This window comes from Cupressus sempervirens, chromosome 1 (genome assembly GCF_028749045.1).
Source record: "Cupressus sempervirens isolate cs-2001-9-10 chromosome 1, ASM2874904v1, whole genome shotgun sequence".
Lineage (NCBI taxonomy): Eukaryota > Viridiplantae > Streptophyta > Pinopsida > Cupressales > Cupressaceae > Cupressus > Cupressus sempervirens.
This window is the reverse complement of record NC_143118.1, coordinates 28,332,107-28,404,195: the sequence shown is the minus strand read 5'-3', so window position 1 is coordinate 28,404,195 and position 72,089 is coordinate 28,332,107. Positions and strand designations below refer to the sequence as shown.

Sequence of the window (72,089 nt, the reverse complement as noted above, 5' to 3'; positions counted from 1 at the left end):
CTTACAGGGTTTTGTGACACTTGTGAAACTGCATGGTCAATATGGTGAGGGTTGTAGCGCACAACCTTCATGTAAGTATCCTTAAACCTTTAACCATTCATTTAACCTTTGGGATGCTTTTAGATAGTATCTCATTTGATCTTTATCAATTGAAAATTTATTTGCTAACAATATATTCTTCAGCTCATGATGAAGTGCAGACACCTCCTTCGATCATCGCTCTAATATTACCGACTGCATTGTTGGCGACAAGGAGCTTGCATACATCTTCTATAACAAGTACAACTGGTAAAAATTTATTTTTCTATATTTTGTTATGTGCTAATCATGCATTATTATTTTTGTTGGGTGGATTTTATATTCATGGACCTATTTTGTGCACTAACATATACACCTACAGTTGATAGAAGAACAAAGACCACTACTAGTGAAGCTCAACCATTTCTTGGATCAGCCCGTGTTACTAGTATTGGTTCATTCGCGGGGTCATTGTTTTTGAACAAGAAAACTATGTTTTCACTAAAATTACCAAAGCTTCCAAGTGCTTTAAAATTGTGGTTATTTACAGTGTAATTGTGGTTTACTTATACATAACTCATTTTGGACTCATAATCCCATGATATTTTTGTAGGAAATGATGTTTTCTATGAAACTCTTTTTGAAATGACATTGAAGCTATTTGGATTCACCATACGTAAAAGGTACATAGTTTCATATCATTGCTACAATATTTTTCTTTTCTTCCATTTATTGTACTATATTAAAGTTATTGATCTAACAATTTTATTTTATTTTTTAAGGTGGAATGAATAGGGTCCTGAATTAAAAAATCAGCTCATTATATCTTTTGAGGACCTCTTTGGAAAAAACATTTTTGACAGTGCCCTACTTCTTAAAAGAGAGTTAAAACATATAAAGACTATGAGGTACCAATATAGAAGGGCTCTAAAGGTTAACCCAAAGTATGAGTGTCCTCCTATGATTCCATTGATGGAGTGGAATGAAATAATAGAAGATGCAAAGAGAAAAGACTACATGATAAAGGAATTAAACCGAAAAAGGGCAAAAGGAGGTATGTCATGATAGTATTAAGTAGAATGTAATCATGCACTAATTAGTGATCTTTGTAAATATATAGTATAACATGTTTAAAACTTTTCACAAATTGTAGGACACATCAAAAGCTACACAAGTGAGAGTACAAAAGGTTGGCCAACACAAACTTGGCTCTGGTGACTATATGAAACTTCACTCTCAACTTGTAAGTAGTAGCAATGGAAATTCATATATATATATATATATATATATATATATATATATATATATATATATATATATATATATATATATATATATATATATATATATATATAATGTTGCAAACAATTTTGTTTAATCAAATCATGCATGCAAGACTGGCATTATTAAGAAAAAAAATATGAGGCACAAAATTCAATGTAGAGCCCACAGATGAAGACAGAAAAATCCTTAAAGCAAGGCTATAAAGTCGTGGTTGCATGCCTATGCCAAGAATTTGAAATCCATCCTGAAGAATCTGGTGCACGAGATCAGACACAAGTAAATTGGTCAAATGAAAATTAAAGCAGAATGAATAGTTGAGAAATTTCATGTTTGGTGTTAATTTCAAACATAAATTGACTATTTTTGTTTTATATATCAAATTATGATAACAATGTGCATAACAATTCACTGCAGCCTTCAAATCCTATCACAAAACTTGCACGTGATGAAGGCTATGATGTGCATCATAGAGGTGGAGGTATTAATTTTCTATTGAAAATTAATTACGTAATTATGAATAGAATTTAACATTTTTAGTTGCAATTTGTCATGCAACCTTTTTTTGAATATTTTAGAGCATGTTGAGCATCATGGTGAACACGTCGAGCATGTTCAAAGTGTTCAGCATGTTGAGGTGGCGGCCAATCAAAATTTTATTATACATGATGTGGCATTATCAGGTAAGAAAAATGCATGTTATGGTCTACTGGTTAATGAAATACTTGTAACAGAAAAATAAAAATAAAAAGAGTATGTCAATTTAACCCATTTACTTGTTATTGCAACAGAGCCCCCTTTAGTGCAGTAGCCTCATGCTCCTCAAAACAGGAGGAGGTATCATAATTTGACATTACATGTGCCACAAGAGGAGGAGAATGAAGAAGATATTGATGCTCCTATCAGCCTTTTCCTTAAGAAAGCTAAGAAAAACAAAAAAAAGAAATGATTTTTTTTTAAATGCTCTTTGATAAACTTTGTTTGATAATGAAAGAACATTTTTTTAAGTAATTATCTATGAATATTGTGTATTAATATTAATTTTTATGTCATGTTAATGAATATTGTTATGTGTTGATGAAGTCTTAATTAGTATTATGTATTAATGAATTTTATATCATATTAATAAATGTTATGTGACTGTATTGATTGAATGTTATAGTTCATAAATGGATGAATAAATGAATGAAGTATGTAATTAGATGTTAATGGGAAATTTAGATTGATGTTAGGGTGAGGGGAATGAGGCTAGATGATCTTCCACCTTCACGTGGTTGGCCTTATTAAGTAGAGAATATTAAAGTATTCTTGAAACCAAGTGAAGCTCAAACTAACATACCTTCATTCATTAATCAATTTCATCCATTGTAGGTCTTTGCTTATAAGTGAAATTTGAGTGTGTCACTACTAGGAAACTATCAAATAACAAACTAGAAGGCCCAATACTCAACTTTTTTGGCATGATTAGGCTTCATTTTGTGTAAGTATTCTCTTCTTGAATGCATCAAATCTGCATGGTTCCTCTTGCAGAGATCAATTTTGTGGTTTGAAAGTGAGATTAAATCCTTTGTATATGAAAATTATGACATTGAGAAATACTAGATATGTTTTCTTTAATTCTACTATGGTTCTTTTTATTGGTGTTATGGTCATTGTTGTAGTTACAGTTAGATTAAATCGAGACTACCTTCGACGATTGATGGGACATATCAGGAACATTGAAAATTTAATAGGTAAGATTTATTGGTATATTTTTACTTAACTTTGATTCATGTGGCTTCACAATGTGCATGAACTTCCAGCTTACAAAATGCAACTTGAACTTGCGAATCTAAACTATTACTTCTACATAAGGATGCAAGGAGCAAATACAAGTGGAAAATACTAGATGTACTTTGTTATCTACTCCACTAATGGGTTTGTGACATAGCTTATTTATGCATGTTTTTAGTGTTGTAATGTCCCCTTTTTTATCATAGTGTTCAGTGGAATCTCTATCAGCTAGTAGTTATTAAATAAAGTCTTGTTGGCAGTTAAGTTAGATTGGAGTCATTTATTTGTGCAACTTGAAACTTTTTTGTCTTAATTTTTTGTAATCGCACTTACATAAAGTCGCTTAGTGTTTATAAACATTTCAAGATAGTATATTAGGTTACAAGAGACTTCTTCTCCTAAATCATACTCTTGCGAACTACTTTTGTAACTCTAAGAAAAAGTTTCAAAAATATTAGGAATGGAACCAACAATTGCAGGATGACGTGTTCCACTAATAACTTGATAAGTGTTACTAGAATGCTTTTTTTTTCATTGATGATCCTTGATTAAATATTCATAGTTCAAGTAGTGGTCCCAAACATACTTTTTTCAATGTTGGAATAAATGTTCTTGCATGCACCAAACACATACATAGATTGACCTAACTTGCTTTAAAAAGGTGTGATTAGTAGTTGGCAAGAATCTAAATTTGGGTTATAAGAGATTAGAGCTCATAAATGAATAATAAAAATAATCTAGAATCTAGAATTATTTTTCTCTAATGGGCTTGAGAGAAATACAACAAATTGATGTACCTGGACCTAGGAACTTGATGTAACACAAGGTAGGTCACTTACTTTAGCCCTATCTCTCCTAGGACTTGCTTAGGCTTTTGCTCAACCTAATAGGGTTCTTTACTTAATCCTAACCTCTACAGGGCCTTTGATCTATCCTCCCACAAACCTCATACCAAGGCACACCAATGAATGGCTCAAATGCTTTCTCCAAAGGTACTCTTCCTAGGCACCTTCATTTACCAATTTGCAAACAAATGGGCTATTTCTCTTTCCTACTTAGGCTGAGTGTCTCCACAAGTAATATTTTACCTCCCATAAGCTCCTGGTACCATTCTAAACAAGTTCTAAATACCCATTTTCCCTCCAAGGTTAAAACTGCCAAAACAGACCTAATCAATTAGGCCTCTTAGTTAGGCTAATCAAGTTATATCTCAAAATTTACTTTAACAAGGTGGTAAACAAATTTGATATTTGAGCACCCTTTTGGAAGACCTCATAAGTTTTCAAGGTTTTATTTTCTCATGGCATCTGTACAATGGAAAGCAGGATTTTCTCATGGCATCTATACAATGGAAAGCAAGATTTTAGCCTAATTTCAAGGGTTTCAAACAAAAAGTTGCAACATCACCTAGGGTCAGTTCAAAAGGGCATAAAATTTGATCTTGGGGAGGCCTCCTTTTGCACAAAGCATCATTTCTCATCCCCTACCTTCTCCAAATTTGGTTTGAACTCTCATCTACATTCAAACCCCCAAACTCTTCATATCAGCATTGTGCTTCCCTAGCCAAGTATCCAAAACTTGCCTAGGGCATCATTGGAAAATGAGTTAACTCCATTTGCAGGGCCCAAGCTTTATGCTACATTATATAAAATGTGTCATCTCCCATTTCCCTCAATTTCATGATGATTCCATGATGTGAACTCATGGGAGAGCTATATTTGTGTGGACTGCCTAGTGAGTGACTTTTGGTCTATGATCAATTAGCACATGAATATGAATTCTAATTGGTAGATTCATAAAGATTTTAGTGTATCTGTATTTCTTTTACTTTCTCTTTTGTCTAGGTAATTGTCTCGTCATATCTTAATATATTTGTTTGCTACATATTTTAATGGTGTAGAATTCAAAAGAGGTTAATGAGTTGAGAGCATAGCTTACAGAGGTAAGTGTATTTTGGGTTTCATTTAACAGACCCTCTATTGATTTCCACATTATAAACATTGATTCTATCTGGAAAGAAATATATATCCCTTTATCATGAATAGTTTAATCACCAACGCTTTCAATATAATTCTCTTGTAGGAAATCTAAAAATGAGTTATGATTTATGACATAGTTTATTGAAGTCAAGTAGAACGCATTTGGCTTTATTTGTCACAATGAGGTATGATTTATACTAATGATTCTCATTGTAACCAAAAGTAAAGATGTTTTTTAGTTTCATAATTTTTTCAAGCTCATCAAATGAATTGATTTAAATTACTTAAAAAGTTCTTTCTTGATCATCATTGGATTTTAGTTACATAAAAACTCCTCAATCTACATTTTTTTATAAGAATGGCTAATGCTAATTCTTGCCTACACATTTGTAATTTAGGTGTTTATCGAAGATGGTGCAAAACTTGTTCGAGATGCATTTCAACTTGCAAAAGAGAAAGCTCCTTGTGCCATCTTTATAGATGAGTTTGATGCAATTGGAACCAAACATTTTGACAGGTACTAGGATTTTTAACTTTCATTATTTTTGGTAAGCTCACAATGGTAAATAGTGTAAATAGTAAAATTGTATTGGGTTTTAAGCTTAAATCTTTCAAGGGATTTGCTTATTGTGTATTAGTTTGCAACATTTACAAATAAATATACTTTATGTTCAGAGCACTTTAAGATCACTTGTGTATGACCTCAAGATGAAGTAAAATATTAAAACGTCTCTTTAATCTGAGTTGCAACTACAAGATTGTCTGATCATAGGTCTATGCATAGTAATTCAAGTTAGCCTTCTTTTTCACTTGTACTTGAATGATTGCTTCATTAAGATATTCATGAGTTACCGACAAACAATAAATATAGCCAAGTTGCATAGTATTATTGTCTGAATATAGCCCATTTGAATCAAATTTATGGTTTTCTATTGAATAAAATACCTACTTCCTCAAGAAAGAGATATGTTCCCCCTCCAAACAGAGGATCCCAACTCTTGGGCAGTAGTGTGATTGTCTTCCAATGGTAATTCTCTGATCATGGTCAAATTAGGGCCATCCTGATGCAAAGTACACAACAGGAGCTTCTTTCCAATCTAAACCTTTGATATGGATCAATGTGTTGATGCACTAACCACACAAAATTCTACCTTTCCTTCTCCTAGGTTCCTACTTCACTATTTGGTTCCTACTTCCTCACAAAGCACTATAAGTCTCAATATGCTAACCCAAGGCTTAGGGCTTCCTATTTTGGTTCAAAAGAAGGATTTTATAATTGTTTCAATCACCAAACTATTCATCAAAAGGATGACTGCCTATATTGCAAATTTGTGGCTTTTTGGCCTTCTTGTAAACTAGGGCTCTCCTAGCAACTTCTCTCCAAACAAGGTTAAGATTGTACCTTCAAGACTTCTTGAAATGGACTTAACAAGTTCAAATACAACTCTTACTTTTCCCCAAACACCAACTATCAGTTTCACTCCAGCAAAACAAAGCAACCACAAACAACACTTTAGCCTAGGTGATTAAATCAGGCTAGGGCTTGCTAGAATTGCCTCAATTGGGTGCATGAAACTAATCTATTGATTTGGTGACCTCCTAAAAACCAAGTTTGAATTGTTCCATCAAGAAAATCTGACCCACAATCTTCTTTTGCTGATCACTTGCTCAAACAATACATTCTAAGGCTAAATACATAGTTATATTTAGCCTAGGGCATCAATTTTGAAGTGGCAAACGGGCTTTTCCTATCCTGATCCTTTGGAGTCTTAAAATACACCCTACCTACTTGCATTTCACTAAAGGGCATCAATTTCCAATGGTGAAATTGCAAGTTAAGGTCATTTCTTGGCTCCAAACCCTTGAATTGAGGGTTTCAGACCCGCAGTCAAAGAAAATGTTGTAACTATCTCCAAACTTAATCAAATTCAACCAAACCAAGTTCAAATGAAATATAACATAGATATCTAACTTCACATGTGCATTGCATGTCCTCACCAATCCGTACAGGGATGTACAAGTCAAGATTGCTCTAGAAAATAGGTTTTTCCTTCATAAATATGTTGTTTTTTTTCGTACAACTTGATGATCTGGTATGAGAGGGGTACAATAAGTCTTAAATACCTTCATCCAACCGGTTCAAACCAACTCTTGATGGTTATGAACGTTGGGAGGTTAAAAAGGACTTTTATGACAACTTTTCAAAAATTGGATTTTTGCACTTTTGCAATTTCTTGCTAAACATGACAACTCTTTGCATTTTTTATCCTAATTGATGCTAGATGATTCCAAACCTTTAGGAATGGTAGGAAATATATATTATAAATTACTGATTTAGAGAACTTTTAGAAGTTTAAAAGTTTTGAATTACTGATTTACCCCTCCCTCCTCTCATTATGTTCTTCAGAGTTAGGTTGTGTTTTAAGAATTTCTCATATATTTAATTAGAGTTTTCATTCCCCATTGAGTACATATTGAAGGAAAATCCTTATTGATGTATCTTGACAAACCTGATTTGTCAATGAAATGCAAGGAAATGCTATTGTGTGAGTACTCTAGCATTAGAGCTAGGCTTGCAGGTGCATTCCTTCATGGGTGAGGTGGTGCTCTTATTCTTTCACATTTGCTTTCTATTATTTGACACATTTTTGAATTTATTTACTTTCTTGCACATTCATTTAGGAATGGAACAAGTGGTATCATACTTCTATTGGTTCTCACTGAAGTGTTTTAAATTTATAATGTAGATTCCAGGAGTCACCTGATTGAGGAACAAGGGAACAGGTTTTTGGGATGGTAGGGGAACAACAGAAAGGTGGTTGCATAACTATATACGATACTTGACAAATTCCTAGTGCAAGCTTTCAAGGTGCATTCAAATGATTTTCAAATCAATAACATTTCCTTAATCTCATCTATGGATGTCACGTACATAGTTGATTGTCCCCAGTTAGTCATGACAAATCTGTTGTATTTCATGTGATATCACTTCTAGTTGAGTATTCTTCTTCATTTTATAATTATCCAATTAGGTCTATTGTTGGAGTTTTTGGACTTCCATTCTAAAACTCTCCAAACAATCCGGAAAACAAACAGTAACACCTAAAGATAAATATCCAAACTAATCACCAACCAGGCTATCGTCAATGATTACTTTGGATATTTATCTTCAAGTTATTATTTTTTAAACAAATCATATTGGATGAAAGTGACGCAGGGAAAGGGGTGAATAACTAGGGCCAAAGGCTCACCCAGCTATCCAAGCCACCCTGCAAGAGTTAACACAACGGAAGCAAACACAAAGAACAGGAACCAAAGGAGGAAGAAGAGTGAAATACTTTTATTGATTCATCAAAATATCTTCATACATGCCCAGCTGTAAGGCCTTCTGGGTTACGGCCAATTACAAATAGATTCAAGTCGAGACAATCAACATTAGATTCGCATCCTCTACTTCCTCCTCTAAGTTCTCACTAACTTCCCCTAAACTCAAACCTAGACCTCTTTAAATACTTGCCAAAACGGCTTACAGAAGATTCTAGAACATAAAAAGCCACAAGTTGGCTCAAAATAGATATTAACTACCTATACCAAAATTAAATGTGAGCAAAGTCGACCCAAATTGGAACCAAACACAGATAACTCGACAAATTAAGACTCCCAAAAAATTGGCACTCGGCACCCACAGAAGTTCGGCATCCAAAGAAATCATTCGACAGCAACTACGAACTTGGCATCCTCCTACGCTTGGCGACCAAAGAAAATCACTCAGTAACCAAAGGCACTCGACAACCAAAGGATTCACTCAGCATCCAAAGGAACTCACTCGGTAGCAACTAAGAATGACTGGGCATCCAAAGAGTTCACTTGGCAGCGACTACCAAAAAGACCAAAAGTGCAGGATTACAAGGAAACCCAAGATGCTCCTACATCAGAAAGATCAACCACGGTTGATCAGCATTAGTCGAAAGATCAACCAATGTTGATCAACATTCGTCGATATTTCGACCAAAGCATCGACCAGGATGTCTTCATGGGTTTGGTATCATGGTCGATCGAGGAAGCCATTTCGACCAAGTTTGGTCAAACTTTCAATCAAAGCATCGAACATGATATTGTCGTGGGTTTGGCATCTTGGTCGATCAAGAGGGCCATTTTGACCAAGTTTGGTCAAAAGTTCGATGAACCTTCTTGCAAACAAGGAAGGCCATTTTTGACCAAATTTTGTGTCGACATTTCGACGTTAACAAGGATTGGTCGAAGTTTCAACAAGAAAAATAGTGACAAGACAATTTGTAGAACATTCAACCAACATGAGTAGAAAATTCGATCAATTTTCATCGAAAAATAAGGCCAATTCTACTAGTGTGGGTATAAAGGTAATACTTGATATGGTTATACTCAGTTGAGAATATTTTCTTATATATAATTTATATTAAAGAATAGTATTATTTAATATTCTTTACTATATATTATGAAGAGTTAAGATATAGTTGATTATAATAGATATCAAATATTCTTATGAACCTCTCATGTTATATCTTTGATAAAAGTAATATTGTAAATATTCTTTCATAATTATTATTCTTATTGAATGGTACAATATACATGTGATCATTATATATATAAAAAGAGGGATAAATTTGTATATATATTAGAAAATTTCTAATAGATCACTTTTATATAGATGATTTTAATAATCTATTTAAATGGAATATATGTATATATGTTCAAAGTATAGATTTGTATCTATATTTTAATGGAAAGATCTTATTTTGAGTATTATATTACTCTCTATTATTTGCATTTCAATATGTACTGTAAGAGCTATGGCCTTGATTGTTTCCTTTGAGAATGTCATTGCAGACAGAGGAAGATTGAGATTTAGAGGGAGCTTGACATTTCATTATGAGCAACCTTGAAAGAGAGGGAGCAGATAGAGGATATGGTTTAGTAAACCTTTGATGATCTCAATCATATTGATTCAGAGGGAGTAGACCATGTTGAAATAGATTCTCCATTGATCAATAATTTGTAGTAGTCAGATGATTGTAATTCATGAATAGACCTATGATTTTAATAGACCTACCCCATGTGTACATCATGAGGAAGTGATGACTTCTAAATGATGTCACTTGTATTTGTAGAAGTTATTGTAAGGTGAAGATCTTACAACAACTTGTACTATGAGATCAAACAAATTGAGTATATGGTGAATGTCTTTCATCTCAACATTCTAGAAGGCCATTACTCAGAGTATTTGGTGAATATCATTGATATTCTAGGAGGCCAATGCTCTTGATATCAGATGTGATATCAAAACCTTTTGAATATTTGGTGAATATGATTGATATTCTGGGAGGCCAATACTCTTGATACCATATGTGATATCAAAACCTTTTGAGTACTTGGTGAATATCGTTGATATTCTGGAAGGCCAATACTCTTGATATCATATGTGATATCAAAACTTTTTGAGTACTTGGTGAATATCATTAATATTTTGGGAGGCCAATTCTCTTGATCTCAGATGTGATATCAAACCCTTCTTTAGCACTTGGTGAATATCATGTGTTGATATTCACTCGTGATATCGAATGCAATATCAAATGGTGGAAAACTTCTAAGATATCAAATGAGCTATCCGTAGAATTTGTCATTCCCAGTATTACCAATGGTGTAATATATGTCTTTTGTTTATCCTCCCTAGCTAAGAAATAGTGTTGATGTTTGATAGCTTTTGTCAGATAAACATATATATAATTATATGAGAGAAATTAATATAATAATATATATGATTAAATATATTATTATATTAATTATCTTATTATCGAATAGACATGTCTACTCACTGTCTATTCTCAATATAAATGTAAGTGGTTGATGCATTTGGAACACATATACCTACTTAATACATTTACAGCAGATCCGAGAAATCTAACAGCTCTAATACCAATTTAGAAAAATAAAAAGAAGAAAATCAATAGATTTACATTTTGAATAAAACTAAAGTAGAATTTTATTATAATAGTATATTGCATCTATTACATCCAATGTATTGGCTTACTTTAGAACATCATTTCGAAAGAATATCTAGACTATTGTGTTTGCATCATAGATGGTGTCTAAAGTTCAAGGGAGACAAATAATAATTTATGTAGCAAGTTACTATAATTTTTAAATGCATATAAATAGTGCAAAATAAGAAATTTGTGAGTGTTGTAAGTAGTGCTAAGATTCCTGAACAGTATAAGACGAATTTTCTTTATTAGTCCCTACCTTATATATAAGGCAGAGAACTAATGTTCCCATTAGATCCCCTAGTTAAATGGATATTAATCTTTTCGTCCAAATATATATTGTTAGAATAAGGTTTTGAATAAGGTTTGGGGCAATCTATTTTTAAATTCATTTTTATCATTCTAATTTCTTAACTCTGATTGGCCCAAGACTAATTTCCTAGTCGAAAATCATAATTTTAAAGTGGATAAAAGGGTAAAAAAAGTTGGTGATAAGATTGAAATAAATGCGTTTATTCAGGAAGCTTTGGAGAAAGCTGACTCAGCGCTACAATGAGTCAACCAAAGCCATCACTGTGATTGACAGGGGATTAATCAGCACATTTATTGGTTTTTTTTTCAGAACTTTCAGTTGATGCTATCATTTTTTCCCGAACTCTCTTTACATATAATTAATTTAACTTCGTCTTTCTATATTTGATTTTTTTACCGAGTTGGAAACTTTCTCTACAACATGGAAACAACAGAAGGCTTTGGCATTTCAAAGAATTTTTAAAGGTAAGTTTGTTAAATTTTCCAATGTTATTTAGCTTTGTAGATTTTTTTTGGTTTGTTTGGTTTTCCTTCTTACGACTTATGTTTTGGGTGCATAGAATGTTCTTGCTAAAAGAATGTTAGAGCTCGTGCCGACGACACAAAAGCCCTTTACCTATTGGAGTGGGAAGAAAGGAGATCTCAGTAAGCCTAACCATGCTCGCCAAAGAACCTCCCTTTCCTATAACAATTTGGTTGAAATAGTCGAGTCATTTTTCATGCAACAGCTAGTTTGGATTGCAGGGTCAATATAGCAGTTTAGGGAATTAAAACTTGTATTTATGGTAGCGGCTATATCCATAGAATCAACTCTTCCCTTGGTTGAAGCATTTTAGGAAAAACATTGAGATTCTAATGAAACTTATTCTGAACCATATTTTGAGCTTTGTCAGTTTCATTATGGAGACGGAATAATTAAGATTTTGTTTAAGAAGAATGATGATTTACATCAAGAGGAGAAACATAAATTCTAGGGGCATTTGGTGATTGAGAGAAGGAAAATGGTGGCTATGTAAACAGTGTGAAATGTCAACATTGCTTTCTAGGTTAGGCGATATTATAATTCTAATGGTGATGTTGTAAAAACATTTAATTTTCACTATAGTAACATTACTTTGAAAATTTAATTTGTTTACTATAAGACTTTATTATTATATTATTTGAATTATTTAATTATTTAAAAATTGTTTGAGTCATTTTTTTAAAAAATTAAAATTAAAATTAAACGACAAAATCCAAAATTCTCTTTATAGTAACAAATTTATGAATAATGAGATCAAAATATTCAATAATTTTTTCATTTCTTTTCTTCATTTCTTTCAAAAATTCTAAATTTTATTATTTTATATTTTTGAAATGTACCATATATTATTTTTAAAAGTTGCATGTAATGCTCATTGTTCTCTTGACTATTAATAACTCATTTTTTTATTCATATAAATTTAATCAAAGTTTAAAAAAGAAATTTGAAATTTAAAATCTACTTATTATTTGATAATCAAATAATTTTAAAATTTAATCATATTACTTTCCCTTGAAGCTGAAATTCTCACCGAAGTAAGTATATTAAGGCCCTTCAAAATTTATCTGAAAACTAACCAAAAAAAATAAAAATTCATTAATCTATTCTTTTTTCAATTCGTTTCTTCTTTTCTTTTAAAATTTCTAAATAGCCTATTCTATATTTTATGGTTTTTAATTTTTAAACACTATTTTCACTTATGTACTATATTTTGTATTTATTGAAAAAAAAAAATCATATATTTTCTAACACTCACAAGGCAGGGACTCCAACTCATCTAGAGCTCTTGTTAATACTTTAAATAATTTATAGAGTCATCCCAAAACATACAATTGCAAAATACATCCTGCCATATCCTGATATCCTTGTCTGTTCCTGTCCCAGAATAGGCATAAAACATATGATGATATGCTTTTGTGATGGACCCTCTCATGAAATAAAATAACATTCCTGCAGCCACGTGTATGCTTGAAAAATGAATAAGAAAGTACTATCATGACAATATGATTGATAATGCTTCCAACTTGTTTGGAATTCGGTTCTTTCAAATGCCTTGCAAGTAAGTTTGCCACAAGCGTTTCCGCTAAAAGAGGCATTCATGGCTCGCCTAGTTGGAGGAAACTTGGGTGCTATGCTTAGTTGGAAAAGATGATACATCATAAGAAATGATGATGAATCCTGCTTCAAACTGTAAACTTATACAGCTCAACTTTATAGCTCTTTCTGGGATTCTTGCAATTATATAGTGTAGACTTCTCAATTAGTATTTTAAAATACCGTCATCCCCAAAATGCATCCTATTGTTTCCTGCTGTCCCTGTCCCAGAATAGGCACAGAACATACCATCGCATGCTTTTGTGCTGGCCGATGCAATGAAACAAAAACATCATTTCTGCAGCCAAAATGTATATTTGAAAGATGAATGAGAAAGCACTTATATGATCAATAATGCTTTCAATTTGCTTCATATAATTTTATGGATCAGAAGAAATGTGTCTTGAGAGTATGTTTGCTGTCACCTTTTTTACTGTAGAAGGCATTCATCTTCAAGGCTCACTGTCTAGTTGGAGGAACACTTGTTGAACAATATGATGCATCATTAGATTTGATTATGAATTCCGTTTAAAACTTTAAACTTGTACAGCTCATCTACGAGCTCTTGCTTTTATATATACCTATCATTCATAATCTATTATCTAATTCATGGATTTAAGTCCTTAAATTTATCTTGAGAAAGAAACATAGCAGGGTCAAATTTGGAGCCTAATACAGCAATTAGGTACGATGTGACACCAACAAAAACTAACAGTCCGTCAAAATGAAAGACAGTCAAAATCTGATCTATAATAATATAATATTTTATTTGCTTGTAATGAACCAAAGAATTAAGAACCAGATTTAGGAAGAGGGCAAAAATACTCTGAATGAGATAGCTGCTTACTAAGATTATTTAATTCTCCCATGGTTCAAGACATGCCAGTTCTAGCCCATATGTTCAATGGAAAAAAGACCAAGAAGATGAATGGAAGATATCTATATTTAAAATTCGTCCTGTTTGTACAAGATTCATACAAACCAACCATAACTGCTGGACAGCTTGCCACATTTCACAAAGGCAGCACCTTGTACAGCCCTGAAACATGAATTGACTGGATATATTAATCAGCTTTAGCTAACTGCAATTAATAGGACATTCATTGACACCAAGCTTGAACTATTTATATGGTAATTATCAGGGCAACTAATTTTAGAAAATAATCATGCAAATCATTGAAATAAAACATGAAAATCAACATATGAGAGCTAAGGATGCTTGCTTTGCTGGAGTTCTTTGCAAATGAATCAAGAACGACTATCAATAAATCATCTCAACTGACCAAATCATGGGACCTGCAAGCAAAAGTTTGACCAAACTAATTTTTAATCCATTCAATAAGGCCCTTCCAATGTACTGCATAGAGATATATTTATTATAACCTGACAAGAGTTCCAGTTTCAGCAAGTTCTTCCCAACCTTGAAAAAAGCAACGGTGTTTATCTTTCCTCCCGGGTTCTTTTATGGACACCTTCAATAAATGTTATCCATTCTAAAACTGGAATCAGTACCATCAGAAAAATTGATCAAAACACAACTATCAGCATCCATTGTTATTATAATTACTCGAAGAAGTAGAACATAATGAATTCAAAGTGTAACATTAAAACATATCTACTGTTCAAACCTGTTGTTTATTAGCAATAGACTTGGTTTTCCATAAAACTGTGGCATGTGCCACATCATGATAGATTAGCAACCATAAGGGTACAGCTGTTTGTACAGCTTGAAGTGCAGCTTCAGTTTCGCTGTTCGCTCCATTAAATTTATTCCAAGATTCAACTTGCAAAGGGAACAAATATGGATCCTTAAAATGAATTCCCAGTTGTTCAAAGCAAAACTTCAGAAGCACATTAATTTGGGGCAAAAGATCTGTGAAAGGTTCTAACAGTTTATTGAAAGTATTACATCTCTCCTGGAGCCTTTCCATGAATATATCTTTCAGCAATGCGCCCTGAATCCATGTAAAAAAAATTAATAGTGAAATGCAATGTCTTGGAATTTTTAGCCTTAACAACAGAATTATTATAACTTCAATATATATATCTATCACTATAAGTTCTTAGACAAGTATCATCATACCGCTGATATATACAATTGTTGTTCCAGAAAAGCTCTTGAATCCAGATTGGACTGTGCTTGTGCAGCCATAGCCTTCCACACCATTCCCTGTTAACACAAGTTGAACATTAACAGTTATTGCATATATCATGCTGCTCTTCTAGAGAAACTTGTAGAATAACTGTTCTTTTCTTATATTAACCTAGGTGCTGAATTTCTTAAAAGAATCCTTGTATACCAGAGAATGAAAAAGAACTTGACGTTTTTGTAAGAATAGTTCAATGTGTGATAGAACATCATCAATGAGTTGTTCATTGATATTCAGCTTGCCATCCATCAACCATTTTTTCCAATTAGATGCCAGAACTGAATGTGCTATACGTAATACATTGATAGAGAAGTGACTGAACTGTTGATGGGAACCACAGATGCTATTATGTTGATTAGCACAGGACTTTTCTCGTGCCACTTTAACTGCACTTATATGCACTGAACCACATATTGGATATGCAGATGTAAAGAAATGCAAGTCAGATGAAAGTGACTCTGCAGAGTGTAAAGCGAGCAATTGAGTTTCCGTACGCATTAAGCTTCTTTCAGATCTAAGTGGAAACTTATCAGTTTCAATGAAAGAGCTTCCACATTTGGAACAACGGGTGTTTTCTGAAACAACTTTAACTCCATCACTTTCTTGTCCTAGATTTTTCCCTTTTATTTTATCTTCCACACCAATCACAAATTTATCTGAACTCTTGTTGATATCAACCCTACTTGAAATGCAGTTAGCTCTGTGCATACTTCTATTTATTGCATCCAACTGATCGGACATCTGCATACAGCTTTCCTCTGACTCAGAATGTCTTATGACATTACATGTAGCAATAGCTTCATTCTCTGAAGAGACTCGCAAGCGTTTTAGTAATGGTTCACTTTCTGAGGTATCCTTAGCTTGAGCCAGGTTTACTTTGTCGCTATCAACGGAGAGAGCTATTATCCCATCATATTCAACGAAGGGCAAATCATTTAGATCTGTATTCGGCATTATTTTCATAACTGTGTCAGTGTTATCCAACTTTCCTTGTGAAAACACGTCCTTATTTTGATCAGAGCATGTTGTTATGTCATGGTCCTGCATTCACACCAAACAGACATTCCACGAATCAGCCAAAGTCAAACAGAGTATCTTGTATAACTTCTACCAAGATTTTAGAGATAGATAAAGCCTTTACTAAAAAAATTATTAATAATTTCTGCACACTAGCATTAATCCAAAGTGGATTTCAAAAAGGTATGCAGAACAACGAATGTGAACAGTAAGGACTAAGGAGACATCAGATGCAGGAACAAAGTCAAAACAGAAAAACACCAAAATACTTGTACAGAACTGTAATTACATTGGAGTCCAGACTTCATGACGTCTATGGTACTATCCATCAATAGTACAGGTGTCAAACTTGGAATTTAAAACAAATAGACATCTTTCTTGTTTTTTTGCTCTGTAGAATTTTTGCTTGAACCAGGAGAGCTCTACTTTGATGAGAAATCTATATATGTGAAGTTTTTTTCAAAGAGATGTCTTGGAGTTGGAGAATACATGGAATATTGGAGCTGTTCATAGTGGGGAGAAGATAGCAGATGCAGAGGACAAGAATTTGGTCCCACTTATTGTAGTTCCTTTGCTGAAAGTAATAAAGCAAGGTAGGTCATTCCCACTACCACAACATTGGCTTTTCCTCCACAAATCTATGGTTTTCATTCTATTTTAGAACACAACATTCTCGTCTCTAAAGTTTAACTTAATTTGCAATAGCAAAAAGTAGTTAAAGTTTTGGTTGTTTTATTTTACTATGCACAATGACATTCACATTAATTGAATTTGCGCAGGCTACCCCAAAAAGCATGGCACTATTTAGTTATCTGAGACATCACAAATTCTAACAAAATGCATGGTTTATGATTCATGAATGCTATAAGAAGACCATTACTGGATAATGATAATAGTCAAGTACTGATTGAAAGAAGCATGCACCTTAGCTTAAAATATTTAGAAACTGAGCTTTTCTTACCATCTGGAACCGATGGAATTGTGAGAGCAAAGCTAGTGTGTACTGGCGCTGGCCAATATGTGCCACCATCACTCTTCTAACCTACATAATGGAAGGAATGCTTGAAATAAGCAAAAGCTAGCAATGTACTTAAACTAATTCAAGTAATCTGTATTAGAAATTAATCAAATAATTGTTAAAAGAAGTAGAACCACCATTGATGGCGTTAGAGCCAATGGAGGGGGAAGACTCAACAAACGGCGTCCGTGCTCATGCATTGGATTCACAGCCCCACAGAAACTACATTCTACCCTGCATGCTTATTGATCAATAACTTAATCTTCAATATAAAGTTTATTCAAAACACTGAAGCAAACAGTCGTAGCCACTCATCAAGTTCCTTAATATTTGCCACTGTAAATTGCCTCTTTTAGTGGGCTATTTAAATGTAAATAAGCTAAACAAATAGCATGATAAGATTTTTTAACCGGATTCCACAATCTTATAATCTTTCAGTCTTGCACATCATGGAGAGGGTCAGCAACTGGATGTGCTCAATGCTTTATATCTTGCTTCAGGTTTGTCTATTCACAGAAATAATCGCGTTCCCTACTTTAATAGCAAGTTCACAGGTTTTTGCTTGTTTGCAATCTATATCCCCCTACTCTACAACAAAACAAATCATGTAATTAACAGTTAATATTTATAAGTAGCTACATTTGCATAACTACCAGATTGCACCATCAACAAATGTGATGGGGAGGGCACAAATAATGCATGGTGTAATCAGACCCTTGCATTCTGCACAAGCTAAAGCCACTGAACTTGGTGCTCCCTGCCATTTTCTATTCCCAACATTTGCATTGTCCATGTTACAGATACAATGTACTGTCAATTTATTTTATAAAATCCTGTATACTATGGCCTGCAACAAAGAAATAAATATAATTAAAAATAATTTATTTTAATTAAAAAACCTACAAAACATTTAGATCCATCCCACATAATCTAGTGGTGGAAAACAAAATGGCATTGAAAAAGATTTCATGTTTCAAAGAGATGCCTTACAATCAAATAAAGCACATTTTGAGAATAATATTAAGTTGAATATTTTAAGTTGTTTAATTATGAAAGACTCAAGAATGATGATAAACTTATAGTCTTATAATAGGCATGTGAAATCAGGTGTAGAAACTCCTGAGATCAATCAAGATAGTATATTCAATTATATTCAACATTTACATTCATGAAAGCAAAATATCTTGTTTACCAAAATCACCAAAAGTTCTAAATCAGTTTGTGCTGCCAGTTGAATAAGTGGTCTGTGATTATAATAGTTTAGAGAACTATGAAAAAATCATAAGCAAAATTATAAGTCTTTGGAGAATCATAGCAAAATTGTATCCCGTTGCATTCAACAGTTACCTTCAATGTATATGATTACAGTACTCTTTGGAGCTTGATAACAATGTTGTAGTTCTTTGCAATATTTCTTAATTGAATACAGCATTTGTCCTGTTATAATGCAATTAAGCTTAACTAATTTATCCAGTATTTATGGTGCACGAATGCAACAGCACTTACCATTGAGGATTGGCATGAAATGAAAAACAAAATGTATTTAACAAACACACCAAGGAGAAGGTTTTTAAATAACTTATTGTCTTCGGTCAACATACTGTCAAATACAATTACCTCAATGGTTCAAGTTCGTGCAATCAAAGAAGCAAAGGCTATAACTATTATAGATTGGATAAATTTATTCGTTTAAATAAGACAAATGTTTCAATGTTGATTAGCAATGTAAGATAAATGATAGATGCATTATTCCATTTTAGCATTCTAGCAGCTGCACACGAGCTAAGCCAGATGGTTTGCTTCAGTGGTTTCAGATTCAGTGTCAACTATATGTGCTTATATTTATATTCTACAAATGCATAATTATTTTCACAGCTCTAGCTGAGTCCCAATTAATTCCCACAATCTGACAATGCTAATACTCAGATACAAATGCCCTCTCCCAGCTTTCAATTTTCTTTATGACCACTGTCACATGGCAAGTTGATCTTCTACTGGTATTGCCTCTTTCTACTTTTTGTTAAAATTGCACCTGCCTCTCTCCCAATAAAGTTAAAGTTTCTAATCTTCTTAGGTTTTGTGATTGGAATATTAGTTGCAATATGGAACTAAACGGTTGTCACTAGAGTAGTGCCCCTATTAGATCTGAAGCAGAATTATAGAAGATATATACCTTTCACAATACTACCAACTTGATTCCATTCCATGTTGACACAGTATTACACCTTAATAGAGCACAAAGGATTTCCAAATGTACTTGAGCCATTTCTTCTCTAGCACATTTATATGTAACCTAATATATCACAGAAAGCCACAAATTTAAACTTGATGCCTAACTGTATCTACAAATAAACATCTAACTGGCTTTGCAGGGCCTTATTGTTGCATTCCATATGATGCTTATTATCAGATATCCTACATAACCTGGGTGCAATCCCATACTATTCCCCATTGCTATCTCCATGCTATTTTCTTACACAAATATTGTCCCTAATATATTGAGGATACTTATAGATGTGCCCTTTTGCGTTCTTGATTTCCCAAAGTAATTGCCACAGCTTTCTATGAGTCAAAAATCATTTTCATACCCAGAAACATAATAATTAAGATACACATGAATCCTTTCAACTCTTCCAGTGAAGGTTTTTTATGGACTTAATAGCATGGATATTTGATTTTGTTCTGATAGTTATTGCTCCCATTATTTGATCCAAATTGCATTTAAAAAAAGTAAAATCAACTAAGCCATCATTCTTGTTCAATTAGTCTAAACTATGTAATTTGTAACACTCTGAATCCCACAAGAAAGAAGCAACAACTATATGCAAGGTCTGGATAGCTTACAAATGGCGTTGTGATCCAGATACCATGGGGTCAAATATGACTGGTGAAGGTTCCTAAGAAATATATAGAAAAGAATCTTCAGTTTTGGCAGTGGCTGAACCAGTTAGGGTGGCAGTTGTAAACTGCCTGTTTGACAAGTGGTGGTTGTGTAGCAACCTAGCAGTTATGGGACTATTATACTTGTTGCTGACGTGTCCTGACAATCACAGAACCCCCATGGCAGTTTTTTTCATTCTCGTAGTGGTTTCACCAAAAAAGAAATGAACAGTCAGGGGTTGGTTACAAAATATTGTTTCTTCTAATTCATGGCTTTTAAGCTAGTTGTTTCGAGCCTAAACTAGATGATCTGATAAATCATAACTGAAGGGGTATAAGCAATCTAATTTTGTTGGTTCATTCTATATTTAGGAGGCACACTATTTTTAGTTATAGCTCACTTAGGACTTCTCTGAGCTAATTTCAGTATCCAATGCTACACCTTGAACCGCTCAGCTATCTTTTCTAGAAAGCAAGTCTTTCTTTTTTGCATTCATTTTGGACTCTTTTGCACTTGAGGAATATAGCAAATATTTCTTGCAGCTCTCATTCACGGAAGGTGATTTGTTTTGTTATTTGATCTTGTTTGTTTGATTGTTTTACAAACTTCAACATGGCATATTGCAGCATGGATTCAACAAAACCCTTCTCAATCTTTTAGAGTTTTCTCAAGAGTTATTATTAAAACTCCACATCTAGGATCTACAGCTCATTTTTGTGGGTTTTAGAGATGGGTGAATTTGCGGCACACTTTGGGGTCAAACAAACCTTGTCATCACATCTCGCAAGGTCAAAAAATTAAGGGCCGGATTTTATCTCACGAATATCCAAGAAGTTGATTTTAGGGATTTTTTGGGTAGCGCACATTTTTTAAGATTGCAATCTGTACAGCTATATGGAATCCATACAAACGTATAGATCTACACCAATTTACCCACCTACATCATTGTTGCTCAAGCTTGTGCAAATTTTCGATGCCCTATTGCGTTAATTCGATAATCATTGCATGAAAGAATCCAACAATTGGTGTCATTTTGAGCTAGTAGGACCTAAAAGTAATGTTCTGCAAAATATTCTCTTTCACTCCAGCCACTGTCGCCCGTCTGCCACTATGGTGTCATGGCCCCACCAATGCTAGCCCTAGCACCATAATCACCTGAGTGACCGAAGGTCACCTCCCGATCACTACCACCCAATGCTAAGCCCCTTGATCCTCGAAACCGCTAAGGGATTGTCTTTTTAGCCCCCTTGATTACATTTTAAAGGTTGATTGGGCAACATTTACGGAATAAAGTATAACTCAGGCATATGATCTCTATTTTCCATGCACCATAGAGTATAGACCATTGAAAAGTTGGTTTCAACCCTAAACCAGTGGGGCAGCTGATTTTTTCCGACTCTGCTCCTGGTGAATTCTATAGGCTGTTGAAGTCTGATCTACCTATTTGTGCTTTTGGGTCATAACTGGCATATCTAGAGTTCATTTTTTGCAAATAAATAAATGTTGGAAAGCTGCTTCAGTGCTCTACATAGATCTGCAACTCAATTTTCGAGATTTTTTTTTCCAAGTAAATAGAGATTCATTCTGAAGCAAACTTTTGATTTCTTGCTTTTTGACTTGAAATTTGCACAAGGGTTTTGCTTTTCTTCTTATCCAGGGGTGAATTTTGATCTTTCAATGCCCCATACAACCTCAACCCATATAAATTCTAGAAAACACAAAACCAATGGCAGATACCTCTCTTATTGATTTCTTATGCCACACAATTGTTGTACCTAGAAAGCTCAAATCAACGAATTGCTCGTGTCTAAGTGATTATGCTCCACCTTAGATGAAGTCCAACCCATATTGACCCATCAATTTGAGATGTTTCAGTATAGTAACAAGATGAATGAAACTATAGGTTCAAACAATCTCCCATTCCACCTTAATTCTTCACTACTCGTAGTGATATGTGGGATGGATTCAAGGAGCTCTTTGATACCTATAATAAGTTTTGAGTATTTCAAGTTGAGGCAAAATTTACTTCCTTAATACCTGATTCCTTCTCATCAATGGAGGATTGCCTGGTGAAATTCAAGTCTCTTAGATCAATCTCAAAAGGCTGTGGCAAAGATAAAGCTAACAAGATAAGCATTTTCTTATGTTTATCTAGGCTCTAAGGGATTTTCCAAGTCGTAGCTTCCACATTTTACTCTATCATGGATAGTTTGGGTGTTGCCTTCAGTTTTCAATTTTCAGTTCCAAAAACCAAGTTCTGTTTGCAAAATCACCTAAGGGGAAACAGATGAAGAAACAAAAGCCTAAAACATATGCTTCATCAAGTAGTGGGAGTTCCTCCAAGCATAATCAAAAGTCATAACAAAAATTCCCATCCACTCCCAAGCCTGCTAAATCTTTAACTCCTGTAAGTCTTCCTCCACTACAACAACTTATGTGGCAAGGATAGACATCCAGTCACCAAATACTGGAAGAGACTATAGGCTTTAGAGGAAGCCTTGCAGCAACATTAAATGTCAGCTTCTAAGCCCCCTTCCTTCTACACAAACAAAGGTCTTATTCTTTCTACATGGACCTTGTCTTCACAAGTTACTTGGATACTTGACCCTAGTGTTTATCGCCACATTACACATATCTAGGATTTCGTCTCCTCTTTCTTTGATTGAAGCACTTCATGGATTGCAATGGAGGATCCTGCTCAGCTTTCATTTTTGGGTTCAAGCCTTGTCTTGCTTGAGGGTGATTATCTTCAAAGTGTCCTTCTTGTTCTTAATATCAACCAACCTTCTTTCACTGTATCAAATTTTTCAATTTGTTTCGGTCAAGACAATTGAGTTTTCAGCACATAATGTAGTTATTTAGAGACCTCCATGATCTTGATATTGTTGTGGCTCTTGGGAGTGTTGATTTTGCATCCCAATTATACTGATCTGATGACTCTTAAGAGTTCAACTACTTTTGGATCATCTTTCACAGCACGTACGGTTCCAATGGTGCGGCTTTGGCATGAAAATTTTGGTCATGTCGATTATAGGCATCTACAATAAATGAGCACTCAGGCATTAGTGATAGGACTACCTAAGTGTCGTATTAATAAGGTAATGTTGTGTTAAACATTAAGTAAGCTTTGTTGGGGTGGGTAGTTAGGAAGCGAGGGGATGCGTCTGTTGGTTTTCCCAACCAACCGACCATAATATAAGAACTTTGAATTGTGGATTATGTACTCATGTTTTGCTATCAATAAAGTAATTATAATTCCTCACCAATTGGTATTCCAGTAATTAATGTTTAGATGGTACTATTTAATCCATATTATATGGTTCTATATATTGTGCATTGATAACCATTCTACATTTAGGCATCGTTGCCTAAGTTTGAACCTGGAGATTGTCGGCAAGACTGGATGGAGTAATGGGAAGACCTTTCCTACCACGTATACAAGTAACAAACAATGACAATGAAGAGGAGGAAATAACCAGAGAAGATCAGTTGACACACGATCTAGTGACAGTTTGTCGACCAGTATGTTCAAAGGGAAGCCCGCGGGAGAGTGGTTCCGAAGAGCACGGTATGAGATGAACTTTTAGTACCACTAGCAGTGTACGATCTACTTGGACAAATCCCTCGACTGTTGGCAAGAAACTTGGCACATGTGGAGGAAGAAAGAGTGGAAACAGAAAGAGAAAGAAGAAGGCAACAAGTACTCCAGCAGTTTGCAGAAAGGACAAGGGAACGTGCTCCAAACAAATATCCGAGACCGGTGCTAGAGGAAGAAATTGAGGAGGAAGTCACATTGAGGACGTTACGCCTCCAACAACAGGAGGAAAGACATACTCTAAGGGGACATGGGGACCACTTCCGAATCAAAGAAGGGTTAATTGAAAATACAATCGAAGGAATAGCCAATTTGGCTATCTCTAAGACACCAGGAAGGAAGGGAAGGTACAGAAATGCTAAAACCCCTGCACACAGAGAGCATCGACAGGAACAAAACCCACCTAGGAGAAGGAGATACTGTTGAGGCTAGCACCAAGGAATCTAGTCCATTGGAAGGGAATTACCCGTCAGGAGGGAGCATCCACGTAAGAGGGAAAACAGTAGAAGAATGGCAATGGACAAACAAAAACTCCCTAGATTCATGGGGGACGGCTCAAAGGACCCTGCACATCATTGTAAAACATGTATAACCATATGGCAAGCAAACGGAGAGAATGATGTGAATGAACGGCTAAAAGCATTTCTAGCCACACTAAGAGGTATAGTCATTGACTGGTATACAAATTTAAAGGTAGGCAACAAGAATATATGGAATAATCTTTGTGCAATCTTTGAAGAAGAATTCAAACTCTCTTCGAGATGATGATGAAATAGTGACAAAGATCTATAATACAAGGCGAGCGAAGAATGAATTTGTCAGAGTGTATAGTAGGAGGCCTGACAACAAGCCTGCGGATGGATTGAAGAAAAGGTGGTTTATTGAAGGGTTGACACCATCCCTAAGGAAAAAGATGAAAATAGTTCCACCGTCATCCTTAGTTGACGCTTGCACTCGTGCAATGGATATAGAAAGCAAGAACAAAACCTCCAAGGCCAAGAGGCATGGAAGCGGGAGTGAAAGCGAGGATGAATCCAAGACCATCCAAGCCCTGAGGAAGGATATGATGAGATTAATGGAGGTAGCAAGAAGTAAGGAAGAGAAAAGAGAAGGGAATTACGGTGCACAGACTGTGAAAAGGAGGGCCATACAAAAGGGACATGTTCGCGAAAAGCATTTTGTGAGATCTGTCAGGTGTTGGGAGACGCAATCAAAGACCATCCTTACATCTAAAAGCACAAAATGGGCAAGAATTCTTCACCCAGGGAGAACAATCCACACCACCCTCCACCCCTCCACAAAATACAAATATAGAAGCCTCACTTGGAGGTTATAGAAATAATAGAAGGGGGAATAATAACAACAGCAATAACAACACACCTTGGAGAGCAATCCAGTATGATTCTAAGAGAAAAACTATGATCCAATGTAGGTGGTGCAATGAATGGGGGCATTTTGCAAGAGATTGTCAGAATGGAGAACAGAACGAAGGAATGTTGTGTAAATGGTGCAGACCAAGCAACCATGAGAATGCGAATTGCCCTAGGCAAAAAGGGGTGAACATGTTGGATATTGCAGAACCAAAAAGAGAAGTCCTTGCTATCACAAGAATGCAAGCTAGAAAACTTGTTTACCTGCATGCTACTACGAAAAAGAAAAAATTTCATGAAGCAAGAAATGACATTCAAGACAACATAACAGCAGATGGGAAGGCAAGTATGGATAAATTTCCTACCAACCGGCCAGTACCAAGCATCATGAAACAAGTACTGGAGACCACTATTCTGGTGAAAGTTGCCGATCTACTAGAAACATCACCTCAGCTACGGGTAGCATTAACATAGGGAGTAAGCATCAAAGGGATACCCCCTAAAAAGGAGAAGAAAGAGGAAGCACAAGCAGGAAAGGAGAACAATACCCTATTCATCATAGGGATAGGAAGGACACTAGCAGTGGTCGAAATGGAAATAATGAGGTATAAACTATCGCATACTATTATTGATGGAGGATCTAGTGTGAATGTCTTATCTAAGGAAACATGGAAGGCAATAGGGAAACCCACACTTTGGCCACCCACATTCCAACTGGTGGATGTAGACCAGCATGGAATCAAGCCAATAGGAACCCTGATGGAGCAAAAGGTAATTGGTACACAAACAGTTCTTTCTGGACTTTGTGGTGATCGCCTTAGAAAAAAAGGGTACGATGCGCTGTTGGGAAGAGGATGGCTAGTCACAGCAAAGGCCACCCATAATTGGAAGAGAAATAACTTGTCCAAAGAGGTAGATGGCAGAAGGTACACAATAGACCTAAGGAACCAATCTGTGAGTCGGGACTTGGCATCAAATTCTGAGTCAGATAGTAAAGATAGAGAAGGGTTGGACCCAAGTGAAGGAGTGCTCCGGTTGGGGGAGTGCTCGAAAGATGAGACGAGCTCTCTTAACGGTCTATTTTAGTGGCAGATGGCAGACTATGAAGTATTTCAGCCAGAGTGCAATATGTTGCAGATCCAAGAAGCCGAATCAGAGGAATTATACTGAGGGCTATAAGGAATATAGGGAGGGTGCTGCTATTATCAACAATAAACCTGCACATATAGTTGAGGAGAAAGTAGAATACAAGGAGGCCAAGTTGCAAACTATAAACCTTGGTGAAAAGAATCAACCCAAGGAGATTCTTATAGGGGACGAGTAGGATCCAGTGTTTAAGGCAGCAGCTTTTAAAATTTTCCTAGAGTATATGTAATGGGCACCCCTGGATGTCCCAAAAAACTAAACCAATTTGCTGAAAGAGATTTTGTCAAACAGTTTGCATGCAACCTCTTATTTCTCCGTTTAATGTTTTAAACCCCTTATAACTCTGGAAATCAACCATTTATTGTTTGTTGTGTTTCGTGCATGGAATTGGTATCATACAACATAAACAAGAAAGAAACTACAATGATATGCAAAGTGGAAATGAACTGTTGCTAATAAAATGTTATTTTCAGAATTCATAAAACGAAATACATAGCAGATTTATCAACTCACTAATTACTTCAGCAGTATTGACATAATACTCCAGCCCATGCTTACGGACTTGCTGCTACAATACTTTGTCCTTCAATCAGTCCACTACCTTCATAATACCATTCCCTCTAAGCGGCATAAGCGTCGGACAAGTAGTGAAGAAGATATGAGCAAAATACCAAATCTGCCTGTAGCCGGAAATGCAACTAAACTGCCTGATAATGAAGCTAATAACAAAGAATTCCAAAGGCCAAACCCCAAGGGAATGACGTCTAGAATGTTACAAGAGAGGATAGACGTCCTCAAATGCCAAGAACAAAGCTGCAACTCACACACCAATTTCTTCTCATATTCAACCTGCCTAATGAAGCCACAAATGCTTCCTTTTATTCTATTCCCACAGGTCCGCTCAACTCATATGGGCAATGTGGGATAAAAGATGTGTAATATAAAACATATATTAAAATACCCCTTATGTCTCCCTTGGGTACACATCACCATAAAATAAATATTAAAGTAACACTTTAATATTTTACAATTAAATTAGACGTTACTTTAATAAAACTTCAGGCATTAAAATGTATTAGCAATCGGACTCCGAATAATGCGAGTGATAGCTCCTCGAAAAGCTCTCACCGAGGAGTATCGAATCCAATCACCAAAATTGACCTGCACTGTGTCCTGCCGACTTACTAAAAATAGTATGGCTGAAACTGAGTAAATCAACTTCGTTTTGGCCCAAACTGGAAATGACTAGGCCAAAACACTCCAAGATCCCATTAAACCCTTCGTTAGCCCTCGAGACCATGTAGAACAAGGCTAACGCACACACACTTGGTCAACTGCTAAAATGGGGACATTACAGTATAAGGATGTCTTTGTTTACCGTACTGGGTAAAGAAATCAATGCGTACAGACAATAGATGAGAACAGCAGAACTTCTTCCTTTATTCGCATATGCCAAAACATTACATTATACTTGATAAGATGAATACAATGCTTCCCGAAGGGGGTATATATACTCACTAAAGGGCCTTTTGGAAGGTTCCCGAAGGAACCCGTCGGGCACAAGTCGGCTACATAACAAATAATGCATACTGACCTACCTATCAGCTCATTTACAATTATTTACCGACTACATCATCCCCCCAAAAAGAACAGTCATCTCCAGACGACAATACAACAAATTTGACTTTAAGCTAGAAACAAGATACTAGGCAGGGGGACGGGTCCGTACTCTCAAATCGCTTAGCTCAGCCCGAAGCTTGTAGACCTGCTCCTTCCGAACCTTCAACTCGACCTCTGCTTCCATCTAAAGCTCCAGCGCGAACTACATCATCGCTCCACCTTCTCCCATTTCTTTCTCCTTTTCTGCTGCCTCCTACACCTTCTTTGTTGCCAACTGACTTTGTCTGACTAACAAGGCTTCCCTCTCGGATTGCCAAGCCACCCTCTCAGATTCCCAGGCTGCCCTCTCTGAAGCCAACCTGGCATCTGACTCCTGAGCTCTCTCAGCTGCTACCTGATTCACTTGACTCCTCCAAAGAGTGTAGCACGCCTTCCTGTGCAATTTCACTATCTCCTGGAGCAGAACCTCAACCCAACTGTCCACACCAAAATCTGTCGTAGTGGCCCAGTCTTGACGCATCTCATCGGTCTCTAGATCCGGCCATCCTCACTCCTCAAAACAGACCACGAAAGCAGCTGGGCAACCGAGTCGCATAAACAAGATAATCCCCTCTAGCTCCTTCACCACCGAATCCAATGGCTGAGTCTCTGTGGAATCCAATACCTGACGAGCCCGGGATGCTAGAGCTGCGAAGTCTGCAAGAAATGCCTCCATTCCTGATCCCTGTACAAATGGATGGTCCTGCATACCCATAGCCATCTCCATAGTGTCTGCCATACGCTCAACAGTACTGTGTGATGGTCCAACGTATGGAACTGGCTCTACTACCTGAGGTTGAGTGTCGACTCGAGAATATCATCTCACGTAGGAGTCTGCAAATAAGCCATCCAAAGAGCTGGAGCATGGTGGAACTATGTGCTCAAAAAAGTACTGACCTCTCGAAGTCGACTCTCCCTATCCCGCTTAGGTGATGCCAACAGTGTTGCATCCACTGTCACCACTGCATCAGTTCCTACAACATCCAAGTGTACACCTAACGTACTCTGTCTCTTTGCTATCTCCAGTACTAAGAGGTCAAGTACCTCCATGGTCATCTCCTCTCCTCTGTCTGGCACACTCTCCACTGTAGGTGCCTCAACTCCCGCTTGCCGAGCCATGATAACTTCCACATCCACTGCTGGCAGTGCTTCGACAGCTCTTGTTGCTGGCTGTGCTACGGTTGTTGCTACCGGAAGTGCTTCAACAGGAGCTGGCAAGGTCTCTCGGCTGCCGGGTGCTATCGCTCGTGCAAACCCTACGGAAAACTCAACTCCCGACCATACAGGAGAAGGCCTTACCCCGTGTTGCCATGTTGTTGCTAGTGTAACTGCCTACTGGGGTACACTAGTCATCAATACCGGCCAGCTCGTCTGCCCAAACCCTGGAATGTGAGCCATGTGCAAACCCACTAGTACCAAACAAGGAGTAGCCGATAGTGAAGTGCGTGGAAACAACAAAGGGGTAGTTGTAACAATCTGAACTTCTTCATCATCTTCTTCCCCTTCTTCATCTCCCACATTGTTCTCCTCAAAAGAGTTCTCCTGACAGCCGCTATCCATATCACCTCCCGCATCCATCCGAGGTCTCTTTTGCCCTGCAAAACCCTTCTGCCTAGTGGTTGTATCCAAGTGCTTCCACTGCATGATAGGAGGTTCCCTGGGAGCAAGTGGTCCAAGTTTTGCCTCCAACTTGTCTTCTAGAATCATCCGTGTTGCCGCATCAAGGAAGAGACCAATGGCGTAGTGAGGCATATAGAATGTCTTATGCTGGAGAGTCATAAACTCATGCATAAACTCAGCCAGCACAAACGCCCAATCGTACACCTTTCCATTCATTATTCCATTCATCATACACCTGTGGAAATGAGATATCGGATGCCCTAGATGATCCCATCAGCCTACTCTTGACCAAGTCCATCAGGCATCGCCATGGTCCCTCCTGAATATCGGTTTTCTTTAAACCCCTTCCCTTCGATGTCTCAACCAATGCCTGCTGCTCTGCTTTAGTCATATCTCCACATACCAATCTAATTAAAAATAGCTTCACCTCCTTAGAGATTTTCTTAGGTTGAACCTTCTTGCCCTATAGCCCTGGTATGCGAAAGACTCGTGTGAAATTAGCTGCCTTGAATGAAACCACCAAGTCTCTGTCCAAGTACTCAAATGTGCTCCTCCGAGAAGCTCTGCCATAGGTCTCAATCATAGCGCGTAGGAAACCTTCATAATCTCGAATGCAAAAACAAGCATCCGAATAGCCCATTCCACCTGTGCTCTTCTAATGCTTGCTTTTACTGGATGCGTATAAGGAGTTTCTTGCCACCATTTTCTGCAGTCCATTCCACTCAACCCCTCAAATTGTATAGTTTGTGGTGTAATTTCAGCTGTTGCAGGTGTCGAAGGCATACGCTTCTGCTTGTTGCTGCTGGTGCCTTCATTTTGATTACCTACACTCGTCATGTTCATACCCTTCTCAGCTTTAGATTCTTCCAATTGCTTTTTCCACTTCCTTTTGCCTACAGACTCCATTACCGTTAGGTCAATTATTATACTTTCCTTCCTGCAAGCGTACGGATCCGTACGGCAACGTCCAACAATAATATTCTCCAATTCTGTACAGTGCTGATGTAGAATTGCCTTTCAATAATCAGCCGTACAGGGACCATACAATGGTAATTTTAATCCTTCTAAAAGCTTTCCAAAAGTCATACGGTATCAACAAGAAGAATTAATAAACTGAGAATTCCGTACAATACAGTGAATTAAACCTGCAAAGCCTCTTTCATCCATACGACAATCTGTGTTCTCAAATAGTGAACTTCTTCAAACGCCAGCAGCTGAAACCTTCCAATGGCCTACTACGTCCGTACGGTACAGGCAGCAATATACATTAATGGTGCAAGCATAAATTTTAAACTTAAAACCATACACCAAGCTTCTGAAAGAGAATTCGTACGCCAAAATTTGAAAATGAAATCCTTATGCCCAAATACAGATTGGAATTTAATATGCCCTGTCCAGAATCCGTACGGCTCGGTCCTCCAAATTCAACCCCCAATCCGTACGCTATTAGAGTTTAATAAGGAATCCGTATAGTTTACAATCAGAAGTTAGAAATCCGTAGTGAAGCAATTTGGAAACCTATTATTAAATCTATACAATGGCAAAATGTAATGACCTTTAGAATCCATACAGCTTAAACATCAAGACCTTTCAACCCAAATCCATACGCTAAACTAGAAATATCCCTTGGAATCCGTATGCTGAAATTCCCATATGGCATATGCTATTCACCAAGTCCAGCCAAAATCCGTACCATGCAAGTTAAATCCCCTTCCAAAATCCGTACGGTGGTCTTTCAAATCAAATTCCCACGTTGAAATTTCCATACGCTGGGCAACTCAAATAAAATTCTTCATGCACATAGGAAACCGTACGGTAAATGAGTTCTAAGCTCCCAAGCCGTACAGTGCATCATGCTTTAAAAAGCCGTATGATTACTTGGCTTTAAAAATCCGTACGGTGACTTTGCCTTAAAAAATCCATACGGTGACTTTGTGACTTGCTTCTTCTTCTTCTTCTTCTTCTTCTTCTTTTTTGTTTTTAAATATATTTTTCCAAAAAAAATACAGCAGGTTCAATTTCCGATCCGAACCTCGCCATTCTACAACGACGAAGGAGTCATTCGGACTTCATTCTATGACAATGGGGTCCTCCGACCATTGTATATCTTCAACTTCGAGCCGTTCACTGCGTGAGGCACTTCCTGTCCATTCAAAGTCCATAATTTTATTGCTCCATTGTCCCCTACCTCCCAGATCCGGTATGGCCCAACCCATCTGACTTTGAATTTGTTTGGTTTGACTTCATTCCTTCCATCATACTTCAACACCCACTGACCTGGTTGGAACCTGTTCAATTTCAGATGTTTATTGTGCCACGCCTTACGCCTGTTCTGTGTTACCTCTGTCACCCACTACGTCAACAATCGCTTCTCCTCGAGCTTGTTTAATTTATACAGCCGCTCCCTTAGGCTTTCCATGTCGCCTAACTTATTTTCAAGTGCTATCCTCAGGCTTAGTATCATGAATTCCGCGGGTACCACTGCCTCTTGTCCGAACATCAACTGAAACGGTGTGTGCCCCGTCGTCACCTTGTACGCTGTGCGGTAAGCCCAAAGAGCAGAGGGTAATTTTTCTTCCCAATCGTCACCTTCAACAGCACAAGATTTGTATATAATGGACATCAGGATTTTGTTGGTAGCCTCAGCCTGTTCGTTTGCTCTTGGGTAGTACAGGCTTGATAATGAATGATAAATCTTGAACTCGATGGTGAGCAGTCGAATAACATGGTTTACAAAATGTCCACCTCTATCACTTGTTAATTGCAACGGAATACCGTACTTGGTAATAATTTTCTCATAAATAAATTTTGTTGTGTTTACTGTCGAGTTATCTGGTAGTGCGCGTGCCTCCACCCATTTGGTCAGGTACTCTGTCGCTATGACGATCTATCGGCATCTCCTGGTTCAGCTCACCTTCAGAGGTCCAATGAAATCCAACCCACACCTTTCGAAGAGTTCTTGAGCATGGGACGAGTATAGCGGCATTAAGTCTCTTTTGAGCAGCTTCCCAGCTCGTTGGCAAGTGTCACACCCAACGAGCCATTCCCGTGCGTCATTGTACATTGTTGGCCACCACAGTCCTACGAGCAATATCTTTCGCACCGTGGTATCAGGTCCCATGTGTCCTCCTGCTGGACCCTCATGTGCTTCCTTTAGTACCCGTGGTATTTCTTCTTCTAACACACACCGTCGTAAAATGTGATCCGACGCCATTTTGTAGAGTAATCTGTTGATCAACTGGAAGGTACGGCTCTTGATTATCAATTTACGCCTTTCATTTGGTGGCATTTCACTTGGGAACTGGCCTATCGAAAGGTACTCTCCAATGCTTTTGTACCATTCCGGCAGTACCGCGATCTGAAACAATTGCACATCAAAAAAGTCGCCGTTCACTCCTTCCGCCAATTCCCCTGTTTTGATTCTTGACAAGTGGTCTGCGCTGACATGTTTCTTCCTCGGCCGGACAATGATCTTGAAGGTAAACTCTTGCAACAGAAGTAACCAGCGGCTGATTCTTCCCTAGATGACAGGTTTATTTATCATATACAGCAGAGCCTGATGGTCGACATAGAACACGAACGGAGTGGCCAGCAAGTAATGACGGAATTTTTGCACGATGTAGACCATTCCTAGAGCTTCCTGTTCTATCGTACTATAATTATGTTTGGCTTTTGATAGCAAGCGACTGGCAAAGTAGATCGGGTGATCCAGCCCGTGGGTACCTATCTGTGCCAAGGTTGCTCCAATTGCATAGTTGGACGCATCAACATGTACATGAAACTCTTTGCTCCAATCCGGATACGCTAAAATGGGTACCGTAGCCAATCATACTTTGAGCCCTTCAAATGCTTCATCCTGTTCCTTCTCCCATCGGAACTATTCTCCTTTGCATGTTAACCTGTCCAACTGGTATGCTATCTTGGCAAAAATTTTGATGAAGCGTTTGTAATAGCCTATATGTCGAAGGAAAGATTTTACCTCTGATACATTGGTGGACGGCCGCATCTCCAATATGGCTCTCACCTTATCTGGATCTGTCTTCTATGTCCAAACAACCTTCCTTGCGGAACCATAAACCTGCACTTCTTCAAGTTCAGGGCTAGGTGCGCGTGTCGGCATCTTTCCATACACTCAACCAGAGCTGCCAGATGTTTGTCCTCAATGCTGAATACCGACCAGTCATTCAGAAATGCCTTGAAGTTTCCAACGGACATCTTGTCAAAGATGTGTAGTATGATCTGCCGGAATGTCACAGGCGCATTGCATAGGCCGAACGGCATCCGATTATATGCGTATACTCCATCTTCTATGACAAATGTCGTCTTCAGTTTGTCCTCCTTTGCGATTGAAATCTGATTGTATCCGAAAAAGGCCATCCATGAATGAGTAGATCTCGTGTCCCGCTACCTCCTCCAAGATGTTGTCCGTAAATGGAATCGAAAACGGATTCTTGATAGTGACTGCATTCAGACATCTAAAATCGACGCATATCCGGATCTGGGTGGTGTCCTTCAGTGAGATTACTATGGGTGACGCCCATTCACTGGTCTGCACCTTGAAGATACTGCCGACCTCCAGCATCCGGTTGATTTCCTCCGTAACCTGTGCCGCATAGTTCTTGTTCATCCTATAGGGTCGATTCCGTACAGGTATTGCTCCTTCGATCAACAGGATGCGATGCACACACAACTCCAGGGGTACTCCTTTCAGGTCCTTGTATGTCCATGCAAACACATCCTTATATTCCAAAAATATCTTGAATGTCGCCGCCTTCAATACTAGGTCCCAGTTATCTCCCACCAGTATGTTTTGTGGTTTGGCTTCATCTCCCAAATTCATAATCTGCAACGTGGCTTCATTATATTTGATGGGTTCCCCCTCAATGAACGTATGAGTGGGTGTCTCATCCAGTGGTGCATCTCCTTCCTTTATCTCCGTGAATTCCCTTGGAAATTCTTCTAGCCTTCGTCCTTCCTCAATTGTCAAAACGTTGCAACTCTGGAACAGCTCGTAGTCCTTCATCTGCTAGTGGTAGAGACCGCTCACCGAATCCAAGTCGTCGTCTATTGATCCCCCTTCCAATCGCAGGACTCCCTCCTGATCTGGTTCCAGACATTGCCTTGCTTCATCCTTCACCTTCGGAGTCTAATGACAGAGCTTCTTCCCCGACCATTTGAGTGTGCAGATCAATGACGAATTTCCCCCCTTTGCTTTCAAATGATAAGGTATTCTTCTTCCAATCATGTTTCGCCTTGGCTTGTATCAGCCACCCCTAGCCCAAAATAGCATCATATCCTTTTCGCTTCAGTGGAATCACGACAAAGTTGAGCAGGAATAGCTGTGTTCTGATAGTAATTGGTTGTGCCGTTAGGACTCCCAATGGTTTGATTCCATGTTGATTAGCCATTAGCAGCTGGAATATAGGTGGCCATAATGTCGACTGTCCCAACCTTTTCCAAGTATCCTCTCGTAGCACGTTGACACCAGACCCTCCATCCACAATCATGTCCATCAGCACAGTCTCGAGAATGCCCATTTCGACAACTGTCGAATGGCGTCTAGATGAAAGGGCTAACAGCATCAGATCTTCCGCACTTGCGCCACCTTCCTTCTCCCTTCTTTGCTCTACCGGTTTCTTAGCAATTGGAGCTATATTTGTGAGTGTCATATGGAGTTGAGGCATAGTGAGCAACAAATCATTTATCCTGACGGGTACCTCGGTTTGTCATATTTGCCATACGATGTTTTGTTCTGCGCAATTATGTGCGGAGGTCCCAGCCGTGTCCTTCAAGTGTGTCGTCTCCGCCTACATTGCTTTCTGGATCTCTACCCGCACTTCCTCTAGTCTCTTCGTTTCCTCTGTCAAGTCGGGGTATACTTCCGCTTGCTTCCGAGTGATGGCCAGAACCTCTTCTTCGTCCGTCCCGACGGTGATCAAGTTTACTCCCGACTTCAAGCACTTAGCATCTTCATGATCGCCGGTTCCGCACCATCTGCATAACAATTTTGGTGTGTTCGCCGTTGTGCACTCTTGGGCGAAGTGGCCCCACAAATTGCATGCGTGACATTGAACTATCAGCCGGTCGTTCGCATCATACTGAATTCAACTCCTCCCGCCATTATTGTTGTTGCCGCTGTTGTTGTTGTTGCTATTTTGACCGCGCCAATTTTTTTGTATCCTCCCAACATGGCACCCTCTGTACTAGTGTTTCTGCTTCCTCCTGACACAGACACCTCCTACGTAAGGAACACTTGCTGCGATGCTCTTATTTTCAGGTTGAAAGGGCATTCCTTTATCGAATGTCCCATGATCTACAAATCTCACAAAATTGATCTTTCGGGCAGGATCCCTTCGTATGGCCTTCTTTCTTGCACTCCGTGCACCATAGCTCATTGCCCTTAGTCTCCTTGTGCATGTTCCTAAACTCTTTCATCATCTGAATCATGTCCTTTTGGAGGGCGTGGACCTTCTTGCTGCTGCCTTCATCATCACTGCTATCTTCTTCTAAAGGCGCATCGTCATCTGAATCGGATGAACTATTCTTCTTCTTTTTGGTCTTTTGTTCACTTTCTAGGTTCATTGCCCAATTGTACACTTCAGTGTATGTCGATGGTGGCACGATCTTCATCTTCTTTCGCAGCTTTGGGCGAAGGCCTTCAATGAACCATCATTTCTGAAGCCCATCAACTGGCTTATTCTCCATTTTATTGATCAAATCCTTCAACCGCCTGGCAAAGACTCGAACTGTTTCATTCTTCCCTTGCTTAGTATTGAATATCTCTGCTACAATCTCATTATCGTCCCACAATAGTTGAAATTCTGCGATAAACTCCTTTTTAATGTTATCCCAACTATTTAACTTTTGTGGATATGTATTGGTGAACCAATCAATCGCAACACCTCGTAGGGTAGCCGGAAACTGTCGGACCCATTCATTTGTATCTGTTATGCCATTCGCCTTCCAGATCATTTCACATGATTTATAATGTCGAATCAGATTGGCGGCTCCATCACCATCAAATTTAGGCAACTTTTCTTTTGATCCTACCATTATTTGTGGGTTTTGTTGTGTACCTGCGCTATTTTGCACTCCCGCGTTGTTTTGCACACCTGTGTTGTTCTGAATACTCGCACTATTCTAAATACCCGCGCTGTTCTGCATACCCGTAATGTTTGGTGAAGAAGGGTTTTCGTCAACTGAAGTTGTCTGTTTTGGAAGTATATCTCAAACGAAAAGTTCACTCCATGCTCCTGCTCCTTCGACACTCTGAGTCGTGAGAGTCGATCCCCTTCCATCTGGATTCTCTTCCCTCGACGTATGCAGGTTCAGAAACTCCTCCCTTGCTTCTTCCACCAAATCAAGCCACTGTCAAGTCTCTTCCAACAATTTGTCAATGCTTCTGTGTTCGTCAGTAACTTGCTGAAATCTCTGTCTACATTCAGCCTGTTGTGCCAAAATTAAATTTTCCTGCGCAGCACGTATTTCATCTTTTTCCTTCAGCTTATTCTTATTCTTGTTCAACTGATTCGGCATTTAGTCTTCATTCGCCTGCCTTTATACCAAGTCCATCGGGCAACGGCACCAAATGTTTACCGTACTTGGTAAAGAAATCAATGCGTAGAGACAATAGATGAGAACAGCAAAACTTCTTCCTTTATTCGCATATGCCAAAACATTACATTATGCTTGATAAGATGAATACAATGCTTCTCGAAGGGGGTATATATACTCACCGAAGGGCCTTTCGAAAGGTTCCCGAAAGAACCCGTAGGGCACAAGTCGTCGACATAACAAATAATGCATACTGACCTACCCTTCGGCTCACTTACAATTATTTACCGACTACAGCCTTTGCTTAGACGTACAAGAACTTGAAAGGAGTGCCCCCGGAGTTGTGTCCATCAAATACAATTGGTACCAGGAGCAAGACTAGTGCGCAAACGACCTTACCGAATGAATAAAAAATACGTAGCCAAGGTTCAGGAAGAAATCACAAAATACTGGAACTCGAGATAATATTCAAAGTACAAACCACTAAGTGGGTATCTCCTATAGTCATCTCATTGAAGGACGACGACAACCAAATTCGGATATGTGTCAACTTCAGATGCCTGAATGCAGTAACTATAAAAGATCCTTTTCCAATTCCTTTTACTGATAGCATCCTAGAAGAGGTGGTCGGCCATGAAATGTACTCTTTCATAGATAGGTTTTCAGGATATAATCAGATCAGTATTGCTATGGAAGATAAGCTAAAGACTACATTTTTCGTTGAAGATAGTGTATATGCCTATAACAAGATGTTGTTTGGGTTGTGCAATGCACCAGCCACGTTCCAAAGAATCATACTACATATCTTCGACAATATGTCGGTAGGAAATTTCAAAGCCTTCCTGGATGACTAGTCTGTCTACAATGAAAAGGAGCACCACCTCAAAATCATTGGCAAATGCATAGATCGATGTCAAAGAGCAAGGTTGGCCTTGAATCCAAAGAAATGCAAATTTATGGTTCCACAAGGAAAACTTCTTGGTCATATAGTATGCAAGGAAGGGCTAAAGACAGATCTTGACAAGATCAGGGTCATTCTAGATATGGAGGCTCCATCAAATGTAACAAGTGTCAAGTAATTCTTGTGGTATGTAGGGTACTATAGGAGGTTTATAAAAGGATTTGCGAAAGTATCTTTGCCCCTGGAAAAGCTTACAAGAAAAGGAGAACGATTTTGTTGGGAGGAAAAACAAGAGGAGGCCTTCCACGAGTTAAAGAAGAGACTAGTAGGAGCCCCGATCCTTATATACCCTAACTGGAATAAAGAATTCCATGTCCATGTGGACACATCCAACTATGCAATAGGCACTACTCTTGCGCAAGTTGGGAAAGGACTAGACCATCTTGTCTACTTTGCAAGCAGGTTGCTATCAAAGACGGAATGAAACTACAGCACCACCGAATGGGAAGCTTTAGGTATGGTCTATGCAGTACAAAAGTTTAGACATTACTTATTAGCTACTCATTTTACATTTTTTGTTGATCACCAAGCACTTACGTATCTAGTGAACAAGCCTATGATTCAAGGAAGATTGAGTAGGTGGTTGATCTTTTTGCAAGAATTCACTTTTAAAATCATAATTCGACCAGGAAGAAGTCATGTAATTGAGATCAGTTATCAAAAATCAAGTCAGGAAAAGCCTCTGGAAGTGGAGTAAACAAAGACTTTCCTGACACCCACCTATTTCAAGTTGTCGTATTAAACCCAATGGTACGACAAGATTGGACAGTATCTGTCAACTGCTACCTTTTTGAGGGAGATGCCAACAATAGAGAGGAGAAAGATTGCACTCAAAAGCAAGACGTTCCAATTAATTGAGGGATTGTTGTATAAGATGGGGCCAAATGAGGTATTAAGGAGATGTGTTATGGAGGAAGAAATTCCAAGAGTCCTGAGAGAATCCCGTGAAGGGTTGGCAAGGGGCCACATGGGACCTGATGCAACAACTAGAAAAGTGTTTTTGGCTCAACTTTGGTGGCCCACACTATATCCAAATGTTCGGGAATGGGTTTTGAGCTATGACACATGCCAAAGAGCGAGAAAGCCCCTAAAAAGATATTTCATGCCATTGTTCCTGTCACAATCACAAGAATTATTTGAATGTTGGGGGCTGGACTTTGTGGGGCCCTTGCTTGTAAGCCATAACCATAGGTGCAGGTACATAGTAGTGGTAACGAAACATCTTACAAAAGGGCAGAAGTATGGGCACTCCCAGACAACACAACACTCAGTACAGCCAAATTATTGTATGAACAGATAGTAACCAAATTTGGTATCCCACTCTAGTTGACAAGTGATAGAGGGGTGCATTTTGTAAATCACACAATCAAGGTAACGACAGTGAGTACAAAATCTTTCATTCGTTTTCCAGTTTGTACTATCCAAGGGCAAATGGTCAAGCAGAATCCAAAAATAAAATATTGTTAACAATTTTGTACAAGATTTGTGGAGTTGAAAAAGGAGATTGGGAGGAAAGACCCAGTAGTAGTATGGTCGTACAGGACTACCTACAAGGCCACAACCGGGCAAACCCCCTTTCAATTAATGTATGGACAAGAGGCCATAATGCCAATAGAATACACAGTACCCAGCCTACGGATAGCAGTTCAACAGTGATTGGAAGACGATGAGAGTTTAAGGGAAAGACTCAATGCCTTAATGAAACTTGAGGAGAGAAGAATGCTAGCTCAATGGGCAACGGAAGTGGCGCAGAGGAGGTAAAATTTTTGGCATGACAGACATTTGAAAAGAATGAATTTCAAACCTAGACAGTTAGTCCTCAAATATAATGGCAAGAATGAGATAAAACCCGACAAGTTTAAAATACGATGGTTGGGACCATATAAAGTGGCAGAAGTGAAGAACGATGGCGCAATAAGCTTATCCACTTTAGATAATAATCTCCTTAAAAACCTTGTCAATGGATCTAAATTGAAACCTTACAACAAAAGGGAGGAGTCAATTTCCATCTATTCCTTGGAAAGAAAAGGAGATGAAATAAGAAGAAGAATAGAAAAGGAGCTAACGAAAAACAAAAGGAGCCCCCCCAAAAACAATAGAAGGAAGTATGAAGAAAGAAATACCTAACACCAATTGTGGCTATAAAGTCAAACGAGGCTCATTGTACATAGCATTCCGCAAGCGAAAAAGAGAGTTGAGATTGTAACAAGGGAAGTTGGCATCCAGGGCACAACCCCTGCACAACTAAGGGAGGGAATTGGCAACGTACGTGCCCCAGATGAAGGTCATATGTACGGCATACAAATGGCAAAGGGCAAGACATTCAGTGTATGGACTGCCTCTTGCGTATGGACATCCTATTGTGTACGGCCTGCATCTTCTGTACAATCTACACCAACATACGGACGACATCTTACATACAGATGACATCCAACATTTGAATCTTGCGTACGGACGACATCTTGCGTATGGACGACATCCAGCATTCAAATCAAAGCAGAGGAAGGTGGACAAGGTAATAAGGAGGACAGGGTGGCAGGCATTCAAGCTCCAAACGTACAGGATCAAGAGTCTGGTGTGGGAGGCATACGGTTCACTCAGGTGCTAGGTGGAACAATCATACGGCTCATTGGGACAAGAATACGGCCACTAGCAGTAACCAACCCAAATCCTTCCATTCCAAAGAGGAATTGCAGCAAGACACGTAGTATAAGAAACGGTTGTAGTACACATATCAATAAAGCCATAAGAAGAACAGTTCCCTATTTTAAAATGGTAAAAATAAGTGTTGGCAATCCCAGAGAGGAAAGATTGTTCATTCACAGAAGAAACCAATCTTGCAAGCATTAAAGGGAGTGATTCAAATGTCAAGTAGCCAAAAGAAGGGGAAGATTGTAGAGAGGACTACGGCTGCCAACATCATGTTCGAAAGTGTGTTAGGAAGTGAATGTCGCACCTGGTGGGAAAATGCAGAAGATAGTCACAGACTAAAGGAAGCCCTACACAAAGCCGAGGTAGACAAAGTAATATTTATGCCTATTTTTTATTTAAAAGAATTTGAAGCTATATTGTGAACCATGGTGGTTGGTTATGATAAGGGAAATCACAGATCTGTGGTTCAGTATGAAGGGAAAACTCTAACAACTCCATACATTGCTAAAGAGATAAACAAGGTCTTTGGGATTCTGCATTGAGGACAAGAACTCGCAAAAACCCTAATGATGGTGGAGGAAATGAAGAAGTGGCTGAGGTTAATATGCAGGGATGATCTGATGACACAGGAATGGGAGAGCATTATCAGCAACAAGAATAGGAGGGTTTTAAAGAAAACCTTCATAGCTAACGAACACTGGCGATACATAGTAGATTTAGTGAAGAGTAAACTTAATATTGGAAGCCGCACTTTGGAATTGCTCTATGGATGTTACCTGTAGTAGCTAGGTTGAACGAAGGAAAGGTGTATAACTGGGCGCAGTTCCTCTCGGAAAGACTACAAGAGTTCATGGATTTGAAGCACAAGGCATTTTATATGCCTCATCGTGTCATTTCTCTTTTCCTAGAAGTCGTAAAACAAAGGTGGTAGCTAAGCACAAGGGCACATTGGTGCCAACAAACCAGGTGGGGCCCTACAAACTAGCCATGACCTATTGGATGCACATGGACACTTTTGGAATAGGTTTAGGAGCAGGAGAGCCAAAGCGAAAGAAACCCAAACAAGCCGTACAAGAGAGCTCAAGCGAGGAGGAAGAAGAGGAGTGTTCGGAAGAAGAGGACACATCCTCAAACTTACGGGATGCTAAAATCCGTCTAAGTCACTTGAAAGGCACACTGGAGGATGTCACCTTCCTACCACTAGAAGAAGGACCATTGCCAATGGGGTACCCGAGTATGCTCAAATCCACCAACCTGAGGCAAGTACGAAGGATGACGTCCATAAAGGTGGTTATACGGTGGACTATGGGGTTGATCATACCATGGCAAAGAACAAGGCGAATGCGCATACAAAGGGTGAAGGTTGTAGATAGCCGCAATGGGGGGCCACCAGACTTTCCCTTCCCAGAGTCGCGCAACTGTTTCCAACAGATCAACAACCCCGCACTAAGGTGATAGACCTCAGATGCCAGAAACAGCGTACACACAAGGTGAGGTTGCAAACACCATTGGGTACAAAAGTGGTCCACCTTGTTGCTTTGGTGGTGCAACCCACAAGCCAAATAGACACTCAGAAGGAGAAGCAGGCGGAAGACATTACAACTACGGAGGATATGCCAATTGAGGACACAGTTTTGGAGGAGGCCGATAAACTGCTTGAGGAAGAAGGGATGGTCTCCCCACCTTCCCCCACCCCTCTGGAAATAGAGGACAAAAATCCCACAGAAATACAGAGTGAGAGAGCGGCTCAGACATTTTCCTTCAAAGACAGAGCTACAATGTTCTTGAAAGAATTACAAGCTATGGAGCATTCCACCAAAGAAATGATCATGCAAGCTAAAAATCAGAATATGGGGGCCATAGTTAGGGCGGCTAAATCATTGGTAGCATCTATGCAACAAGGTTGTCATACAGACTGGGAATTGCTTCAGCAGAGTGGGTATGAACAAGAGAAAATAGCTATAGAATGGATAAAACGATACACTATATCTCTAGCTCTAGAACAACCACCTCTCATACAAACACTTGCACACATGGAAATTGCATTTTGAAGGACATAGTTAGAGCTCCAACAAGGAAAGAACTTGGCACAATGGTCGGCTAAGGAGTGGGAGATTGAAAAGTTTGCTCTAGCAGAGTAGTGGAAGGCAGAAAAGGCAACCCTGAAAGGAAACTGGAACATAGAAAGGGCTGCCTTGGAAGACAAAACCATAAGAGCAGAAGCAAAGAAGATTGATGTTTTACAAGGAACTCGGGCTAAACATAAAGCGGCTGAACAAGAGCTCCAATGACTCTGTGGAACCCCGAGTACAGGAATGTCTTGCCAAGCCTCTTCTTGAAGTCTGTTTTTTTTCTAGTTTGTTGGTTAGTCGTCTAGAAGACGACTTCTTTTTGGGGGGGATAAATGTAGTATTAATAAAGTAATGTTGTGTTAAACATTAAGAAAGCTTTGTTGGGGTGGGTAGTTAGGAAGCAAGGGGATGCGTCCGTTGATTTTCCAAATCATTATATAAGAACTTTGAATTATGGATGATTTACTCATGTTTTGGTATCAATAAAGTAATAATAATTCCTCGCTAATTGGTATTCCGGTAATCAATGTTTGGATGGTATTGTTTAATCCATATTATATGGTTATGTCTATTGTGCATTGATAACCATTCTACACTAAGATTCCTTGAGTATATGGTGTTTGCCAAGGTTGTGTCCTTGGTATGCACTACTAAGATTCATTTATTTCAGATAGAGTTGTTGTCAGCTCCTCTTCGAGGGCCAAATATTTGCTTACATTCATTGGTGGCTTCAAAGAATATACACGAGTGTACTTTCATAGGTACAAGAGAGAGATCTTTGATTCTTTCAGGATCTATATAGAATTTTTGGAGAAGCAATTTGGACTTTCTATCAAAAGGATAAGCATTGATAATGGGGAGAGTATGTTAATTAGGCTTTAAGGGAGTTTTGCACTGATTATGGCATTCAGCATCAACTTACATTTTTGCACCCTCAACAGAATGGTTTTGTTATGCAAAAGAAAAGATCTTTACAAGAGAGAGCTAACTGCATGATTCAATCTCGAGGTATGGATTATGATTTTGGGTTGAGGCAGTGCCCATTACATTTAGAAGTGATATGCCCCATAAGGCATTAGGATATTTGTCTCCTAAGAAGACTTTGTCCCATGTCAAGCCCGATGTATCTTCATTCAATGTTATTCGTAGTGAGACTTGGACACTTAGTATGCTCAACAGAAAGACATGGAGACTAAAAGCCAACTACTCATATTCGTCGGCTGCTACAAGGATATTAAAGCATAGAGATTACTTGATTCTATTTCTAAAGAGGTATTGTTCAGACAAGATGTCTAGTTTAATGAGCACTATCCTTTGATGGACACTTTTATCACCAATTTCTCCATCTTCATCTCTTAAGGATTACTTTCCCTTCAAGATGAGGATGATGTTCTAGTTCCACCATCACCTCTAAATATTCTCATTCCCAAGTAAGCCCATTGTACTATTGATGCAACGAGAAGGTGATCCTTTGAATTCTTGTGGCACTCAATCACAAAAATCTAAGCTTACTCTTTTGAGTCATGTCATTCAAATGATCTTCAAATGTTTACAAATGCAGAAAGTATTCCTCAATGAGATAGGGCTATGGCAAAGGAGTATCCTTCACCAATATGTTGATGATGGTTCCATCGGCAAGTACTTGTCGCAAAGGGATTGTATCTTTTCTCCTATGCCAAGATGGATTCTATCTGTCTTTGTTACTCCGAATTTTAAACATGACCAATTTTAAACTTTTTCAGCTTTGTCACTATCCCATTAGCATATTTTCCATGGACTAATTAATGTTCATATATAAAATTGTTTGATGCATTTACCTATGAACCCGATGGCATAGGTTTGAAAACTTCAAGGTCCGTAGTGAATTTAAGAGATTGGAACGTTTTAGAATTTCTAAAGCAAACGAATTGAATTTCAAACTTCTTATTTCCCCCGACTCCCTAACATTTCACATTGTAGGGTCGTCCTTGTCAACCTGTCGCTAGTTTTCGAAACCTAATAACTGTCGACTCATGTCCCAAGTTATGTAAATCGGCAACGTCCCAACATCCTGCTTGGTACAAAAGTTATGAAAAATTTCAACTTCCCAACTTCGACTATAATTCATGAAGAACAAAACAGTTCATCTTAGCAGCGAGGAAAGATGGCACGTTCTCAAAGACATAACCTATCTCAAATCTAAAGGATGGTATAGAGCATTAAATAGCCAACATCATTAAGCAAGTTTGCAGAGGTGGCAACACAAGTGCTGATAAGAAATAGGTCATAATTAATAACCACCAAAATTAAATGGGTTTGTCTACTTGCTAAAGGTGTTCATTCTTCACGTGTCATTACCAACCTTCGCTTTCAATTTTTAGAATGGGATTGCTTGCAAATGATGATTTATGGAATGAAGATCATGTTAGGAGTAAAAATGCACAACACACAACTGGGGGGTGGGTGAATTAGTTGAGACAAATATAAAACATTAAACCATTCACCATATATCAAACCTCAAAACTTAAATGCAATGTAAAGAAAATAACACCATAACACATCTCACCAATTTTTTTTGCATGGAAACATTGTTAGGGGAAAACCACAATAGGGATCAAACCCACTAGACGATGTACTAGCACATATAAACCCTGTTAAAGGTTGATGAGGAATGCACCTGCATTCAAGCACTCACCTAGAGCTCATTGCTCTATTACAACAAGGGCAACAACCTAAATTAGACAATCCAATAAGTGGACAACAATCCACTGAGATGAACCGACTGAAAGCATCAACTATGCCAATATGATTCCTTTGAAGTATATTATTAGATTCTATGTGTACTTCTCAACCAACTCTAATCTCACTCTCTAATCTGAATTCGCAACATCAACTTTACATCATATTATTCTCTCCATCAGCATACACACACCATCCATCCAAATTCACAAATGAATTCACTTCTTTATACAAGTCTCTAACACTTATTAGGTTGGCTCAATATGAGATCTAATTACAAAAAAATACATCAACCAGTGATATTATAAGTGTCGGCTAGACCACATATAGAATACATTACAATATAAAATAAGACGCTACCATCCAACAATTAGTCATAACAATCCAATCAACACGTTTCCTAACTAAGTCGACTAGAAAATTATTTCCCTTTCACTATCCAAGAAGCAAACTGACTTCCCAATCTCCAATTCTCAAACAGATCCGATAGTAGACACAAATCCAAGTCTTCATGATGTATCCAGAAATCGCAAACCTATATTTTGTTCCACCGAACTCACCGAAGAGTATACCGTACCTCTCTCTAGAATAGTTCACAATAAATACTATTTCTAACAAGTCTTCAGCAAAACCTTCGTAACTTCTCTAAATCAACTCAAAAACATATGCAATAACAAATATAGCATGTAGACTCACCAATCATCATCCCATAAGGTTCACAAGCATAGGCACGACAAACTATGTCTTCACCAAAACTCTCTTTGCATTGTTCATCATCAAGAACTCTGTCTGAAAGACAAAAATGTTGATATCAATCAAAACATTAATGTCAAACAAACAAGCAATAATTCCTAACAGGATTCTCTTCCAACATCCAACACATCCTCAACCAAACTTGCAACTTGATCTGATGAAAGAAGTTATGGAAAAACCCGATATTATTTCAAGCCTTTTCATTGTAGCATGGAATCTGAAAACAAACTATATTGGCTATGAGAGTGATATCTATGAGTGGAAGGCGAGCAAGACTGAGCAGAGTTAATGTATTTTTGGAGCTCCAAATGGAAGAAGACAGAGTAGAACCTGAAGAATTTCTCAATGAAATGACTTGTTTAGTAGAATTTGAGATGATGGATTGCTAGTGTTTGGATTGTGCATCATATTTTCTTCTAGGTAGGAAGTTATAATAATGGTCATATATTATAAAAAATTCATTTGTTATTTCCTTCTTATAACGGTTACTGTCAAAAGCCGTTAGTTCTTAACAATGAACACTTTCTTTTGGGTATCTGTATGTGTCTTTAAAGTATGGGGATATAGAATTTTTGGCTAGGGGAAAAGGAGAACAATATTTTTTATTTCTATATAGTTTTATTGTACAAGGGTGTGATGTCTTTGAATTGACATCTTGGCTTCGAAGGAATAAAGAACATTTTGTTGATCTTTGTATTTGTCAGTTTCTCTTTTGATTACTATGAGCTTTGATTCTTTTGTAATTATTCCTCATTGCCTATTCTGCTACATCAAATTGTGTCTTTGAATTCAAAAGTAGCTTATAAGCTAAAGAGGAATTTGTCATCTAACTCTTTGCCTGGGTAACATTCGTGAGTGTGGGTTATTAAACTTTATTTTGTTCATCTTATTCACTTCATTTTAAACTAGTTTTCCACATATACTTTCATGGTTATGGGTAGATGTTAGTGTCTTTCCTACTTTCGAGTTAAAACATACTCGGATTTATTTTAATTATATCTCATCATGCAAAGGTAGTCGCACCTTCCAAAATAAGTAGAGTCAGTGTAGAAAATCATCACAACCCAACTATTAGTTCTTGTTAGTCTTTCATTTTGAGTGTTGCAAGTCAATTTAAAGGATTAGTTTAAGAAGGTCAAATCTATTAACCAACAGCTTTATAATTCCACTTGCAATTTCATAGGGATGATCAATCTATCAAGACGGATGTAAGGAGTGCCTTCCTACATTGTAACCTTCATGAGGAGATTTATATGGATCAGCCATAGGGTTTTGAGTAGGACTCTTCACTAATACATAGGCTTTGTCATTCATTATATGGTCTCAAACAAGCCTCTACAACTTGGTATGAGAAGATGGACATTTTTTTGCTTTCCTCTTATTTCACATGTTGTCATATTGATTCCACCTTGTACATGAAGATAGGAAGATGATTTTCTAATCTTTGTCATTCATGATCTCAAACAAGCCTCTACAACTTGGTATGAGAAGATTGACATTTTTTTGCTTTCCTCTTATTTCACATGTTGTCATATTGATTCCACCTTGTACATGAAGATAGGAAGATGATTTTCTAATCTTTGTGCTTATGTGGATGATTTGATTCTTAAAGGCAGCTCTTCTTCAATGCTTTAGAGTGTTCCAATAGCATTGATGGAGCAGTTTGACATGACAAATCTTGGCATTTTCCATTATTTTCTTGGTTAACAAGTTATTCAATCTTTGGCGTGGATTTTCCATTTTTCAACAATAGTTTTGCTCTTAACATGCTTTAGAGATTTGGCATGCTTGATTGCAAGCCAGCCCCCATATCATTTCAGACAAGTGTTGTATCGTCTTCGAGTTGTTATTTTCCTTCAATTGATGCTACATTATTGATGAAGGGTAGTTCCCTTAATAATACAAACACACATAACAAAATAGAGAAATAAACAGGGAATTGCAAGAACTAAACGATAGCAAGATCAAAAGCACTTGCTTTCTATTATCTTCAATGAAATGACATTACAATATTCAAAAATATAACATGCTACAACCACATGGGCATTTTCATTACAATAATCCACGCCAGAGCCATCATTTGCACCATCAAAACTACCCTTGGTAACTCTAATTGTTTAGTCGAAAGAGATTTCTACAATCCATTATTTAGATCGATGCAATTTTTGGGATTAATTGTTTTTGGTGTTTTTGCATCGACATTTTGAATCACACTTTGTGATCCATCATCAGTACGAGAAGTGCTAGAGAAAAAAGATAAAGATAAATTGTTTCTCTAGCATTTCAGAGTGTGATTCAAATGCTTATGCAAAATAACCAAACACAATCAATCTCAAAAACTGCATCGATCTAAACTCTAATTGTCTTCTTTATATTGAGAAGTTTAACCACACTAGAAGGTTCTGGAGGCTGACAACCATCATATTATTTTTCCTTACATTAGAATATGTTGAAAATGTGCCATAGTTTTCGGCACTCATTGGAGTATTTTAAGGGATTTTTCTTTTTCTCCTAGACTACCACAACTTCTAGAGGCTATATCATTAGAAAGTAAAGTCCACCAACACAGCTAAGAGGGGTGGGGGGGGTTGAATCAGTTGTGTTTAAACGACTTAAATAAACTTTATCAAATCTGAAACATATAACCAATAGATGCAACAACCACAAGATGATAACCATGCATAATGACACAAGATTTGTTAACTAGGGAAAACGCCAGTGGGAATGATGTCCACAAGATGATGTACTGATATAAAAGTTCCTTGTAAAAGGATAAGACTCTATTAGGAGCCAATTAAATACAATCAGTACATGTAGTCCCTATTAAGAGACTTTGAATCCCTGAAGTCAACTGAATCCATTGTCCAAATTGCTTCAAAATTGTCTACACTAAACAATTTTCAAAATAACATATCCAAGGGTGAACTGACTAATACAACAATTTTCCTTGCCAATACAATTCCTTTAGAGTTCTCAACATCATCCTCTGCTCTAATCTCATCAAGTTTGCATCCAAAGCTCACATACAATAATGATCATACATTACAACACATATGACACTTACAAACAAGGACAACATCTTTCCTTTATGCCAATAAAACAACTAATTGAGTCAGCCTTGAGGCTTTCCCAATGTACAATGAATAATATAGGACCACCATAAGATATTACAATACATGTTACATCACAAATATAACTTCCCAAAATGATATAACCAAAAGTCGGCTTCCAACAGATAACACACATTATCCTTCACAAATCTTCGCAAAATGATCACCAAACTCTACTACCTTGCACATATCATCACGAACATGTCTTCAGCCGAAATCCAAGCCAGCCAAACAAGCTTTGACCTCGTTGAGCAGCTACAACTTAATTACCAAAATAGCGTTCCCTGCACATTGGCCAACAACCAGTCTTCCATAAAACTGCCATAACTTAATCAAGACTTCATATTTCTTTCCACGAACATAGATACATAATAAAGACATATCCCTAAACATTATTCTGACCCTGCAGAACATAACACTGCAAATGTTGACCACGCTTACTAAAACTCTCTCTGCAACTCTAACTGTTCCAACAATAAAACATATATGCTGACATCAATGAGAAACCAAGTCATGAATGCAACACATAAGCACTCAATCTTCTCTCCAAACATGCCAACAGACTCCCCCAAAGGAATAGTCTCAGCATTCATGCTAACAATCTCCCCCTTTGGCATTGATGGCAACATATGATGAAAAAACACAAGTGCCAAAAATACCAAACTGAAATGCTCCCTTATTGACATCAATAATGATATCAACAAAAATTGAATACTCATCAACCTCAAATACGCTCCCCCATACATCAACATACATTACTCTCCCACATTCATGTATAAGGTTTTCCATGTATTACTCTCCCCCATTGACATCAATGAAAAAGGTGCCATTATGCCAATTCTCAAAGTTTAATCTCCAAAACAATCTGAAAATGCTTTGCCAAGTACCAAAAGACACTCCTATACAATACAGAAAGAGTTCTCAATAACTCTTCCCAAAAGTGACTACTCCCTTAAAGGAAGCATCACCAAACATACAGTCCAAATGTAAGAAAATGCTCTAAATATACTGGACTAATGCAATCTTGCATCAACTACTCTGAAGAATGTTGGGGCATAACCCGAAACATACCTATCAAATACTTAAATGTGTCCTTAGCCAAAGGTCTAGTAAATATGTCTGCTATATGTTCCTTTGTGCTAACATACTCCAATCTGATTTCCTTCTCTACCACTTTCTCTCTCAAAAAGTGATACTTTATTGCCATGTGCTTAGTATTTGAATGTAACACTGGATTCTTTGACATACTAACTGTACTTGTGTTATTACAGTGAATGATAATAGGTTTTGGAAACTCAATACAAAGGTCTTACAACATTTGTTTAATCCAAATAATCTTATTACAGTTGTTTGTTGCTGCAACATACTCTGCTTCTGTTGTAGATTGTGATATGCAATTTTGTTTCTTGCTTAACCATGAAACCAATCTTCCTTCTAAGAAAAATGCTCCACTACTCTTTCTATCATCTACATTCTTTGCCCAATCTACATCAATGTATGCACATAAAATAAAGTCATGTGATCAGCCATACCATAATCCATAATCTGATGTTCCCTTAAAATATTTGAATATCCTTTTTACTGTTGCTAAGTGTATCTCTTTAGGATCTGCTTGGAATCTTGCGACAATTCCAACTGCACTAGCTATATCTGGTCTTGCGAGTGCCAAATATTGCAATACTCCTATCATAGACTTGTAGCTTGTTTGTATTGCACAAGGAGATTCATCTTTGCTTGATAATTTGCATCCTATAACCATAGATGTTCCAGCTGGTTTACTATTCTCTAATCCAAATCTTGTCAACAAATCCTTAAGATATTTAGTTTGTGATATGAAAATGTCATCCTTGTTCTACGTTATTTGCAATCCCAAGAAGTATTTCATCTCACCAATCATAGTCATTTCAAAGTCATTCTTCATCTCTTCTAAAAACTTCTCACTAGCCTTATCATTTCCTCCAAAGATAATGTCATCAACAAATACTACAATAATCAGTAATCCTTCTACATTTGTCCTTAAGTACATGTTATTGTCTACATTACCTTTCTTAAATCCCAAATTTTGCAAATGTTTGTCCAGTCTCGCTTACAAAGCTCCAGGTGTTTGCTTTAATCTATACAAAGCTTTTCTCAATCAACAAACCATACCTTTTCTTCAGTCAAATGAAAACCATCAGGTTGTTCAGTATAAACTTCTTCCTCAAGTTCTCCATTAAGAAAAGCTGACTAAACATCCATCTAATATACCTTGAAATTCTTGTTAGATGCATATGGCAAAAACATTCTTACCGCCAACAGGGACAAGAGTTTCCTCAATATCAATTCCTTCGTGTTGTGAATAACCTTTGCATACTAACCTTGTTTTGTTTCTTACCACTTTTCCTTGTTCATTCATCTTGTTTCTAAATACTCACTTTGTGCCAATAATGTTCTTGTTTTTAGGTCTAGGGACCAATTCCCCTATCTTGTTCTTTTCAATCTGCTCAAGTTCTTCTTTCATAGCCTTTATCCAAAGTTCATCCTTACAAGCTTCGTCTGCAATCTTAGGTTCAACTTGTGATATCAAACATAACTCTTCACTTACCTTGTTCCTTGTCATTTCTCCCTTGTTTGCACTTCCAATGATCTAATTAACAGCGTGATTCCTTGCAACATACTTTGGTGTTCCTTGTTCTGTTCCGACTTCTGCTCTAGGTTCTGATCTTGGTTCTTCTCTTGGTTCATTTGCGTGCAAGTCATTGTCAGTTTCAGAAAACAGTTCCTGCTTAACATTCTAATTGTTAGGCCTATGATTAGTATCCTCATTTGAATCATAATCAAGTATCCTTCCTAAATTCTGAATTTTTCATCAACCTTCACATTAGTGCTTTCAACAGTAGTCTTCAACCTCTTATTAAAACATCTATATGCCTTGTTTTTCAAAGAATATCCAAGAAACATTCCTTCATCACTTCTAGGATCAAACTTGCCAATATCATCTTCTCTTTTGATATAACATTTATGTAAATGTTCACAAGATCTCTGATAGAGTAGTTTCACGCTTTCTAATAAATATTTGGATGATAGATCAGAATAATTTTTGAACTAATGGATATGTATATATTTGGAACTGTGAATAATCTATTCACAATTAATACAAGTACAGATAGTACTTTGTATGGAACAGATCTATGATGTGTTAAATACTTATTGCAGATTGTACAGATGTATCCGAACTGCTGAAGATGTACTACTGATTGCCTACGTGACATGGTCACTAGCCCGATACTCATGCGATTATGAGTCTTGACGAAAACTTTTGCTTGATCAAAGCAATGAAGCCCGATTATTATATATATAATTTGTGCATGATATATCTATATCTATATATATATATATGAAATAAATCTATGCAAAATGCATATACAGAGATCTCAGAATGACTCAATTCAACTAAACTACTATCTTTTAACAACTTACTTCCAAAGATTCTAAAGTATTTCACAGTAGGTGTATGTAAAGTATTTAACAATTTACTTAAAATACTTATTGCAGATATTGCAGATTGTACAGATGTATTCGAATTGCTGAAGATGTACTACTGATTGCCTACATGACATGGTCACTGGCCCGATACTCATGCGATTATGAGTCTTGACGAAAACTTTTGCTTGATCAAAGTAATGAAGTCCAATAATTATATATATAAGTATATAAATGAACAATATTGCCCTATAAAGAAATGTTGTATGTGTGCGTGTGTATATATATATATCCTTATGAAATAAATCTATGCAAAATGCATATACAGAGAAGATCTCGGAATGACGCAATTCAACTAAACTACTAGCTTTTAACAATTTACTTCCAAAGATTCTAAAGTATTTCACAGTAGGTGTGTGTCCAAACCAAAGTTCATAGGGGTCTTACCAGTAACTTGTCTGATTTACCCTCTGTTCAATGTATATACTGCAGTGTTCATTACTTCTCTCCAAAAGATATGTGACACATTATTTTCAAACATCATAGCTCTAGCTGCCTCACTAATTAATCTCTTCCTCCTTTTTGTTATGATTCTGGAAGAGCTGACAGCAATGCTTCTCTAGCACACATGATGTATGTGAATAGGTCTTTCTCCTCTTATGTACATGAATCTAGCTTTGTTTCATCTATTACTACCTTGCTTTCCTTGTAACCATCCAGTAATCAACTCCCATGCATAGAAAATGAGTCTTCATTTTCTCCTTCCAACTGTCATAGTTCTCTCCATCAAATTTTGGACTCTCCTTTCTAAACGTAGCCATGGATTTCCTTAAGGTGTTAAACTTTCTATTCAAGGACCTGATGCTTTGATGGCAATTGTGAGAAAGTAAAGTCCACCAACACAACTGAAGAGCGGGGAGGTGAATCAGTTGTGTGTTTAAACAACTTAAACAAACTTTATCAAATCTGAAAAATATAACCAATAGATGCAACAAGCATGCACAATGACACAAGATATGTTAACTAGGGAAACCCTTGATCAAAAGGGAAAACCCCAGTGGGAATGATACCCACGAGATGATGTACTAATATAAAAGTTCCTTGTGAAAGGATAAGACTCTGTTAGGAGCCAATTAAATACGATCAGTACATTTAGTCCATGTTACTTTGAATCCCTGCTAGAAGATTCCAACCCTGTCAACCCTGTTAGGAGCTAACAGGAAGTCAACTGAACCCATTGTCCAAATTGCTTCACAACTGTCTTGAGTAAAATATTCTCAGGATAACATATCCAAGGGTGAACTGACTGATACAACAACTTTCCTTGCCAATGCAGTTCCTTTTAAGTTCCCAACACATAGTCAACATCATCCTCTGCTCCGATCTCATCAAATTCGCATACAATAATGATCATACATTACAGCACATATGACACTTACAACCAAGAAAAACATCTTTCTTTTATACCAAGTCCTAAAACAACTAATTGAGTCAGCCTTGAGGCTTCCCCAATGTACAATGAATAATATAGGAACACCATAAGATATTACAATATACGTTACATCACAAATATAACTTCCCAAAATGGTATAACCAAGATTCGGCTTCCAGTGAATAACCCACATGTTATCCTTCACAAATCTTCACATGATGATCATCAAATTCTGCTACCTCGAACATATCATTATGAGCATGTCTTCAACTGAAATTCAAGCTCACTGAACAAGCTTCAACCTTGCTGAATAGATACAACTCAATTACCAGCATAGTGTTCCCTGCACACTGGCCTGCAACCAATCTTCCGTAAAACTATCACAACTTACTCAAGACTTCATATTTCTTTCCGCAAACACAGATACATCATAAAGACATATCCCCAAACATTATTCTAACCCCGCAAAACATAATACTATAACTGTTGATCGTGGTGACCAAAACTCTCTCTGCAACTCTAACTGTTCCAACAATAAAGCATGTATGTTGGCATCAATGACAAACTGAGTCATGAATGCAACACATAAGCACTCAATCATCTCTCCAAACATGTCAACAAACTCCCCCAAAGGAATAGTCTCAGCATTCATGCTAGCACATATCTTGTGAACCGTGGACCCAATTGACTTTTAAAACCACTTTTCAAAAACTTCTTGAAGTGCACTACAGCCCTAGGCTAGAAAGACGTTAGCTAATCTGAGATTGACCCCCTTTTGAAGCCTCCAAAGCCTTCAAAACTGAGTTAAATTTGTTGTGCCACCCTACCGAAACTGAAAAATCCAATTATCTTCAAAACTAGACTTGATCTTGCCATGAAACTTTACCCGAAAGGAACCTCCAAGGAAGCAATTGGAACAATATGTGCTCAAAGGAACAACTTAAACTTGCCAAAAATAGTAACCCTGCCCAAAGATCGCCCTTATTGAAAAACTAGACTATTTTTGGGTGATGCAAGATTGCTCTTACACCTTGGATGCTCATGCATCAATTATATAGATAGGTGGTTGGCAGTTTTTTTAATTGACAAGTTCTCATTTTGATCTATCCTTTGCGATTGGTCTTGTCTCTTGTTTGTCCCACAATCCACATGAGAAGCACTAGAAGGATGCTAGGCGTAATTTTGAGATATATTCAAGGCACCTCTCACTATGTATTTTATTATACATCAAGAGGATCTTGTATTCTTGGGTTGATTGACTTAGATTGGGTTGATGATATTAATGATTGGAAGTTTACTTTGGGCTTTGTTTTTTGCCTTGTTTTAGCCCCATTGCATGATCTTGCAATAAGCAATCTGCTATTGCATTGTCATTTATGGAGGCTGAATATCGAGCAACAGTTATAGCTAGCCAAGAGGTTATATGGCTTTGTCAATTATCGACAAAGTTTACATTTTTTTTTAAATAGTCCACTATCTTTAGTGTGACAATCAAACTGTCTTTCACATTTCCCATAACCCAATGGAGCATTGGAGGACTAAGCATATAGAGATCCACATACACTTCATTCAGCACTTGATTTGGGATGGTTTTCTCAGCTCTGATTGCATACCTACAAAGGAGCAAATTGCAGCGGTTTTCACAAAACCTTTAGCGTTGCCTCATTTCCTTCAATTGCACTTTTTTGGAGGAGTTTTATTTCATAAGGTCTTCTCCTTTTCTCCAGTTATGAAAGATTCTAGTTTATATTCATAGGTAACTCATCAGGCCTAGTTATCAAGAACCATCTTTTTTTTCATGTTTTTTTGTGCCAGTAAGTTTCAGTTAACAGGAGATGTTGAAGCGTTCTCTATTCAGGAGGTATGCTATTTTTAGGTTAAGCTCACTTACGGCTTCTTGGAGCTAATTTTAGATCCCTATTTCCGGATTTGGTTTTCACTGCTTTTTTCTGTAAAGCAAGTCTGTTTATCCAGTCGTTATATAGTCTTTGCACTTGAGAAATATATCTAATCTTTGTCACAGCTCATATTTGCAGAAGGTGCTTTGTTTTGCTGCTTGACCTTGTTGACGTGCATGATTTCCAAAATTCAACAGATTGTTCTTTCCAAGTCAGTTTTCTAAAGTATTTTACAAAGGTACTTGAGTGCAATAAAGGTAAGTGTGCATCTAAGCCAGTTGAAAAGCTTTGCGAGTGTTAGGTTATTGCTATACTGAAAACTGTGTATATGAAGGCCTCCGGAAGGTAGTAAACTTGTAATTGCATCTGAGATGATGACAATAAGAAGCAAACTGCCTTACTCTTCTGAAGTTTCTTCGACCTTTGGGTTCTCCAGCGGAAGTCTTCTGTGATATGCTATGTTTGATGTTGTTTTCAGTTAATGTGTGATGTTTTTCTATTCTTGGAAGTTGAAGTAAGAAAATTTGTCGACCTCCTCTGTTTTTAGTACCTTTTTACGGGATATCATTTATCACAGCAAGCTGCGAATCTAACCGAATGTTGCTTACAGTATCTGCAACTGTTCAATTTCATCCATTTTACCATTTATATACAGCATCAATGAATTTGAAAGTTATCATGGATATTTACAAATATAATGTTCCACAGGGACATGTCCCTACGATTTTGGGGGCGCCCCCAATGTACAGGCAAAGGTCAGGTTTTCATTTACAATTCAACCATTATTTCCGTGACAATAAGATTTTGTCCATGGTAATATGTGATGAATTTATAACCGATCCTACCAACATCAAGCCTTCTTCAATGAAACTCTACATTTTCTTGCCATCATATGCTTCCAAGACAAAAGACTAATATCAAATCCTTTTACACGATGACTGAACAAGGAGATAATCTGCATTGCATGACCCTTAAAGAAATCTACATTTTCAAAGAAGAGATCCTAAATATCAGGGTTTATCATAATTCCTGCAAGATATGTATAAAATGTCTCTGACAAGCATTCCTTTCATATTTTCTTAACTTTACACCCGTTATTGCCACCAAAGGTTAACCAATATGTATTTTCTCCTCTCAGCGATGAAATGTGATTCCGTCGGTAGTCATTCCTATCTTTATTCTTCGTATTACTAAAGTATCATCAAAGAACTTCAACACATACATATCCTTAGCTGATTCAGTGTTGAGATAATAATAGTGGAATAGAAAATGTACTTGTCTACTGATAAATTTTGTACCAAATCAAACAAAATATCAAATCCTATGGTCAAAGAATTTTCCTTTCATATAAGCTTGAAGAGAGTGGATTTTAAGAGTGCCTTACGGGAAGCAAACTTTAGCACTGAATCATCAACAGCCTCTTCAAAAGTCTAGCACAAATCATAATAAAAGAATTAAAGCAGAAAAACGAAAAACCCCAGAACAAAAAATACATCCCGGGTGTCAGTTATGTATAATACTCTGCGCCTCGGTTGATCGAAGTCGGATTTACCTGAGCTGGGTGAAAAAAGTGTTTTTAACAGTGCGCTACCAGTCAGTCCAGGAATGATTTTAAAACCATCTTACGCATGGGCACCCACTTGTTTGAAAATAGAACTGGTGCCGCTGAGCTCTTTTAGAAACATTTAAAGGGGAGCAGTCTCGTGGGTATTACTTATAAATCTTTTTTAAAAAATTAGCTCTTAAATTGAAGGAAATATTATAAATATAGAATTGTTGTTTTTAGAATTTTTGACAGGGTGATTTCAATTTGGAGGGAATATGAAAAGTAGGTTCTTGCCAAGTGGCAAAATTTTTTGCCCCCCTTTTGGGCATCCTCTCAACTAAAAAGTAGGCACTCCTAGTTAATAGAAAAAGATTTCAAATTAAGCTTTAGCCCTCTCAAAATATTATCATGGGACCTCCAACTCGCCCAAGCCCCCACGTGGGACCTCAGGGTTATTGATATTGAGACCGTTTCAGATACATCAGCATATGAGCTGGGACAATCAAACTCCTAATTTTATTTAGAAGAAAACAATCCTCCAGAATATTTATTTTTCCACAATCCTCCACAACATTTATTTTTCCGAACCCATTCCAAAGAATGAAGAGAGAGGAATTTAGAGTTATAATCTCATTATATTTAGATTAGTTTCTAATTAGCATTTTTTTATTTATTTTTCTGCCACAATATTTTAAGAGCTTATAGGTATTGAATGTAATGGAGTTTGTTGTATATCTAAGAGTCGAAAATGGTTTTTTTGATGTGGTGTTGGAAGCATAATAATTGTCTTTTGAACTATCTCAAGGTTTACATAAAAAAGTTAATATTTTTTGTATTGAACAAAGCTGAATTACACAAGGAGGTAGCAATCCAAGTAAGAAGACTTCAGAAGTAAAAATATTTAAAAGAATAAGATACAATGAGAAATAAAAATCTAGAAGTCTGGAGTCATCTCCATAACTAATTTGTCATCTCCGTAACTAACTTACAATATATGCATCATTCTCAACTATTACATCAGGAAATATCAAGAACTTTTGTAACTCCTTGGAATAGTTGACATTTCCTTCATTCGACTTGATTTGTGATTCGCCTTTAGGTGAAAGCACAAAAAAGCCAATATTTACACACAGATCTTTAATAATTGGACAATATAGATACCAATACAGTTACACAATTTTTCTAATTAATAAATTTTTGGCTATTGTTTCACTAGATGATTTTTTTAGTAGCCTTTTCATTGTTACATAATGGAAAGATATTAGAACACAAAGAATAACTGGCCCTTTCACCTATACAAAGGAAATAAATAGTAGTTTTTCAATGAAATTTAAGAGAGGAAATTTATACATATTGTAGTTTTAAAAGTAAAGAAAGAGTTTATAGTTTCTTTAGTGTTGTAGTTTATGGAGGTTTAAATTATGTTATCGCTCTATTTTAAAAAGTAGAGTGATGTGTGTGCAAGAAATGCACGTAAGGTTCGTAAATAGTTAAAATGTATAATGTATGTTCTTATATTTTAAAATTAAATATAGTTGTGCATAATTGCTCTTTGATTTAGTTGTGTGATAGTTGTTGCATCAATGTTGACTTCTTATTTATTGTTAGTTAAAAAATAATAATTATAATATTATTTTGACTCAATGTAAAGTGATCTTTTATGTGGAAGTCATGTGTGATAAAGATTACTCTTGCTTAAGATTTTTCTTCTCATCTCAGGAATGACTACTTCGCTCTATTAGATGTATTTCTAGATGATTTAGATGTTTATTTTATTTTTGTTTAAGAAAATGTTTGTTGTCACTTTACATTTCACCTCTATGCCCTTTTATGTATTCATGTTTCATGACTTTTCATAGCTTTATTTTTAACATAAGTGCAAGATACAGTGCTTAGATTGTATACAAATCCTAATCGAAGGCAGAAGAGGAAGGGATGGATAAGGAATAAACTAGAAGAAAGATGGGAAAATGTAACTTGGGACTAAAAGTTGATTATCCAGATGTATCTTATGATCTATCAAGGCTTAGGTCGTTTATCTATCAAAAAAAAAGATTACTCTTGTTAAGGAGGTACTCTTCATAAGCGATGTTATGTAAATGAGAAGATAGTAGATAGAAATTGGATATTTCAATGGAAAAATATAATGCAATGTTTGTTTTAGTTGTTCTAATGTTTTTAGTTCAAGGGAGTGCATTGTACCTATATAAATAAATAGTTTTCTTCTGAAATGTCCCAAAGTTGTTAAATGTCTAGGTGTATATTAGGCAAATGGCTTGAAATGGAAGTACAAATGAGTGATTACTTTTGAAGATGCATATGTTAGAGTAAATACAATGTTCTAATAAAGTTTTCTACCTTGATTCCTAGTAAAGGGGGCATAACTCACATAATTTTTTTATTTGGGTATTCTAGATAATCAGTTGTCATAAGTTAGATGTTATAAAGGTATTTTATCTAACATGTCACTTAATATTATTCTTAGGATCATGTCAATTATCGTAGGTGGCATTCTAGAAGATAGCTTATAATTAAGTCATGTCTAATTGTTTACTTTTAGACACAGGCATTTATTATGTTACATTGGCATCTAATATTAAAACGAATGGTAGTTATCTCTACTTCATCACACCTTATCTAAAATACAAGGTGCGTACATACATTTAAATGTATATCAATTTCATATCTCTTCCATATGAAATTGATCACATTCTTCGTCCAGGTTCATGTTGCAACATTATCTTGTAGAAGTCATTTTTCTTGGTTGATCCTTTGAAGTCTATTGCTTCATTATGGATTCATTATTATTCCATCATGTTATTGGAGTTATGGCCTTGTAAAACTCTTTCAACATTGAAGAATTGAGCTAGTGCTAAAATATATATTTTTGTTGCAGGTTGATTTTGGGTAACATTAGAGGGAATTTGAGCTCATTGTTAAGTCCAAGACATTGAATAAAGTCCAAATTATCTTTCATTTGTCCAAATCAAACAATTTTTACCAAGTTTTCAAGTATTTCAAGTTGGTAGATAGTTGTCAATTCTAAGAGGTAGTTAATCATTTGAAGTAGTTTCATAATGCTTCATCAAAATTCATAACAAAAAATCCCATACACTCTCAAGCCTAATAAATCTATAACTTTGGTAAGTCTTCCTCCACTACCATGAATTATATAATAAGGAAAGACACTCAGTCACCAAATATTGGAAGATATTATAGGCTTTAAAAGGAAGCCTTGCAACAATATTAAATTTCAACTTCTAAGCCCCTTTCATTCTACAAAGACAAGTGTCTCTATGGGCCTTGTATTTAGAAGTTACTTAGATACTTTACCCTGGCACCTTTCAACACATGATATGCATCTAGGATTTTGTATCCTCTTTCTCTAATTTTAACAATTCACATATTGCAATGGAGGATTTTGCTTGGCTTTCAATTTTTGGTTTCAAAGCTTATCTTTCTTGAGGTGATTATCTTGAAAGTGTTTTTTTTGTTCACAATACTTCAACCAACCTTCTTTTAAATTTTCAATCTAGTAAGCTTAATACTATTGAGTTTTCACCACATAATGTGGCTATTAGAAATCTTCATCATCTTGGTATTGGTGTGCTTGTTGGAGTGTTGATTTTACATCATGATTGTATTGTTTTAACGACCCTAAGAGTTCAACTATTTTTGGATCATCTTTTGAATATAACATGTGGATTCAATGGGGTGGATTTGGCATGAACATTATGGTCATGTCAATTATAAACATCTAAAATAGATGAGAACTCAAGTATTGGTGACAATAGTACCTTAGATTTCTTGAATATATGGTTTTTGTTAAGGTTGTGTCCTTGGTAAACACTACCAAGATTCATTTATTTTAGGTAGAGTTATTCCCACCTCCTTTTTCAAGGGTCAAAGACGTGCTTAAACATTCATTGATAACTTCTAAAAATATGCATGGGTGTACATTTGTAAGGACAAGAATGATCTTTTATTCTTTCAAGATCTAAAAGGAATTTATGGAGAAATAATTTGAACATTTCACCAAAATGATAAGCATTGACAATGTAGAAAATGTATCAATTAGGCTTTAGTGATCATGGCATTTAGCATCAACTTGCAATTTTTTACACCGTCAAAAGAATGGTAATGTTAAAAGACCATATCTTTACAAGAGAGAGCTAACTACTTGATTCATTCTCATGATATAGATTCTTATTTTGAGTTGAGGTAGTGCTAATTAAATTTAGAGGTGAATTCCCCATAACACGTTAGGACATTTATCTCATGAGAAGACTATGTCCCATGTCAAGCCTGATGTGTCTTCATTCAATGTTTTTGGAAGTAAGGCTTGGACATTTAGTCTAGATGCTTAACAAAAAAGACATGGAGACTAAAAGCCAACCACTCATTTTTGTCAACCACTATGAAGATATTAAAAACATATAGACATATTTGATCCCATTTCTAAATACGTATTTTTTAAATGAGAATTTCTAGTTCAATGAGTACTATCCTTTGATGGACACTTTTTATCACCAATTTCTTCATCGTTTCCCACTCCATCTTCATCTCTCAAGGGTTACTTTCCTCTTCAAGATGAGGATGATAATATAGTTCCGCCATCACCTCTAAATGATATCATTCCCAAGTGAGCTCATTGTACTATTAGGGCAATAAGAAGGTGATCCTTTGAATTATTTATGCACTTAGTCACAAAAATTCAAGGCTAGTTTTTTGAGTCATGTCATTTGAATGATCTTCAAATGTTTACAAATGCAACAAGTATTCCTCAATAGGATAGGGCTATAGAAAATGAGTATTCTCCCCAATATGTTGATGATGTTTTCATCATAAGTACTTGTTGCAAAGAGGTTGTATCTTTTCTCCTATTTCCAATATGAACTCTATCCATTTTTGTTACCCCAAATTTTAAACATGGCCAATTTTTATTTTTTTAGCTTTGCCACTATCCCATTATAATATTTTCTATAGACTAGCTAATATCCATGTTTAAAGTTGTTTGATGCATTTACCTAATGACCCGATGTCATAGGTTAAAAAATTCAAGGTTCATAGTGACTTAACAAAACCAAAATGTATCAGATGTTCTAAAACAAATGAAGTAACTTTCAAACTTCTTATTTTCCCCAATAGAAGATATTAAAAAAGTGGACTAAATTCATTAAGAACAATTCATCTTGGAAAGAATGAAAGATGGCATGTTCTCAAAGACATAACCTATTTCAAATCTATATAATGTTACAAATATTTAAATAGCTAACATCATCAAGAAAGTTTGCATAGGTAGCAACATAAGTGTTGATATGAAATAAGTCATAATTAATGGCTACCAAAATTAAATGGGTTTATCCACTTATTGAAGGTGTTCATTCTTCATGTTCCATCACCAACCCTTGCTTTTAGTTTTAAGAACGAGACTTCTTGCAAATGATTATTTTTGGAATGATGAATCTCAACCAACCTTGTAACCTGATCTGACAGGAGAAGATATAGAGTAGTTCAATATCATTTAAAGTATCTTCACAACAACATGGGATCTTAAAACAAAATATGTTGGTTATGATAGTGATATTTATGAGCTAAAAGGTAAGCAAGATTGAGAAGAGTTACAAAATGTACTATTTTGATTGCGTAGCATACTTTCTTCTAGCCAATAAGTTATAATAATAGTCATATAATATTAAAAAGTCACTTTTGATTTCATTCTCATAACAGTTACTATGGAAAGTCGTTAATTGTCGACAATGAACACTTTCTTTTGGGTATATGTATGCATTTTTCTAGTAGGGGATATGTAGTTTCTAGCTGAAGAAAAAGAGAGAACAATATTTTTTGTTTCTACATAGTTTTATTATGAAAGGGTGTGATGTCTTTGTTAGGAATTGAGGCCTTTATTGGTACTTGGATGAGTTTTTGAGATTTTGTACTGGTGATTAGTTTTGTCATTGATGAAAATATGCGTTCTTATTTTTATGGCAGGCACATATTTTGTATATCGCAGGTTGATTATCAGTTCAATGAAGTTAGTTAATGAAAGTAAATTATGTATGTGAGCTTACATTTGTATAGTAGAATGAGTATATATATCATATCTATGTTCTCTATGCTTTATGTAAATATTTAGTTAAGTTACTGATCCTTTGGAGAATACTGGTAGCAAACCATTGAATAGGAAATAGTAATGTAATTGCCCAAAAACGGTCATATATGTTAGAGTAAATAATTATTTATTCTTTTATTGAAGTTTACTTTGGTTAATGCATTTAGTTAATAGTTGTAGTGGATGAATTGTTGACAACATGAGAGTTTGTTCCTATCTAAGTTATACTTATCTCCTCACCTTGCTTGAGGATATCCCACCTTTTGTGGACGTATGCTTAGTTGTCAACCTTATCTTTTAGCATCTTCCAACTTGTTATATAAGCTTCCATGGGGCCTTTATATTCAGGCTCTCTCATTGTATTTTCACAACACAACTCATCTCATTTTTTCAATAGCAATACATTTTTCTTTGTATGCAATTTCTTCTCTCTCATGTTTGTTTAGTGTTTTTCCAAGCTCCACCTCTTCCTTCTTTGGTTTCCCTTCGACAGGTTATTTGCATGCAGGTGATCTTGGCACACTATGGAGTTGGATTTTATCAACTCCTACTTGATATCAGAGCCTCCTTGCTGCTTCTTGGTTGAAGGATTTTTGAAGCCATGATTCGAAGACACAAACCTTAGTTTGTTTGTGATTTTTTCTTCAATCTGGGGGAAGAGTGAATTTTTGGAGCACTTTGGGCCTAAATGGACACTGCCATTGAGTTCATAAGGCCTGTTACAATCAAGATCCATATAAAATTTGTCAATTTTGGTGACAGGAGCTCCGAGAAGCAAACAAAATTTGTCTGGGAAGTCGTACAAACGATTTATTTTTTAAATATTTACACAGCCACAGGGCTACCCGGCGGCCACCACCACACCACCACACACCTGCCTGTGTGCCACCCAAGCACCACCACCATCGGTAGCGCAGCCGTAGGGTAGCTGCAACATAGCCACTACTCCACGACCACCGTCGCCCGGTCGGCCCACCACCCTTCCCAGCAGTGCCTCCCAACTCCTCTACTCCTATTTGCGCTCTACTAGGGTTCCTGCTAGTTCTGCCACTAGTCTACAGCCCTGCCTACACTTGCACCCATGTGGATTGCTTTTTGGCCAGTCAACACAGTTGGGTCACTCCGCGGGTGCCACGTTGGGACTTTACCGTGTGGCCCCTACTATGTCACCCGCCTCATCACGTGGCATGCCACATGGCATCTTTTTTTGCTGTGATGGCCTAGAAACTGTCAATTTTTTTGTAGCAATTTGCTAATGTCAGCATGACATCATCCTACATCAACACCCCTACCAACACTCCAGTCCCTTTTTGACCTAATCACAATTTTTTGGCCATATCTTAAGCATATAGAGGTATTTTTCTTATCCGAAAGAAGCATCGAAAAGATGGTTCCAAGATGGAGACATTGGTATAGGTATTTTTAGGTTTTAATGCAGTTTTGTTGCTCATTTTTGTAGTCAAAGTTCAAAGTTATTTTTTTCACTCCGACAAGCATATCTTTTGCATCCCATCTCCATTTTTTGAAAATGTTATATTTTTGGAAAGCTAGTTTTGTCATCTTTTTAGAAATGTTGTCATTTCCTTCAGATTCTACACCATGCTCTTTCTATCATGTTTTTGGCATTTTTGCTCTATGGTGGATATCTTGGGTGTTCTAGGTCCGAGGATCATTTTCATGGCATGGGATCTTTTGTTTTGGGCTATACTATCTTTTGTATTAGCTTTTTTTCCTTTTCTAATCATTGTAGCTATCATTTGTAAGCATCTTTATGCAAACGCATTGAGATAAAGTGACACTTTTGCATTTCGAGTTCATAAATGTTATTTTGAGACAGTTGTACTTGCACTATTTTATAAAGCACCATGGTGGGATAGTTGTTGCCATTTTTGTGCCCTCTTCCTTTGTCAAGTGAGTGTCCCTTCCATGACATTAGCCCCATGCAGAGTCGGTGTGACCGTGCCTTTATAGGTGTTTGTACCTCTTAAACTTTCTCATCGTTCTTGGTTCTTTCTATAGATGATTTTGGCCCACCTTTTCAGTTGCCTATCATCTCACCGTGTTTGCATTAAGGGGGGGTTATTCTGGTGTTCTAATGCTTCCTTGGTTCGATGGTTCGATAGTGTGAATTATGTATTCAGTACTTGATCCTATATACTAGGTGATTGCAGTGGCTGGCTACCTATGCATTTCAGTGAGATGAATCATCTACCATATAGACACACTCGATTTGTGCCTTCTTCTTCCATGGAGGTTCTTTAGATCAAAAATTTCTTTCTGATGACAGATTTGAGGCTTCTTCACGCTTCAGTAATGCTCTTCATGATCACTCTTTGTTCCTATTTTTTGAGACATTCCTCTAGTTGGAGGCTTCTTCAGTCCTTCACTAGGTTTTCTTACCTCTTTTTGGGAGAGGATTTTTCCCACTAGGTTTTCTCTCTTTCCCCATTTTCAGAGGTTGCATTTCTTTGCATTGTACATGGGTAGCTAACATGGCCTCATTGTCGAGACCCATTCTACATTTCATCTTTATTTTTGTGAGCTTAAGGCATCCCCTAAGTTGCACTTAAGTGGGGGTGTTAGAGTAAATAATTATTTATTAATTATTTATTCTTTCACTTAAGTTTACTTAGGTTAATGCATTTAGTTAATAGTTGTAGTATTTGAGTTGTTGACAACATGGGAGTTTGTTCCTATCTAAGTCATACTTATCGCCTCACCTTGTTCAAGGATATCCCACCTTTTGTGGATGTATGCTTAGTTGTCAACCCTATCTTCTAGCATCTTCCAGCTTGTTCTACAAGCTTCCATGGGGCCTTTATATTCGGGCTCTCTCATTGTATTTTGACAACACAACTTATCTCTTTTTTTCAATAGCAATACATTTTTCTTTGTATGCAATTTCTTCTCTCTCATGTCTGTTTAGTGTTTTTTAGAGCTCCACCTCTTCCTTCTTTGGTTTCCCTTCGACAGGTTAGTTGCATATAGGTGATCTCGGTGCACTGTGGAGTTGGATTTTATCAACTCCTACAATATAGACCATGAGCCCCCTTGCTAGCATTTTTGCTTAATTTATCTATTTCTTATTCTTGATCAAATCCTTAGAAACCCAACTATTTGATTATAACCTATGGTTTGACCACTTTATCCTAAATCTTTTATTTAATCAAAAGAACTTTCTTAATTTAGATAAAATAAAAATCCCCAAGTACCACTTATCCTAAGTAGGAACACATAAAGCATCATGTCTATTTTAAAATAAGAGGAAAATGCATTTTTGTCCACACATGAATGCACAATTTTCTATGCGAGAGGAATCTTCTATCTTCAAAATAGCTTTAATTCTCCTCTACACATATTTTGCCTCTTAAAGCCCTTGGTTGATCTTGATTAGGTGAGATGCTTGTGAACATGGATTACACAAGATGCATTTTCCACCCTTGATTATGCCCATTTTTGCCTTTTAATCTCAACTATCCATTTATCTTTAAAAGGGAGGCATCTCTCCTCATTCTCCATCTCTAATGCTTTGTACTAATGTTAAGTTGTAGGGTTTCTAGGTGACTTTGGAGCTTTGAAGAACTTGGAGCATTCTTGCATTTGTACTCTCATATTTTCTTTCTCATTGCTTGCATCATGGCATTTTAGCTCAATCTTTCTTTATGCCCATAGTTTAGATCACATAGTCTACATAGGAAGCGTGTAACTTTTCATATTTGTTAACTTAGCTTACATCTTGCACATCATCTTAGTCTAGTTTGCATTGCATTGCATTGCATTCTCATTGTGATTCTTAGATGCTAGCACTCTTTCTCTCATATTTGAATCTCTTGTTTTATGGTGCACCTTGCAAGGGTTGCATAGTTTGGTTCATTTGAGAGCCACCACACTATTATTTTGCACCTTTACACATCATAGATAAAGAGCTATAAACTGCCTCTTGAGATGCTCTCTTTCATGGGTATTCTTGAGAATAAGGGTTTATAGAAGTGTACCTACTTTTTGGTATACAAGTGACACAGATAGTCACTGTCATTTTAGTTGTTATCTTATTGGAAAATAAGAAATCATTGTGGTGATCTTAGAAGGTGATAGAAGACTTGCTTGTATGTGTGTATTTGTGATTGGAAAGCATTTGGTTTATTCTAGAAAGGTTGATAGCATGAAGTGTGTGTTATATTTTACTAGAAGTCAATTGTGTTGAGGAAATGTAATTCATTATTAAAAAATGTAATATGTGGAAAATGTATTGTAATGATTGTAATAATGCTTATGAAGGCATGGACGTGTGTAATTAATTGTGCATTGGGGAGGCTCTAATAGGTCAACCTAATTAATTATTCATAAAGGGTATAAAGGAAAGTTATTTTCCTTGTTTGGGTATGCATGTGGTATGTCTTGATACATATGGTGCAAATTTTCACGATTTTTGCAGAGCAGAGATGATATTAGTTGATTAAAGTGGACTTAAAAGGAGTTGTCTTGGCAAGTAAGTTGTAGATCAGTCAATTTGTGCTATTGGATACGTTATCTTGAAAGTATTATCTTTCACATCTATTGTAGCATTTAGGTAGTGGGTCTATTTGTCTCCTATTAGCCTTTAACATGGTAAAAACCCTATAAGAAGGGTTCAAAGTCTCCAAACAGAGATATGTCCTCTAACAAGGATTGTTGTACTAAATGCATTGTATTTTAATCCTAACAAGGTCACATCCTTTCACAAGGAACTTATATGTTAGTACATTATCTTGTGGGTACCATCCTTGCTAAGGTTTTCCCTCTGATCAAGGGTTTCCCTTGTTAATAAATCATTATGTTATGGTTTATGGTTTATGGTTTATGGTTGTTGTTATGCATCATTGTTTTAATCATAGGAGATCAAATTTACAAGCTTTAATTTAATTATATTTGGTCACAATTGATTCAACCCCACCCCCCCCCCCCCCCCTCTCCCCCCAGTTGTGTGTGGACTTTACTTCCTAACAATTGGTATTAGAGCACTAGGTCCTATTTGAGAAGGAAGCTTAACAACATAAGGAGATCTACTATGGCTTATAGGAAGGAGAGCCTTAATTTTGATGGCGATAACTATGAAAACTAGAAGAACAAGATCTGAACACATATGATCTGTATGGGAATTGGTTACTGGTTGGTTACAAAGAATGAAACTAATGTCAAAATAGAGAGTGAGCTATCTTCATGCATTGATGAGGAAAATAAGGTATTCTAGTACAATGTAATTACAAGACAAACTCTTATCAATGCCTTATCTGAATCATAATTTATTGAGGTAAAGAAATTTGACCTTGCACACGATATTTGGAATTAATTAGAAACATTATATAAAGGTGATAATTTTACATAGAAAGCAAAGTTGCAGAATTTGAAGGCTAAATTAGAGAATGTTATAATGTAAGAAGATAAGACTATTAGAGAATATTTGAAGATGATTACTAAAATTATAATAGGGATAAAGAGTGCTTGAGGAACTATAACAAAGGATGAAGTTATTTGGAAGATGCTTGTATCTAAGAACAAGGTAAATGCAACTGAAGAAGACATTCCTCTTTTTAAAGGTTTCAATAGGGAAATCTTAATTAGTAAGTTGTAAGATTTTGAAGCTAGAATATTAAAAGATGTTTTTATTGGAATTGAGATTACTTTTAGATTTGGTGCACATAAAGATAAGAGAGTACTAACCAAAAGTGAAAGTACTAGTAGTAGAAATCTTGGAGAATATAAAAGTGAATGGGTAGAAATTTAGGAAGAAGAGAGAAAGACGGATGGCCTTAAAGCCTTGATTTTGAAAAGAGATAAAAGAGGAATAGGTGTATTCAAAGGTAAGTTACCTATACATTGTTATAATTTCAAATAAAATTGGTCACTTTGTATCAAGATGTCCTACAAGAGAATGTAAGGTCAAACCTAGACGTTACAAATCAAAATTTCCTAAAGAATGTCTATATGTTAGTGATGATGAGATTGACATTAGAGATATCAATCTTATAGATAGTGATAATAAAGATGAAATAGGATTTTTTACTATTTAAGAGGAAATTCCTCTTGAAGAAGAAAAGGCACTTGTTTGACATGTGGAGAAAAAGAGAACATATTGGGTTATAGATAGTGATTATTCACATCACATGGCATGTGGCAAAGACATGTTTATGGAATTGAAGAGCTATGATGGAGGTGTTGTTAGAGTTGGTAACAGTGCAACCTACTTGATAAAAGAAAAGGTTACATATCACTTGATGGTAAGACCAACACTAATGATGTATTATTTGTTGATGAAATTAAACATAATTTGTTAAATATTGGACAACTTGTTGATAAGGGTTGTCATTTGCAATTCAATGATAAGAAATGTTCGATTAAGGATAAGCAAGGAAATCAGATTTCCATGAGTACAAGGACCAGAAGTAATGTATTCCAATTAAAACCCTTTGAGAGAATCTATTTGGTTGAAAAAATTATGATAGTTGGTTATAGCATAGGAGATTTTGGCATAGACACTTTGATAACATAGTGAAAGTGAGTAATTCCAATATGGTTAGAGATCTAACTAAAATTGTAAAACCTTCTAACATGATGTGTAATGAATATGTCATGAAAAAATAGAAAAGGAGTACATTTCAAGGCAAACAATTTATTGCTTTAGATATGTTGGAGATTGTACACAAATTTATGTGGACCTACCAAAGCAAGAACATTTTTTGGTGAGAGATAGTTTATTATTTCCATTGATGATTTCACTAGGATGATGTGAGTTTCTTTTATGAGAGGGAAATATAGAGCATTTGATAAATTATATAACTTGAAGGCAAAAGTTGAGAATGAATCAAGATTCAGGATAAAATATTTAAGGTTTCAGAAAAGTGGATAATTTACATCTAATTAGTTCAATGCTTATTATAAGGATAATTGTATTCATAGACAAACTACAACACCTAAAAATACCACAACATAATGGAATAGCAGAAAGAAGGAACAAAATAGTTTGTGGGGAATAAAGAGAAATATTGCTTGAAGGTAAGGTATCAAATATACATTGTAGAGAAGAAACCAATACAACAATTTACAACATGAACATACCTCAAATTAGACAAGGAATAGGTAAAATACCTTATGAGATTTGGTTTGTTCATACACCTATTATTAAGTATTTTAGAATTTTTAGAAGTAAATGTTATATCAAAAGAGACGATGAAATAGGAAAGTTTGATCATTGATGCAATGAGAATCTGAGGGTACCCCTATAGGAGGTAAATTGGATCTCTACAAATAACCACACATCAAAAACACAACAAAAATGCAAGATTTAATACCAAATCACAATAATTTATTCATAGATATAATTGTCGACACACAATATGCCTAGTTGTAAGGCCTTTTGAGTTAGGGCCAAATAGAACAACAATTAGAAAATAGTTCTGCAATATCCCACAAGATCCAACTCACAATCCTAATCCTAGCTAGTCCAGATCCACACTCTAGTAGAAACCTCTAAGGAAGTCCTACTTATGCTCATAAGCCCACCAAGTAATCTCCTAGGTTTCAAGTTGCAATTACTAGCCCTTCAAAGTTTGCATCCTCTTCTCCAAGATGGATGATCATAATCCTAAAGACTCCACAAAACCCCCCTACTTATACCCAACTAAGCCACAAGTCAACCCAGTTCATTACAAATTAAATTAAAACCCTTACATTAAATATATGTTGAGCCACAAGTTAGCTACAACACAAATTAAATACCCAAAGTCTGCTACAAACAACTTGAAACCTACTAGGAACCAAGACTAGAACAAGCGTCAAAGAAACTAAGTTGAGCATCAACCAAACCACAAGCATTTATGAGCTC

The 72,089-nt window shown here is 36.7% G+C and overlaps 1 protein-coding gene across 13 annotated transcripts; it reads right to left on the bottom strand.

The window, feature by feature from the left end:
* Positions 1 to 14,321: 14,321 nt before the first annotated feature.
* LOC149576005 (uncharacterized) lies at positions 14,322 to 58,250 on the bottom strand. Of its 13 annotated transcripts, XR_016360858.1 has the most exons (11): positions 58,120 to 58,250; positions 18,338 to 18,531; positions 17,822 to 17,918; positions 17,628 to 17,708; positions 15,800 to 16,690; positions 15,583 to 15,669; positions 15,409 to 15,454; positions 15,128 to 15,282; positions 14,883 to 14,971; positions 14,723 to 14,795; positions 14,422 to 14,538 (listed from the first exon to the last, which is right to left on the bottom strand). XR_016360858.1 is itself a non-coding variant. In XM_089816123.1 (10 exons), the coding sequence occupies exons 2-9, from the start codon at positions 18,475 to 18,477 to the stop codon at positions 14,761 to 14,763; spliced, it is 1,710 nt and encodes a 569-aa protein (XP_089672249.1). In that variant the 5' UTR covers positions 18,478 to 18,531; positions 58,120 to 58,250; the 3' UTR covers positions 14,422 to 14,538; positions 14,723 to 14,760. The 13 variants fall into 13 exon arrangements, 2 of the variants coding, with proteins under 2 accessions (XP_089672249.1, XP_089672248.1); XR_016360822.1 differs by having other exon boundaries at positions 14,322 to 14,538; positions 14,920 to 14,992; positions 15,128 to 15,454; XR_016360834.1 differs by lacking the exon at positions 58,120 to 58,250 and adding an exon at positions 57,952 to 58,083 and having other exon boundaries at positions 14,322 to 14,538; positions 14,920 to 14,998; positions 15,128 to 15,454.
* Between the last annotated feature and the right edge of the window lie 13,839 nt (positions 58,251 to 72,089).

Excerpts from the sequence above, each read along its gene's own strand:
- LOC149576005 (XM_089816122.1), bottom strand. The coding sequence starts at position 18,477 with ATGGACAATGCAAATGTTGGGAATAGAAAATGGCAGGGAGCACCAAGT. Across the intron at positions 17,919-18,337 it reads TTTGTTGATGGTGCAATCTG|GGTAGAATGTAGTTTCTGTG; the intron begins GTAGTTATGCAA and ends ATAAGCATGCAG. Across the intron at positions 14,796-14,882 it reads GAAACTGGAACTCTTGTCAG|GTCCCATGATTTGGTCAGTT; the intron begins GTTATAATAAAT and ends TTTTGCTTGCAG.